Genomic DNA, 60,948 nt, shown 5'->3' with positions numbered 1-60,948 from the left:
AAATTCAAATTTCCGGGTGTCACAGACAAACATTTTTTGAGGCTGGCCAGCTCGAGTACTTATTCTGCTAAATTAGCTTACGAAGCTCTTTTCCTGGGTCAACTAAGTTTGAACCGTGGGAGCATATTTGGAAATCTTGGGTGCCACGCAAATGCTCCTTCTTTCTATGGCTTGCTGCCCACGACTGTTGTTGGACTACAGACAGATTAGAAAAAAGAAACATGCCCCATGCAGAGCTATGCGTATTATGCGATCAAGAAAAAAGAAACCATCAACCACCTGCTTGTTGGGTGTGTTTTTCGCTTGCCAGTTCTGGTTCTTCATTCTCCAATGAAATGGTCTGGTGACCATGGAGCCCCCAACCTGATGATCACTCGTTCCAGGATTGGTGGAGCTGGGTTTCCACTTTAGCTGACACTTCGGTACACAAAGGACTTGATTCTCTCATCATCTTGGGGGCTTGGACAATTTGGAGATATCGGAATGCCTGTATCTTCAACCAGGCCACTCCATGCCTTTCCTCAGCCTTGGTGTTAGAAGGCGAAGAGTTCTGGAAGTGGAACATGGTCGGAGCTAGAGGGTTCTCTGATCTGGAGATTAGAGGGCAGGTTGGAATGTCTTAGGTCGCTTGCAGTGGTTGTCCTCTCTGCTGTGTTGCTGTGCAGTTTTTTGTGGTGGTGTTAGTGTTTGTTGGTGTTTTCTGTTTGTATGTGTGTAGGTGTTTGTGTTGCTTCCCTTGTTTATCCTTGTAATTTCCACTCCCCCTATTAATCAAATGATGCGCAGATCTTATGCGTATTCGAGAGATGCAGGGTCACACTATCTGTTTTCAAAAAGATGAGGTAACTTCTAATTTATTGCAAATTTTAACATGTATTAAACTCCCTCAGTTCCTAAATATTTGTCCGCGGTTAGTTTGAACTAGCCGCGGATAAATATTTAGGAACGGAGGTAATAGATTACATAATTCTAACTATTCTGCAGAATGAAGAGGGAGAGGAAGAGGAAATGAGAGAGTGAGAGGGTGAAGATGAGGATGAGGGAGAGGGTGAGGAGGAGGTGGAGGCACAGGGAGATGACCTCCACGAGGACTTTTAGGGTGAGGTAGAAAGAGAGGCCGCTGGTGCATTAGGAGGATCAACAACTAGAAGTGTAGCAGGAGGACGGCCGCCATGGAAGAGGCGTTGGAAGCTTCCTCCTAAAGTGTCTGATCGTCCTAAGGACAAGATTGTAATTGTACCAGCTAGCGACGAGTGAGTGATTTTGTCTTGTTTTTATTGTTAGTCCAGAATTATTATTATTTTCTAAATTATCTTATTTCCTTGAAGGTCCTGGCATGACTCAACATTTCCTAGAGAGGATCACTGTACACAAGTCAACTCTGTGTTACGTGTCTTTTACGACTCCGATTGGCCTAGAGTGGTGACGTCATGAAATGACACTCATATGCCTTTTATAAGTTGGGACCACTATCGTCATGATCATATTGTTGAGAATCAAAATGTGCAAGGAAAAGTGCCTGCTATTACTCAAACTACACAAGGGCAAGGGATTGCGGACTTCTAGGTATGATTCTTCTCCACCAGAAGATTCTTATGTTCACATGAGTCATCCAGTACCAATCCATCTCTACATCTTTAAAACATCAGTTGTCGTTTTTCGTGCGTCCTGCTCTTCCCACATCCGGCTTTTACCGCCGCGCCTACGCCAACGCGTTTTCACCTCCAAGAACCACGCTTCCCGCGCATCACACATGCAACAAGCGCATGCTTGTAGGCCCCACTATCCTATCCAACCTGGACACGAAAATCAAAATACTTTTTTCATTCTAATTTTTACTATATCATTTGATTAATAGATTTCATGAATAATCTAATTTCATAGTTATATTCCTCACCTTTTTATGAACAAAACTAGATCTCACTTGCTATATAAAAAACACTTTACTTTTATCTTATAGTTACACTTAAAAAATTTGTATATATGAGAGGTAAACTTATTTTTACAAGGAGTAATTTTTTATATCAATTTTTAAAAATAGTTACTTACTATTAAATAATATATATGCATTTTTCAAGTGTATAATAAATAATTTTATTGTTATATTTATAAATTTTTAAATTAGATTAACTTTAGAAATAAATATAGAATATTTGAATTGTTTAAATTTCTATGCATGAGCATTGGACTATCTAATTTTATCATTATATTTTAGACACTTTATGAACAAAAGTAGATCAAACCTGCTAATTAAAATGTTTTACTTTTTGTTTCTATGATCGACCTTAAAAATCTCTACTCCTTTAAAACAATAATTGATGTCTCGTCGTACGTCGCGATGTCTCTTTCCGCATCCGTCCACCCGCCTTTCCCGTGGTGTCAATTTCTTTGCTCACGTTTTTCTTTAGAGCATTTCCAACAGTTCCTTAAAATATATCTCCCAATCCATAGGAATAGGGATGTTTCAAAAAGTGTTACTTCCTAAAAAATAGTTTATACTCCAATAGTATACTTTAATTTCCTAAAAAACAGTTAAATTTGGTAATCCCATATCCTTCATAAGACCATGTTCGTTTAGATGCTGGCCGCCTCTGTAGCTGCTGTTTCTTCCATTGGAGAAAAGAAGACCGCCGCTGCCTCAAGTGATTTGCACATAACAATGACTCCACTTCGTATTTTATTCGCTTCTGATCTGAAGCTCGTGCCAACAAGCTGAGCTTCAGACTACACGCATGGCACGGCGAGCTTGGCATGGGCGTGCACAGAAGCGACGTGCCAGCTGCGGCCAACAGGCAAGTGTCCGACCGGCGTCCACTGTTCCCACTACCTAGCTTTTGGGCAGTTGGTTGGGATACAAGGGTTAAGGGTGCAAACGAGTACTTATTTGATAATTTTAGTTAATTTATAAATATATTTGTATACTAATTTTGTGAGGATGAAAAAATATTTAATTTATTTAGTGAAACTTTGGGTCGATCCACGACCCATAGGTTGCAAAAGTCTCACTCCTAACAAGGGTTTTTGATTAACGATTGTGCAGGAGGCGCGACCGCGTGAGCAAGAAGGTGGCAAGGAAGATTCACGGTTGAGCAGGAGACACGCCAATGAAGAACATCGCGTAGGAATGGAAAGAAGGTGACGATTGGGAGCAGTAAAACGATGAATATTTTCGCCGGGGAGGGCACCTTTTTCGCGTGCGGAAGATTTGGTGCTTCAGATAGGGTGCTGTTGGAAGGCTCATTTTCTCTTTTTCCCTAAATTAATGATTGGGATTAAGAGAATAGAGTGCTTTTGGAGATGCTCTTACCTTGGTCGGTATTCACCCGACGCCACCTCCCCTCCGCCAGCACTGGGACCCCGTCGCCCATTCGACAAGCTGCTGCTCACCACGAGTGCTCTCTAAGTTACCCCACAAAACTTCTTTTCTCAGTTATTGAGCTAACGACTGACAAGAAAGAGAGCCATAAAGTGCATATGCTTCATTAGCGTATGATTTATGAAATTATATTCTAACTCTGGGTAATCATAATATGTCAATGACAACACATATATTAGACTTTGTATATCAATTCATAACTATGTTTGCATTGTTAAGAGGCAACCATTAAACCGCTATTGACTTAGGATTTTTTTACTTTATTTTTTTTAGCCAGTAAGAATGATAGGTATGCAGAAAAAAGTTTTCATCTACCTCTACCATATAGTACTTGTACAATTGTTGGTGTAATTGTGAGAAAAGGTGTAATTTTTATTATTCTCTCAATCTGGTTAAAAATGTAGCGAATGTATATTAAATCCGTAGCAACGCACGGACACACTACTATACAAGATCTAGCCACGATGCCATGTTTGCTTGACGGATTGCACCGCATGGTTCTGGATGGACCAGTTCAGATTCCAGGAATATGCCACAGAGATGCTGCACCATTCAATACGGCAAAAGAAACACCGAACGAGTCCCTCCTGGATCACTCCCGTCACTCTCCTCCCGCGAACGCGGCTTTGGTCACCGCCCCCGCTCCTCTCCACATCTTGATCACTACTATGCTTATTTGTGTGAAAACGCATCTTTTGCAAGGCGCTTCTACAAAATGCGCTTGTCATAAAAAAAGGTGTGGGTTGCGAGGTACATCGAGAAGTACCTTTCTGATGTTGATGAGTAATTGGTAGTAAATCTTACTGTTAGTCTTTTCCTAACCACATGAACTAGAATATTGTGGTTTACGACTTGTGGTATATATGTGTTATTGGTACTTGAGAGGCTGTAATGGCTCAAGTATATATTTTGCTAACCACAAAACTGCTTAACTGGTGGTTAATGATGTGTGGTGCTGGAATGTGAACTGTTTAGATATGTCATGTATTTGAACGTAATTATGTATTAGTTTGGTGGGTTGAAATGTGATTTTATTCTGATTTTTATTCATCTCAAATGTGAAGTAATCAGATTTATGGAGGTCTATCATGCCATTCAACCAGACAAACAGAAGTGTGGACCATTCAACACAAGTAACTTGAATCATGTCATCCAAGATGATCCCAAGTCAAGCAAGTTAACGTTGCGTGGCCCACACGGTGGACTTGACTTGGCGTCAATGCACTCAAAGCAGTCCACATGGGAGCAGTGTTGTACACATAGGTGCCCGGAGCAATCAATAATGCCAATCAAGAGCAATGGCGGCAAGGCCGTGGCTGCTCCTACTCTGCGTCGCCGGCGTGGTGCAAGCTCGTGCTCAGCCCGACGCAACCGGTATGCGAGCTAGCTCTAATTAAAAAAATCTCAACCCATTTGGTTTCCTCTCAATGCATGGATCTAGCAGGTTTCATCAGCATAGACTGCGGGCTTCCGGCTACGTCGAGCTACGTGGACGACGCCAGCGGGCTGCGTTACGTCTCTGACGACGGCTTCGTCGACGACGGCGCCGGCGTTAACAGAAACATCAGGACCGACAATAAGAGGGTGTACCGTGACCTTCGCAGCTTCCCCGAGGGGGTGCGCAACTGCTACACGCTCCAGTCTCTGGAGGCCGGGCGCAAGTACCTCATCCGCGCCTGGTTCATGTACGGCAACTACGACGACCAAGGCCAGCCGCCCATCTTCGACCTGTACCTCGGAGTCAACTTCTGGGCTACCGTGAACACCAACAGCAGGAACTATTTCGAGGTCATTACCCTGGTGCCGGACGACTTCGTGCAGGTCTGCCTGGTGAACACAGGCGTCGGGGTGCCGTACATCTCGGCTCTTGAACTGAGACCAGTCAACAGCTCGTTGTACCCAGGCGCCAACACCATGCAGAGCCTGTCCGTGATTGCCAGGACAAATTTCGGCGGCCTCGTCATCAGGTTAGAAATGGATCTCTCCACACGTATTGCAAAGTCTTTCTCCCGCGCACTAACCCGCACGCCAACACGCGCCGACCCAACACGCGGCCAATGAGTGTCGGTAATAATTTATCGTAATTGATTATTACTGAATAGGTAAAATGGTTTGTCGGTAATTTATTGGAAGTGATTATCACTGACAAAATGACTGACGTAATTGATTATTACTGAATGAGTTGTACGGTTTGATGGTAATAATTTGTCGGTTGTTTGTTGAAAGTGATTATTACTGACAAATTCACGAGCAAATACCTTAATAAAACTGAAGGTTGACAGTAATATTTTGTCAAAAATTTGTCTGAAGTGATTATTACTGACAATTGTAGTGATTATTACTGAATTTTTCTCTTTTTTGTATTTTATATATTTTTTCCTCTTCCTATCGGTGACAGAGACTTGACATAAAATTTCATCTAGATCCGATGTAAGCTGCAGCCTACAGAATTTTCAGCAAGAATTTGAGGTGAATCAGACCTAGAAATTCAGTAACAAAATTGGAAGGTAGGCCATTTTTAAAATCAAAACATTGGAGTTTGGCCTTGAAAATTTGATCGGTAGCGACGAAGCGCTCACTTTCGGATGTAAAATTTAATTTCATCCAAAATCGATATATAATTTGCCTTAATTAAAGCTCGTATGAGAAAGTCATGACTGTTTTACTGAGAACATGCATGAAAATTACTGACGACTGATTCGGGCACGTGACAGAGCACGGACGTGGTGCGCCGAGTCCATTTGTGTCGGGTTCAGTTGGGGGGTGCGGGCGGCGGAGGTCAGGCGCGCGGTAGTGCGGTCGTACGGGTGGGTGGACGCGCTGGTTGGGTGCGGGTGACGTGTATATAGTATAGTAGTTATTGTCTGTCCGTCCATAAAGAATGATTTATTAAAACTCATATATACTAGATAGATCAATTGATACATCAGAGTCCAACTGTTAAACCTGCAGCCAGTTAATTGTGTTCAACAATATTAATTTGACCCACATGCATGGATCAGGTACCCGGATGACCCACTCGACAGGCGATGGTACCCAGATGGTCTTAACACAACAACAATATCGACAGCTGACGCGGTGCGTAACAGAGACAATGACCCGTTCCAAGTGCCGTCGAAGGTGATGCAGACAGCGGTCACGCCACCTACCGGAAACACCATGACAGTTTACTGGAATTGGTCCTATACGTACGACCTCATGACCAAGGACCCGACACCCAGTTACTTGTCCACCCTGTTCATCTCCGAGCTACAGCTCCTTCCCAACAAAACCGTCCGACAGTTCTTCTACCACTACCGGGACGACGACGACGATGACACGCAGACGTACTCGCCGAAATACCTCTACACCGAGCCCATATACTGTATGCAACCCTTTCATGCCCAAACAAAATACAGTTTCACCCTCAAAACCACTGCCAACTCGACACTGCCACCCATCATCAATGCCTTCGAGGCATTCGTCGTCATCTCCACAGCTGAGTTGGGGACGGACTCCCGAGACGGTATGTATACTGTATATGTTTAATTTGCACCTCAAAAAAGACCTGCTACATCATCATGATTCGATTCATGTATATATGCATGTCGTCGACAGAGATGCATGCATGAGCTGCTCGATCAGTTCATTATTCATACACAAATTAATTTAATTACTTTGGATATGTAAACTAAACAGTGTCCGCCATTATGGCGATCAAGGCCATGTACAAGGTGCACAAAAACTGGATTGGTGACCCGTGCGCCCCCAACACTTTTGTCTGGGATGGGCTCACATGCAGCTATGTCAATTCCAGTCGTCCAAGAATCACCAAAGTGTAAGTATTCAGAATTACGTACTCCCAATTTTGTTGAATTATGATTGAAAAAAATAGGTAAGGAAATGGTAAGCTACACTTATTATATATGGGTGCCTTCGGTTACCTGCTTAAGCAAGCTGCCGCAGCCTAACTTAATTTATAGGCTAGCGTTTGATTTGACTGCTAATTAAGGTTAGTCACGCCACACAAAGTTAGGCAAACTAAATCTCACCAGTGATTAATCTCAAACTTTCATTTATGCTGCAGAAACATGTCCTCCCTTGGTCTCAGTGGCTTTATATCCTCCGCTTTCGCCAACCTTACTGCTGTACAATACTTGTGAGTCTGAAGCTACTGATCTAATTTTGGCCCCGTATGCGCATATATAATGGATACAATTTTCTAAATACCATACATTTCTTGGGTCCACACACGGCTTGCAGGGATCTGTCAAATAATAATTTATCAGGCACGGTTCCTGACTCCCTTTCACAACTATCTTCATTGCAATTTCTGTAAGTATGCAAGATTATCAATTTCTGAATGTTTGCGCTCTCGAGAAAGACATATGAACATTTGGCTTGTTTCAGAGATTTAACCGGGAACCATCTCAGTCGATCCATTCCCCCTGGGATTCTCAAAAGAATTCAAGATGGCACCCTCATTCTGAAGTAGGATTTTTTTTTTTTTGGTCCACAAATCTGATATACTACCTGACTGTATGATTGAAACCTTTTTTACTCATGTGCCTGTAGTTATGACAACAATTCGGATTCAAGTCGCATGAGTCAAGGGAAGAGCAAATTGGCCATGTACATTGCTATCCCAGTAGTTTTGGTTGTGGTGATAGTATCACTTGTACAACTAACCTACCACATATTGAGACGACAAAATAGAGGTGATGCATCAAATGTCTGTGGTAACAGTTTCCTGATTATCCTGAATGCCCGAACGTATATAATATTTTTTTGTGTCACTGTCATTTAGCGAGCAATGTTGCTCGCGTGCAGAGCTCGCTGCAATTTGAGAACCGTCGGTTCACGTACAGCGAACTGGAGACTATCACCAACAACTTTGAGACTCTCCTGGGCGAGGGCGGCACAGCATCTGTCTTCCGCGGAGTCCTGGAGGAGGGCACACAGGTAGCAGTAAAATTACTATCTGGTTTGCCCGAACAGGTCCCCGAGGAATTCCTCACAGAGGTGGGATTTCTTCGCGTATATGTAGTTCGTGTTTTGATAGAAATTTGCATATGGACTACAATTAAATCCTTAACAGCGCATGAAATCTGATCACTGCTTGTTCAGGCCCAGATCTTAACACGGATTCATCATAAGAATCTGGTGTCTATGATGGGTTACTGCAAAGATGGAGAGCACATGGCGCTTGTCTATGAGTACATGCCTGAAGGCACCTTGCAGGAGCACATTTCAGGTATATAATAAAGTTGTTTGGAACATTTGTTGTAGCACCTCCATTTATATGAATTTCTTACTTCTATCCAATTCTAGGAAATGCCCACAACGGAAGATTGTTAACCTGGAGACAGAGGCTAAGAATTGCAGTGGAATCGGCGCAAGGTGCCCATATTAAGATTTTATTTTGCATGCAATTTGTATACAGAAGGATATCCACTAGAATGGTGAACAATTTACTTTGAAAAGAGATTCATGAGGCACTGATGCATATGCAGGGCTGGAGTATCTACACAATGGATGCAGCCCAACCTTTGTTCACCGAGATGTAAAGCCCACAAACATACTACTGAATGCCAAGCTCGAGGCAAAGATTGCAGATTTTGGCTTCTCTAAGGTTTTCATTCATGAAAATCATACGCACATATCTACCGACAGAGTTGTTGGTACATTTGGATACATCGATCCAGAGTATGTCAATTCTACTTTTTTTTTACTAAAAAATTATTTCTTTTCCTCTTTAATTTTATTGTTCATACAATCAATGTGCATAGGTACTACACAAAATATGCAGTTGACGGTCAAAAGTGATGTGTATAGTTTTGGCGTTGTCCTGTTGGAGCTGGTCACAGGGAGACTTGCAATCTTACGGGACCCAGAGCCCACTAACATCATTGATTGGGCACTAGAAAGGTGGGAACATGGTAACATCGAGGGTCTTGTGGACCCATGCATGCGAGGGGAGCATGATCTTAACAGTGTTCGCAAGGTTGTAGATACCGCATTCAAGTGTACAACACGGGCTCCAACACAACGATCCACCATGTCTGAGGTGGTGGCACAGCTTCAGGAGTGCCTCAAGCTTGAGGATGCTCATGCCAATGGTGATGTTGCCAACATTATCTTTTACACTTGAAGCACCCAGTGAGGGTAATGGAGTTACAATGCGTATGCCTCTGACAATCAGTTCACCAACAGAGCTGGAGCAGCGCTGATATTGATGTGTAGCACACTTTTCAAGTAGTACCAACAATGACCTTTAGCCCTTCAGCGCTATAATGATTCTTTTGCCCATCTTCTTTTTTAGAATTTAAGATACTGGAAGCAGATTTTAGTCCCTAATTCTTTGAAAAAAAATGTACACTATCGTTCATTAAAATTTTAGAACTTTTATATTACAACCACCCCTTCAAATGCTGTTCGTGGTGATGCTCCTACCTCATCCTTAGAACCATCAAATACTATATGTGTTGTTTGATAACTTTTACATTTGTTTGATGTCCGAGACAAGCTCGAACACTAGGGATTTGTTGCATTGTTCTGGTTGGCGTTAGAATAGAACAGAAGAAGCAAAGCTAGTACTAGTGATAGTATGGAAACACATACAAAGTGAAAGAGAATCTTTTACAGTAATGTGCTTCGATGATTGCAGGGCCCTTGGATATGCTATGCATTATAACTTTCGTACCTCTGCAGCTATTTGGTTGGGTCAGAACGGATCCAACCACCGCAGCCTACATATATTTACATATACAAAGAAACATTGTGCATATATGTGGCTATCATGTAGGAGGTTTGGATGATAAATATGCGAGTTGTGTTTGATCATGTTCTGGTGTGGTAGCAACTAACTAGGGAAAGGAGAAGGGAGAATTTGTTAATAAAGTGAAGGGAAGAGAGGGCAGGGAAGGGGAATGTTGAATTTGGGGGAAAATCTGGTGTGTTGCCTCTCGTGGCCACACCCTTCTTTATTTCATTCATTCTATTTTCAAATAGGTCCCTAACTTATATGGTATTTACATCAACAGATGGGTGGAAGATATCAATCATACCGATCTTGATACATCACTTGTTCTGATTAGGACTTAAACCTTTTACAAAGCAATCAGCTAATTGACTACGAGACTTATATATTCTAACTTTAAGACCCCACTATATATCTTCTCCTTGATGAAGAATCGATCAATGTCTACATGCTTAGTGCGGTCAAACTGAACTGGATTGTTTGCAATGTTTATTGCAGCCACATTGTCACAGCGAAGACTCAGTCTCATTCCTCAACACCTTAAGCTCACCCAATAAGTGGTTAAGCCACATCATTTCACATACACTTAATACCATCAATCTATACTCAGCATCTGCAGTGGACTTAGTCACCACCACTTGCTTCTTGCTTCGCCAAGAGACAAGATTGCCTCCAACAAACACATAATATCCAAATATGGATCTTCGATCATCCCTGCTAGTCGCCCAATCGACATCACAATATGCCTCTAGATTCAAATGCCTATTTTTCCTGAAGCATAATCCCTTTGCACATATGTGGTCGCTGTTATCAATAGGTGAGCTGCATGGTCGGCGCCCAAGCATTCCCGTTTCTATTAGCAGATCAAGATCTTCCTTTGAGATAGAACAATCCCCTTCTGTCGGCGTTTAGAAACACCGGCAATGATCAAGTGATCACCAACACGGTCACGAGAAGTGTAGCGACTCAATCACGAGTAGAAGAGACAGGAGTTTATACTGGTTCAGACCAGAGCCCTACATCCAGTGTTGAACTACGTAAGCTAACATTCTCAAAGCCACAGTAGAACAAAACAATAGCTCTATCCCTTCTTTGTTTGAAAAAATCGTTCATTGCTGAGACTTTATGTTCGATCTCTAGGAATTAGTAAAAATGATTGTTGCATATAAAATCTACTCATAAACAATAGAACAAAACCTTTAGAATCTGAAATATTTAGGGCGTGTTTGGCATGGCTCTGGAGTCCAACTCCAAAGGGGAGCAGGCCAGAGCCAGCCAAACGTCCCAACTTCGGAGCAAAATGCTCCTGGAGTCGTAGTGCATTTTGGATCGGAGCTGGGGAGTACCTGGTTTCCAGCTCCAAACGCTCGTGTTACAAACTTCGTCGTGGAGTTCGGATGTATTTACCCGCCACTGCCACTCGTTACAAGAAAACGATTCGTTTCTATCTTTTCTTCTCTCCCGAACGCGTCTCTCCCGCTCCCCACATCCACCGCCCCTTCTGCCCTATCCGCCGCCGCCCGGGAGGCCACCCGCCGCCGCCCCTCCTCCGGGCGCATCCGCCCGCCGCCGCATCTCCCCCCCCCCCCCCCCGCCGCCGCCCCTCCTCCTGGCCCCCGCCGCATCTCCCCCCGCCGGCCGCATCCCCCCCCCTCCCCCCCCCGCCGCATCGCCCACTGCCGCGACTCCCCCCGCCGCATCTCCCCCCGCCGCCGCATCTCCCCCCGCCGCATCTCCCCCCTTCTGCCCTATCCGCCGCCGCCCGGGAGGCCACCCGCCGCCGCCCCTCCTCCGGGCCCCCGCCGCCCTTCGAGCCCCCGCCGGCCTCCGGCCCCCGCCGCGTCTCCCCCCGCCGCATCTCCCCCCGCCGGCCGCATCTCCCCCCCTCCCCCCCCGCCGCATCTCCCCGCCCCCCGCCGCATCGGCCCCCGCCCGCCGCATCTCCCCGCCCACCGCCGCATCCGCCCACGCCGCCGTATCTCCCTCCGCCGGCAAGGTTAGCGCAATTGCAATTGCCTCTCTGTGGTTCCCTTGTGTTATTTCAGATTGTGTATTTTGTCACATGCATTCCCTTTGTGTATATGTTCTCCAACGAAATATGAACATCAAAAGGCTAAGGTGCATGGCTATATGCAATGGTGTTTTCTTTAGGCAATACATCGCGATCCCTACATTGATCTTCCCAGAAAAGAATTTATAGGATGATTAATCTTATATCTGAACTTAATCGACTGCTTCCAGACAAGTATGGCAAATGATGGTGCCTGAAAATGCTTCAGCAATATTTTTGTTTGCTGAAATTATTGCGGATAGTTTTGTAGCTGAAACTAGATTGTCAATAATGCCATGGAAAGAATCTTTTGTCCACTGCTTATTTTAGAGTATTGGTTAAATGCTGGATCCCTGATTGCAACTCTTATCTGAAAAGCTGTACTATTTTTTAAGTGATGGTGTCCTGTAGCATTTTATCATTTCAAATTATCGTGTCGGAAATCGAACCACTACATTAGTCTTATCTAAAAAGAAATTGCTAACCTTGGAATGATGGAATGGAATGGAATTATTAATGTGTTAGCACAATTATGACATTCTGGAATGGAATGATGGTTGCAAATAGTTTGATGGTCCCGTTCTTTGACCTGTTTTGCCATGTGCCCATGTTACTCTTGCACACATGCAGGCAAGTCATTTCCTGAGTCCATAACACATTTTGATCTCTTAATCCTTTCCGCTAGTACTTTTTACTATGCACATGTTATGGAATATGAGAAAGAATGGTTTATCTGATTGTCAGTGCAACATAGGCACCAGAATTGTAAGTGTGTGGTTATATGTTATTAATCGTCCTAATGTTCTTCTCAACAGAAGTGTCTGCTGAAATGTTTTATAAGTTATCTTAGCTTTCTCTGAATTTATTATGTTCTCCATTTTTTTAAATATTGCTGAGAGGTGTCAACCACATATTATTGGGGATGTTTTAGAGGATAGAAATTGATGATTTCTAAGTTGTTTTAGATGGTTGAAATTGATTGGAATGCTGTGAACACTCGGGAACTTTGCAAATTGTTTGCTGAACAAGTTCGTAGAGGGAATCGTCCCAACACGTATTTGAATTCGGTTGGGTATGCTGAAGTTGAGAAAGGGATGAAAGATAGACTCGGTATTGAGGTGAGCAAGCTGCAAATTAAAAACAAATGGGACAAGCTGAAAGAAGATTTCAAGGCATGGAAAAAATTGTTGTTGAGGCAAACAGGAACAGGTTGGTGTCCTACAAAGGGCACCATCGTTATGGACGACGAATGGTGGAAGAAAGCTAGAGCGGTAAGTGTTGAGCTGTTGCTTACATGTTGCATCTTTGTGTTCATTTCAGGTGTATTTATGTGGTTTTTGCATCTTTCAGGACATTCCAGGCTGTGGAAAATTCAGGAAACAAGGACTCCAAAATGAAGAGGAACTACAAGTGTGTTTTGGTAGCATCATTAGTATTGGTACAGATCATTGGTCACCACATATGGCGAGTGCTGAGGAAGGACAAAATGCCACCAATGAAGAAGACACAGCAGAGGATGCAGCTGATATTGGGCAAAATAGCACCAATGAAGGGGGCACACAAGAGGATTCATCTCCTATCAATGAAAATGGCAAAAGAGCACCAAGGTTTATCCAAGAAAAAGGCAAGAAGCCGAAAACAGGGACTGCATTACTCATTCAAGAGGCAGTGACATCCATGGCTACTTCAGCTAGCTCTTATGCTTCCAAGAAAGAAGGAAAATATTCTATTGATGAAGTGATGGGACACGTTCTTGCTTGTGGTGCCGATTATGAGACCAATGAATATTTCATTGCATCTGAATTATTTGTGAAAAAGGAACAGAGAGAAATGTTCATGACGTTTCCTTCTAATGAGTTTAGGTTCAGCTGGCTTACTAGGAAGTATATGGGCAAGTATGGAAAGTAGAGATTGTGTGGCTCCTATGTTTTTTCCCTGTTTCATGGTTTGACTTGTGTCATGTGTTTTTTTCAGATTGTTAAACATGTTTCATGTTTTTTTTTCAGATTGTTGAACATGTATCTTGTATCATGTATCATGATCTTTTTCGAGATTGTTATCTATGTGTTCCCTTATCCATTAATTTAGCTTGTGTCACTTAATAATTTCTTATATTTTCAGATGTCAGAAAGTGAGAGTGACAGTTCTAGTGATAATGGTGACCAGTTTCTTGACATTATCACCAAAGGTGCTAAGCTTGCTGAGATCTATTGTGATTTGTATTTGCATAAAGCTCCACCAAGAGTATCAATTCAAACTGGAATTGGATGGTTACAAGAGACCCTGAATACACCAGGAGAGTGTCACAAAATGCTTCGGATGAACACAGAAATATTCATTGATCTTCATGATGTATTGGTTGAGAGGTACGGGCTACAACCATCCAAACATATGAATACTTATGAGATACTTGCAATTTTCCTATTCATTTGTTCCGGTTGTGAGTCCAATTGGAGGTGCCAAAACAAGTTCAAACACTCAGGAGAAACTATTAGTAGAAAATTCCATGAGGTGCTAGATTGTCTGGTGGCGATGGCTGAACAGTACTTGAGACCAACCAATCCTAATTTTCCCACCATCCACAAGAGGATTCGGAATGATAAAAGAGCGTATCCACACTTCAAGGATTGCATTGGTGCACTTGATGGCACTCATATTCGTGTCTCTGTTTCACCTGATGAACAAGTTAGGTACATTGGAAAGACGGGCATTCCAACTCAAAATGTGCTTGCTGTTTGTGATTTTGATATGCGTTTCACCTATGTGGCTGCTGGTCAACCGGGGTCTTACCATGACACAAGTGTATTGTACCATGCATTTGAGGTAGATGAAGATCACTTCCCACATCCTCCAGAAGGGAAGTACTATGTTGTAGATGCGGGCTATCCTAACCGCCCGGGATACTTGGCTCCATACAAAGGTGAAAGATATCATTTGCCTGAGTGGCATAGAGGTATGGAACCTAATAGTCCAAAGGAGAAGTTCAATCGGGTGCACTCGTCTGTTCGTAACATTATTGAGCGGACATTTGGACTATGGAAGATGAAATGGCAAATATTGTACAAGATGCCTAAATATACTATGCACACACAAAAAAAGATTGTTGCTGCCACTATGGCCTCCACAATTTCATTCGTGAGCACTCAAGTGGTGATGTGGATTTTGCTAAGTTTGATCGAGATCCTAACTTCGTGCCTACGATCCCTGATAGGTACAACAAGTATGCAGTGTCACCACATGCCTCTGATGATTCAACAACTGAAGCAAGCTTTCTTACCATGGATGAATTTCGCGATAGAATAGCGACATCTCTTTCTCTAGCTTGGAATTAGAATCTAATGTTTAGTTAGAAGGTTAGATGAAGACAATGGTCTTGTAATATTTTAGTAATTGTGATCAGTACAATGACTCATTTCTCAGTATCGTGGGCGAATATTTCAATTTCCTTTCATGAATTAAAGACAAAAACAATTACATATGCTTCACCATGCTCAACAAACGTACATTCAACAAACAGGGGTAAGAATGTCTTTCCACACTCAAAAACCTCTTTTCTGGAGCCGTCAACACCAACCTTGCCAAACACCACAAAAACTCCAGAGCAGAGTTGCTCCACCCTGGAGTTCTGGAGCAGAGCAGCTCCGGGACGGAGCAGAGCCCTGCCAAACACACCCTTAACTAATATTATTATCTTTATTAAACCGGAAAGAATCACTGGCCTCTCCTCGCTCCTGGCCCCACACACAGTATCGTGGGCCCCACTGCTACCCCACCGCCACAGGACGAATCCCAACCTTCTCCTCCCTTCTGGCCCATGCACAGTACCGTGGGCCCCACTGCAACCCCAACGTCACAGAACGAATCCCAGCCTTCTCCTCCCTTGTGGCCCCACGCACAGTCCTGTGGGCCCCACTTCTACCCCATGCCAGGGAAAAAATTCCTTTCACCCTGGCCCCACGTGAACAGTTTAGCAGGCCCCATCTCCACCGCAACATCAGGGAAAAAATCCCCTCCACCGCGCTACTGCCCCCCACGTGAACTGTATCACGGGTCCCACCTCCAAACCAACGCCAGAGAAAAAATTCTTCCCACCGTGACCCCTGCAAACAGTACAACAGGCCCCACCTCCACCCCAACGCCATGGAAAAAAATCCATTCCACCGCGAGCGATGTGAACAGTACAGCAACGGCCCCCACCTCCACCCAACGCCAGGAAAAATTCCCTTCCACCGCAAGCGACGCAAACAGTACAACAACGGCCCCACCTCTTTTGTCCCCTTTGCACACGCAGCAAGGCGCGTGCCATCTCCTAGTTATACTAGTATAATGCCCGTGCTAACGCAACGACTTAAAATATCAATGCAAAACATGTATATTTATAAAAATTATTAAAGTGCACTACTTCGCAGAACATAAAAGAACAATATTAAAATTCAATTAATACACATCATTCCATATCCTATTTTAATGAATAAATTTCATACAAGCATCAATAGTATTTTTCTTTTTGAAATGAAACTTATCCTCTTAAGTGTCGCTCTTATACTTGTTGAAATATTTTCGATGCACTCATTCCGCCGATATTTTAACAAATCGATCAAGAAACAATTGCGTAAAATAGCAGAATTCTGCAAAATATAATTAAAAACCACTAATAAACATTCAAAGTGTTTTGTATTAAAATATAAGAATAGTTAAAGTAGAGACTACTAACCATAGTATTCTATACTAATTAAAGTTTTCTTTCATTTCTGCATCCATAGAATTGTATCTCGCCCGTCGCTTCATGGAACAGTCTATCGTTGATGTAGGATCTATAAATGCAATGTAACTCGTCAATACGAATAAATACAAGTACAAATAGAACCAAAGAATACATGGAAGTACCTAGAAAAGGATTGAATGAAGAGTTGTCAGTCATGAGGTTGCCACTGCCAATAATGTTAATTAAATGATATTGTTATATTTCAACTATATAAATATTACCGTCGAAACTCCTGAAGATTAAATTGAATGAATTCAGTAAATTTGTACAATGGTCAAATTATCCATGTGGAGGAACGGAAGAGAGGGCAGCACTGCATCCCGAAGGAGAGGCCGCAGAGGTCGACGCGAGCTACCTGAAGAGGTCGTGGTGGTCGGTGCAGCACGCTAGAGAGGCCGCATAGGTGAATTTCGTAGCACGCTGTGGGGTCATTGCGTCACGCCGGAGAGCATGCGGTGGTCGGTGCGACCTACCTGAAGACGTCACGGTGGTCGGCGCAACACGCCGTGGGAATCGTCGCGGCACGCCGGAGAGGCCACAGGGGTGAGCGCAGCACACCAGAGAAGCCGCGGGGTGGGCGCGGCATACCAGAGGAACCGCGGAGGATGGCATAACACGACAGAGGAGTGGAGGCGCGACACACCAGAGAGGACTCGGGAGCGACACAGCATGTCGGAGGAGTGACATCGCAGGGATACCACTGCACGTCTGCAGCGGATATCTGTGTTACCCTACCAAGGATGGAAATTCCGACCATAATGTGCGTGAATCCATGACGAGTAGATGCGATTCTCCGGCGAGATCTCCTCGCGAGACAATTAGTCAGGTGGGAAAAAGTGCCTGTATGGAAAGTTTGGTAGATGATGAGGGTAGGATCCGGATTGATTTGGGTTACTATATCCGCGACGGGTGTGATTGAATAAACGGTAGATATAGTAGAAGTACTCATACTCAACATAGATCGACAGTACATAATCATTTCGTCAACAGGTAGTTTGTCAATTATATAGTGGTTTAGATTTTAACACAGAATATCATAATAGAACTGAATTTGCATTAGCAAGTTTACCTTCTGCGGAATTCGTCGGAGTTGAATAATGACCTTTCAATAAAGTAGTCGTTATTTAGAAGGCCGCCACTGACAAGGTCACGTTTTTTTGTCTAATGGCCAACAACAGAACTTCCCAGCGGCACTTTGCCTCGATGTTGCAACTACAAGAGCTGCTTCAATATCTTGGTTGTTCTGGATTGTGATCCACACCGTCATTATCTGGGTACTTCAACGCCATGGCTGCATAATTATATACATACATACATACTCCCTCCGTTTGGAAATATAAGTCGTGTTGGAGTTAGGCACAGGAATTAAGGAAAAGTGAAAAAGTTGTATTGCACAGGAAATGAGAAGGAGAGAGATAGAGATAGGGATGTATTGGGAAGTGAGAAAGGTGTATTGGGAAGTGAGAATGATTTATATTGTTGAACAAATTTCGAGTGCCAGAACGACTTATATTTCTGAACGGAGGGAGTACAGTTTAACTTTACCCACACAACTATAATTGGAAGTTCAAAACATAACTATACTTTGTCTATACAAAATCAACCAGGGAGGGGAAGACTTGAGTGGAACTACATTTGTCAGAACAAAACGAACAAGCTGATCAGACGCATAGAGGGGAAGAGAGAGGAAAATGAACACAGCCGACCAAGAGCCATCGAGCAGACCGACCAAGCAGTGTCCGGAAGCTAGGTGAGGAGGTCGACCAGGAGTCGTCGAAGCAAGACGCAGCTACTACTTTACGAAGCAACAACCTTACAAAGCAATCCACCTGCTAGTGTCACAGGATCCGGCTCACATCGATGATCATGCTCGTTCTACCTGTCGCCTAGGCCCACATCCCAGCCCCGTAATGGGATATGTCAACGTTCGGTGTTATATTTTTTTTCCAGGCTATTTCAATTGAAAGCGCTTAAAAGGCTTCAACACATGATGATTTAGGGTGTATTTGAAATATCTAGAGATAACAATTAGCTAGCTAATAAATTATTCCAACTAATGAAATACTACCTCCGTTTCGCACGAAACGGGGGTAGTATTTGTTAGTTGAGAGATAGCTAATAATTAACTAGGCTATTAGCTGAGTATGTTTGGAACCTCTAGAACTAATTTTAGCAGTTACTACCTCTGCTCCTAAATATTTGTCCGTGAACTAACCGCGGACAAATATTTAGGAATGGAGGGAGTAACTATTATCTCTAGAGGTTCCAAACACATCCTTAATCCGTTATGACTAGAAATAGTTTTCCATTGTTTATCAGATTTTTGTTGTTCTTATCTCATGATGTCTCTTTTATCGTATACTCCCTCCGTTTTTTTAATTGTTGTTGCCTGTTAGTTTATTTTTGAATTAGCGGACGACAACAATTACAAAACAGAGGGAGTACAAAATATGACATATTTGGAAGAAAAAAACATCTACCAACAGTTGTAAATATGGTCCCCATTTATTTATAAATATATTTTCATTTCCTTTTAATTACAAAAGATTTGACTTGAACTTTTTTATGCGGGTGAAGTATGATTAAAAGAGTATATATATTTTTTTCAAAATATATATTTGAACGAAGGCTGCATTTTTTACAATCCAAAATTCACCTGCCAGCGTCACAGGATCCGGCTCAATCGATGATGACGCCTGTTCTGGCGGCTTGTGCCGGTCGGCAACCTTCCCTAGGCCCACATCCCAGCACCGATCTCACCTCCTCGAGCCGCGGCGAGGCGACGCCCTCTCCCTCCGGCCTCCAACTCTCGCCTCCGAGGACTGCCTCTGCGTGCCCGAGCGCTCGATTGACGTAGCCTCCAACTCGCCGACGCGCCGCCGTACTTTGATCCACCTGGACTTTGATCCCCCCCCCCCCACGCGCGGCCGTACCCGGGCAAAATGGCGCAGATCCCCAACCTCGACAACGCGCCGCTCAATCTCGCCGCACTCAGGTCCCATCCCCTCCTCCCGCACCACCTGCCTCCACCTGTTGCGGGTTCTGACAGTTGTGTTTGGTGGGTCTTTTTTTGCAGGGAGCAGTCGCAGAAGGAACTGCTCAGCATCCTCAAGAGCGTGAGTCCCTCGTCTCACACCACTGCCGGTTATCGTTGCTGTTGATTGATGCTGAACTGAAGAATTTGATTTCCTTTGTCGCGTCTGTCAGATTAGGGGGAAGAAGTGTCTTGTCATCGACCCCAAGCTGGCGGGGACCCTGTCTCTGGTCGTGCAGACGTCCCTTCTAAAGGTGAGGTGATGGAACGGTGAATTGTCGAGGATGATCACCTTCTCTTAACCAACTTCTCTTTAGAAAATGCTCTACTTTTACTCTGATCTTAGTTATCTTAACACTACTAGTATTTCTCATGGTACCTCTGGTACACCAAGTCACGAGTATGGTTCTTGACAATGCCTCTTATGGTTATCAGGAGTACGGTGCAGAGCTGCGGCTCCTCTCGTCCGATCCCCTGCAGACGGAATGCCAGAAAATCATATATCTTGTGCGGTCTCAGCTCAGCTTCATGAAATTAATTGCAAGTCAGATCAAGAGCGATGAACCCAAAGGGCTCCAGAGGGAATACTTCCTCTACTTTGTGCCACGCCGCACTGTTGCTTGCGAGAAGGTACCGTTTATTGTTTCCCCTGTCTGGACTAATATATTTGCTGCTCCTGTATGGTTGGATGGAGTTACTGATTTCTTGTCTCGTTTCTGTAATGGAACCGAAGATTCACTTTAATGGAACTGAAGAATGTTTATTAACTTTTAATTAAGTTGTGGTTGGAAGAGGGCTGAACTAAGATCGCTGTCGTGCTTCGGACTTGCAGGTCTTAGAGGAAGAGAAAGTACATCAGAAGTTGACAATTGGAGAATACCCATTGTATCTTGTTCCATTGGATGAGGATGTCCTCTCTTTTGAACTGGAACATTGTTTGCAGGTATTATTGCATTTGGGTCTAGCATATATATTTTTTCTCTGAATCTCAGTTTAGTTTGTTACTTACTATTCTCAGGAGTGTCTTATCCAAGGTGATACAAGTTCTATCTGGCATGTTGCTAAAGCGATTCATAAGTTAGAGGTATTGTTATTTCTTTCAGTTATGGATATACAGAGTCATGTTCCTGAAATAAAGTAACAAATTCAAGATGCATTTCTTCTCGGCAATGGTAATATGGACATGCTAACTTGCTAATATTTTCTGTGAGGAGTGCACCATTCTCACCAAATTTACAATTACATGCATTATGGAAAAATTGTTTGTGACTAAGTATTTAAATCTATGCACTTACATGTATTACTTGTGCTTTGCCAGTTTGCCTTTGGAGTTATTCCTAATGTTAGGGCCAAGGGTATGGCCTCAACCAAGGCAGCGGAGTTGTTGAATCATATGCAACTTGAGGATCCTGTTAATATGGATGATGTAACACCAATTGACTTGTTTTCTTGTGAATAAAATCTCTAAGCTTGTTTGAATCTGACCACTTCTTTTTTTTGCAATATTTTAGATGGGGATTCCAGAGATAAACACTGTTATTTTGTTGGATAGGGAGGTACACATTCTTTCCTACTTGCTTTGATATCTTCAACTCTAAAGTCTTTTCTATTCATTTTGATATCTTCAACTCTAAAGAGAACCATGCTGCTGTCTACTGCATATTTGTTGCCCTTAAGCCATCTACTAAAATAAAACAATACACATACATCCTTATACTATTTTGGTGTCGTCTAGGATTTCTAATTTGTGCTTATCTCATTCAGGTGGACATGGTGACACCAATGTGCTCTCAGTTAACATATGAAGGTTTATTGGATGAGGTAGGCTACAAATCCTTGTTATCCATATTATTCATGGGAATTTGATATAGAAATATTTTCTATTAATCTCTGACATTTTAATAAGGAAATATGTGTAAATGTCATGTGTGATGTTAACAATAATATGTGACCCTCTAGTCCATTCATGACAGACCACAATTTGAGGTGATGAGAGACCCCTCTATCACGTAAATGGAATTATCCCAGTTAGAAGAAACATTTAAATGATAGTGGGACCTGTTAGAATATAAACGAGTAAACCATTTTCACTATCAGCTTTAAGCTTTTAGGTGAACTGGTTGGTGCAGTTCATTTAATATGATATCACAGCCAGAGGTCTCGAGTTTGAATCCTGACAGATGCAATTTAAAAAAATTAAAATAAATTGTAGCCAACTCTGATTCCACGTATGTGTCCTAAGAGAGCCTGCCAGTGAGAGGGGGTGTTAGAATATAAAAGAATAGACCATCTTTCCCTATCAACTTAGCTTTTAGGTGAACTGGTTGGTGCAATTCATTCAATAGGACCTTCCACACCCCTAATTATGGTTTCTTGTGATGGATCAGATGAATAAAAATGTTTCTTAGATTATTAGCACACCAAGACTATCTCCACTAGATATACGATCTTCTGATAAAGTAGCCACTATAAACTTTGGGTGTTGACATTCACATTCTAGTGTTGACTTATCAAAATTGAGTCAACACTCTAGCATTGCTTTATCCAAAGTTAATCAAGACATTCCTTTTCTGATTGTCCTACTATGCATGCATAATTGCACTACGCAATTGTGTTGTCATAGTTGTGTGATTGGTTTTTATGATTTGCTATGGTGTAAACAAATATTTTCTTTAAGTGATTTTTCTATATAATGTTTGCAAAATTTTTACGATTTGCTATTGGTTGTAAACAAATGTTTTCTCTAATGGCCTGTTTGGATCCTGGAATTGAATTCCATTATAACAATAGTCATTTAGACACATATCAATTAAGCTAATATTGTTTTATGCAAAATATATTTGTATACTATTATTAACAAGATATCGGAGATATTTATATGCTTTGTTTTTACTATTGAGGAGTGAGTCGAAGAGCGTTCTATAAGTTGTAGAGTAGAAACAAATTCTACTGATACACAAAATCATTTCCCTTCCTCCACCCCATGAATTTGGGATAAGCTTATATCTGAACCAAGACTATTTAAGTAAATTCCAATTCCACCAAAATGAATGGACCCAAACGCCCTATAAGTGATTTTTCTATAGAATGTTTGTGAACTCGCCTTGAAAGCAATTAGCTTTTAGATATAATTCAGAAATGTGGAATAAGATTTACTATCCTGTGCCCTGGCGACTTGTGCCCTTCTATTGTTAGATTACACTTACTGCTATGATCCTCTTTTAGAAAATACCTATCACTGGATTGCAATTTGTGGATTTAGACTGTTGAAATATAACTGAATTGTCTACTTTTCTCACCACTCTTATACTTTTTTATACAAATGGTTGGTCATAGGAGCTTAGTATGGTATCAGAATTAAAGGTCTCGGAGGTTTACAGTTTGAATCCTGACCCACCTTTCTCCATGAGCTTAGGCTTCTGTGTGCAACTGGTGGCTGCATGGTAGTTTACTATGTACACTTAGTTTAACTGAAATTGCATATATTCATGCTTTTTCTAGTTTTTGCAGTAGGGTGATAGAGCATCTTAGCTTCATTACGATTTATCTCGTTTTGCCTATTCCAGATGTGATTTTGGCTCTCATGGGCCAGCAAGTCTGGGATATTTGTTGTGTAATTCTGTGATCATGTTTGGTTTTGCAGATGCTTCAAATTAATAACGGGTCTGTTGAAGTTGATGCAAGCATCATGGGGAACCAGCAGGATGGAAAAAAGGTTAAGGTTCCTCTGAATTCAAGGTAAGTATCCGTTGTTATATATATATATATATATAGCCTCCGACAGTATTCTTCATATATTCAAATACATGTTAATATAGTTCTAAGATTGTTATCTCCACTTCTTTTTCCTGCAAGTATTGGGTTTTCTGTATATGCTTCTATCAGGATCCTTGTCCACCTCTAAATACTTATGGTTAATTGAACCTTCTAGATATGCTTATTACTGTACCTACACTTGCTTCACATTATGCCATATATTTATATTAATCTTCAATATTTTCAGTGATAAGTTATACAAGGAGATTCGAGACCTCAATTTTGAAGTTGTAGTTCAGGTTTACATCACTGACTTTGGCTCTTGTCTGTCATTGAATGAACTTGTGCTAACCTTTTTGTGGTTTTGCTTGTTCTGGCTAATTTTATACCTAACTGCAAATATGTGTAATGTTCCAGCTACTACCGTTTTTATCAAACTTAAACGATTTTAAATTATATTGGTTGCAGGTCTTGCGTCAAAAGGCAACATCTATTCAGCAAGATTACGCAGAAGTAAAATCCACTAATGTAAGAACTGAAGTGTTTAGTGTTATCTTGACATTGATATTTATTATGCTTTACTAATACTGTCGAAGAAAATAGTGCAAATGCCTGAGTGCATATATGTTTCAGATAGTACATTTGTTTTAAAATGAGTTAAAAATTACAATGAGCCCATATGTTTAAATTTAGAATTTTTATTGGCGTACTTGTTATTAAATTAATATTTCCTTAATGGAGAATGCCTCTATAACACATTGTATCTTTTAGACCAGGAATCCTTAGAATTGTTTGATAAATTGAATGTTTGGTGTGATATCACAAATTATTGGCATTTAAACATTATCATATCATCGGCATTTAATAAGTACACTATCGTATCATCGGCATTTAAACATTAAAATGTCATGCTATTATCCCACAAATTTCATATGCATTGTGTCATTAACAGTTTGTCTTGTGTCATTAGCAGTTTGTCTTGAATAAGTATCGTAGAGCCAGGGCAAGTCTTAGCAATAGATCAGTAGATTAGTGCCTCAAGTATAGGGGAATACAGCCTGGGCAGCACCAATTTGTCTGTTCCTCGAGAGATTTCGGCTCCCTGTACCTCAAAAATATTTTTTTAAGAAAATTGTCTGCAGATACTTTTTAAATTGGGTAATACTGTGTAATAATGTGGCTGTAATATATTTCCATACAGAAAAGTGCAAAATCTATATGTTGTTACAGCTTGATATAGATTTATTTAACATTATTTTTATTGTACAGACTCAGTCAGTTTCTGAGCTGAAGGATTTTGTGAGACGATTGCACTCTCTACCCGAGATAGCTGTGAGTTTGTGTGCTCTTCATTTTACCTCTGTTTTAACTGTACTAACTGCATCCTTAAATTAGAGGCATGTTCATTTGGCACAACACTTGCAATCTTTCACGGGAAAGCCCTCCTTTCATGCTCGACTGGACATAGAACAAACAATATTGGAGGTTCAGAACTTTGAAATGTGAGTATATCTTCTCTTCTTTATTCTTTTTTGTTTACTGGGTACAAAGAAAACATAAACTAAAACTAAAATATGTACTTATATACTACCTCCGTTTCGCAATACTTGTCACCGGTTAGTTCAAGTTCATTTTGAACTAACCGGTGACAAGTATTGCGAAACGAAGGTAGTATTACTTTTACTAGTTGCAATAAGTTTTATGCATCTCAGTTTTCTGAGTTGATGTTAAAAATACTGGCTAAGCCGCTAAGGTGATTTCATCCACAGATGTTTTGAGTATATCGAGGAGATGATACATAAGCAGGAAGCTATTGAAAATGTTCTTCGGCTTCTTGTGTTACTCTCAACTTTATGTGCCAACATGTCGAGATTTGCAAAAATTTACCATGTTATTACCCTAACTACTAACCGAGTTCCACGAGTTTTGTTGAATATTCGATGGAGGGACTCGGAAGAAGTAGACACTCGGTTCGTGTTGAAAATGAAGGAAAACTCCACAAAATTGAGGGTCGGATTGCGAGCCAGGCAATCCCGACCCTCGACGGGTGCTTTGATAGCAAGATGAACGATGTCGAGCCAAAGGGGAGGCTGACCAAACCTACCCTGGCCCGGTCGGCCTGGGGAGGGACCGGCCGACCTTGGGGCCAAGCCCTGACCCGACCAAGCCAGGACCCAACCCGGCCAGCCTAGGGCCAGCCCGGCTGGCCTGTGGTCGTCTCGGACGATCTGGGCATGGGCCAAATCAGGGTGCAAATGCCTGGGAAAGGCCAAGGTCAGGAGGGCCAAGCCAACCCTAGCTAAGGGGGGCCGGCCGACCTCACATTGGTCCCGGCCGACCTGGCAAGTCCACCACTTCGGCATCGATCACTCCCACGGCTTCTCCACATAATCTACGCGCCATTTTGGAGGGTCCACCGGGCAGTCACTCGGGCTAGGAGGCCGGGCGGGCTAGACTCACACCCGGCCGGCCTGGGGTTGACCCAGCTCAGGTTAGAGCCACCCCGGGCGGGCTAAGTCAAGCCCGACCGACCTTCACTCGGGGGAAACCTGGCCGTGACTCTACATAGTACACGTGGAAGGATGTGGGAGCCTCCTGGAGGCGGTTACCAGGCCAGGTAGGCCCACCCCAGGCCGGCCGGCCTGGGGGTAACCGACCTCGGGCTCCTATTTAAGCTGGAGCCTCCTGAGGGTTCAACACACACTCCACTCTTGTGCAAAGCCAGAGAAATTCCGAGTTGTAGTGCTCTTCCTTTAGTTTTAGCTTAGGTGTAGCCCTGTCGGAAATTTAGGTCGAGTCGAGCGTAGCTCGGACTCCGGATTCAGTCCTTCGGAGCCGGTGAGCTCTTGTATCTTTTCGGTTTTCCAAGAGTCGGACTTTAGAGTTGCTCGAGTTACTTTATCTATATTCCATATCTATATAGGTAGCTTGAGTACTCTATATCATGTGCCTTTATATATACTTAGTACTTATTTACTCTTACCTTGAGCTTAGATGCGTGCATAGTTACTACCACTTAGGCCCCACTCTACCTGTTTATTTTACTGTGGGTGATTCGCCTGAGTTAGATTTCCGATTACTACCGTTAGGTTTAGTTGGGAGTAATCGGAATCTACTCAGGGATCTTTTCCTAAACATAAGGGGAAGGTCTTGGTTTTACTTGTGAACGAGGTGTCCGGAGTAATTTCAACTTTGAAGGTTTGCGTGCTCGCACGGAATGTTGTGGTAGCCGCTCGTGGTGACAGCATCTGTTGGTCGCTGTAGTTCACCCCGCCGACGCGATAATACGGCAAGAATCTGGGGGTTGAGATATCCCTTGTTTGGATTCCTTGCTGTGATACCCACCTGCCAGAGTCGCGAAGCAGTCTAGGACTTTAGAGTGTACCGTATCGGAATCCTAGGTAATGTGCTGTGATAGGTATAGAGTATATAGGTTATATAGGAATCGTAGCTTAGCCTAAAACCTCCCGGCAAGGTGAAACCTTAGCTTAACTATAGGGCAACTGACCGAGTATGTGTCTGTTATCTCTTTTGATAACGTTTATCCCTGCTTAAGCTAGTCGTAACCTGCTATTCTTGTTCGCTACTTCCATTCTCTAAGTTGTGATAGAGGCAATACTTCCCTTGGATTAAATACTGTAGCTGGAGAATACTTCCAGTGAAATACTAAATTGATATTTCCGTGGCGCTTGCGGAGTTGCATAAGAAATGTCAACAAGCATTTCTGATACCGTTGTCGGGAAAGCCAGTTATTTCTATCATTCTTAGAAAGGAAGTGAGGATAGTTTAGCAATTACAACTAGTCTTTTGCAGGCTCACCCTGTTCTTGTGTCTGGTCTTAACAGGGGAGTGCATGTCCAGTTTCAACCTGCCGGACAATTACCAGCCGGATCCTGACGCACTTTTACGGAGAAAATCCAGAAATTCTACGCCTAGACCAAAGGAATCCGTCGTCCGTAAGATCATTGACCAGTTTGAGGGTGTTCCTGCCGTTGACGAACCCATGACCACCAACAAGACAATCCACAAGTTTTCGGCTCTGTCCGTCTCCAACATACCGAAGAGGCCAGAGACTAATGTCGGGGAGGTGAGCTTCGACTTAAAGTCTGCACTCATCAACATAGTGCAGCAAAGCTCATTTTATAGCAAGCCATCAAAGGATGCTAATGCTCATCTTCAACACTTCTTGGAGATTTGCAACATCTTCACCATCTGTGAAGTTTCTACAGATGCGGTACGTCTTCGTCTTTTTTCTTTTTCACTGTTAGAGAAAGCGAAGCAGTGGTTCTACGCCAACAAGGAGACTGTGTTAACTTAGGAGAAGTGCTCAAATACCTTCCTCTCCAAGTATTTTGAAACGCTAGTAAAAACCTACCCAGTTGTGTCTGCTGGAGAAGCTTCTGCAACGTACTACTTTGGAAGCATAACCGGCTGAGGCCTTTCATCGAGCACCTACTGAGCAGGAATGAATCGGAGCAGAGCAGGAGCTTACCGGTTTGGGATGCTGACTGATGCAAACGCCGGGCGTGGGATCATGGCCAGCGCCACCCATGCTGTTTGATGCACCCATGGACAGAAACGTCGCGGCAGAGTCTTTGTGAATGGACACAGCCGACGCACCATCTGTAGAGCTTCAAGTCAACACTAGTAACTACTTTTGCTCACATTTGCTGTATTGAAAAACGGGCTAATGGTAATATAATTAGTATGATAGATTCTAATCATCATTTAGTCATGATTTCTAAAATTAATTTTGAAATTAGTTCATATCTACATACACTACAATAAATTGGGAAACATATGTCGGTCAAATTAGACCTCCTTTGGTTCAAAGGAATTTTATAGGAAAATTGTAGGATTTGATTTTCTATAAGAATTGATACTGTAGCATCCTTTGGCTTGCAGGATTGGAGCATAGGAAAATTGGAGGAAGTATTCCTTTGCAACCTATTTCGTACGAAATTCTCAGGAAACAAAACATCTACTCAGAGCTCTTTTTTCCATCAATGCGTAGGAACGAGGCAAATCAAAATGGTAACCAGAGCTTGGATCACTTCTTGATTGCGCTGATCTACTGACACATATAACATCGTACAGGAATGAGTGGATGAATGCCTTGGTAACTCAACGAGTGGGTCCAAGTTAATTTATTACTTTTGAAGATTCCCACATTTTTCCTACAACCAATCCAAACAACTCCTCCTTCAAAATTCCTGTGTTTTTTATTCCTATGTTTTGCACATGTATTCCTATTCTATTCCTATATTTTTCCTATTCCTACATTTTTCTACCCTGCATTTCAAAGAAGCCCTAAGTATGTTGAGGTCTACAAACTTAATTCAGTTAAGCAATGTCGGTTTGTCCACATACTTAGCATTGTAAATATGTCGGTATGACGTGGCACCCGCATACCTAAGTATGTCGGCTTCTCAACATATCTAGATGAGTGTCCTGTTGACAAAATGAACATGAAGCGTTGATCTATGTCGAGTATGAGTACTCGTTGTAGATCTACTGTTCCTTCTCACCTCGTTACATATCTATTCATGTGCCAGTATAATAAATTAATTACATTCAAATTAATTGAATATCCAAATTTTAATATGTAGAGATAATCTGCATCATGTGTGGTATCACCTTCTATTTTTTACGCTGCCAACAAGGAAATGTCACAATCACCTAATAAACTTATTATGTTAAAAAAAATTAGAATCTCAATGTCTAGCACGTAGAATCATACAACCTGTGTAACTCCCCTTTACACCGCACTCCACCGGCAGAAGCCACACACCCCTGCGTGCATAACCGTGCAAGCGCAACGCGTCAACGTCTATGCAAGATGCATAAGACTGTTGCCGTAAAAGTTAAATAAAAATAGTACTTAGAATTCAACCCGTATATCACGGTCATGACATTAAATAGTAAATAATTTATATTTTTGAATGCATTGAAAAAATTAAAGAATCATAATTAGTAATGAGTATCAATTATTTACATTTTTTAAATAAATTGAAATATCATAATTAATAATTAATATCAAATAATTCATATTTTGAAATAGATTGAAGAATCGTAACTGTAGTTAGTTTGAATTAATAATCTTTTAAACCGTTGCGTTAGCAGGTGCGCTGTATTAGTGATAAGAACGTCGAACTAACTATGTCGGATAAGTATGTTGGTGCTACATAAGTATGTCGATCTATTAGAGGTAACTATGTGAGTTTTCATCTATATATGTTTTGCAGTTTCTTGTAGTGATATCCTAATTAGCATTCAAGTATTAAACTAATTTTTAGTTAAGAGGATCTAAACATCACCTTACATCATACAAATTAAAGATCCCAACGCCGCAGCTAGCTCGTTCAAACCCCCACGCCCTCGGACAACTAATCTCATATTTATTTTATGGAAAGATTTGTAAAGTAGTTAGCTACTGTAATACAATAATGGTAGAACGAAAAATCATGTCATATTCAGCTTGGCCCCATAAGCTACTCCTTATGTCCGTGTTACCAACAATATACGGAGTAATCAATAAATCTGAGCATGGAGCGGTGCGATAAATAAGGTTCTTTAACCTGCTTTGAAATTTTAGTAAAGAACTATCCGACTCAATCCTAAATCAAACCGGTTCACATGAGCCTTACGACCCATCGGCCCAAGGATAACCGAACAACTTAACCTGCGGGCCGGGTCAAAAAGATTGTAGCCCATGAATTCAAAGAGAAAATGTTAGTCGTATTCAACAGATTTGGATGTTTTTATTTTTTTTCTTATGAATCTAAAGTTAAGTAAAGTAATTCCAATTTAAACTATACATATCTCAAATAACACTTAAAACTTCTATTTGAGGACATATATATTTCTCATATAAAATATTCAATTTTGAAGGAAGAAAAAAAGACTTCTATGGGGGTGTTTGGGAATACTTCACCCTCCAGCTTTACACTGAATCTAGAGTTTATAAATTAAATTGAATATATTTAATATTTATATTTTAAAAATATAAAACAGTTATTCAGAATACTATCTATATATCTGCAACTTCAACTTCATAAATATTTGAAGCAGATAATAAGATGCTTTACCAACTTCACAAAATTTCTGAAATGGAAGGAGTCCCAAACATAGCCTATATCCCTTCCTCACGCGTGTCTTGAGTAAATTTCTTTTTGAAACTTTTCCAATAGAGTTTCTCATAAGGACACAACTCAATTTACATAGATTTGTTTTTGAAATAAATGCTCGGAGGACTCCTACTAAGGAATGAATACATACTCTATGACATTTTTATTTTCATTATATGACAGTTCAAAGAATTTTCTCATAAAAATATGTGTCTTGATTTGGACCAACTGCTAATTTGTGATAAAATTTATAGACTGTCATAAATGTTATTCTAATTGTGACATTTCTGTTAAACGTCACTAGAAATATATGTGTCGTAGGTTACAAAATTGCTTCTAGCGATATATGAACGAAGTGAGTAGTCTCAAGAATACGGTTGTCTCATTGGTCACATATAATCATTTCTAAACGGTTAAAAGTTCGAAATCCTATGCAAATGGATTGTCTTCTAGTACAATTATTTTTTGGAGCCATGTCTTATAGTATACTGTCTCCCACTGTCAACCACGTCGTCAAACTGACTTGACTCTACCAGCGACAAGAGAATAAAGTTTCTATAATTCATTGAAATTCCATATCTGTAAATTGTTAGTTTTCAATTCAGCTCCTCCGTAGTCACATGCATTCCCCGATATAAACTTTGTCATGTGACGTCGTCTTAAGTGCTGGTGCCATCTAAGCTAGACGAGTACCATGCCCATTAACAAACCAACACTGTCACGGTAAGGAATCTGGTTCCATATGATTAATGACGACGCAGTTGGCTAGGTTAAGCGAAGATTCTTACCCCACCACTGCCTGGGTCCGCCCTTCATTATATGAGTGCCTCGCCCAATAGGCATATAGTATACTCCTTTCATCTCTTTTATATGACGTTCACTAATTCAAATTTGAATTAACAGACATTATATATATATATATATAGAGAGAGAGAGAGAGAGAGAAAGTATTTATTTTGAAATTAGTGTGTTTGTATCTTGCAAAATCAAAATAAGAGTTGTATTTATTGTGGCTTTTGAAGAGTTTCTTTATTAAAAAAGTGCTCACAAATGGACAGGGGGAGACTTATATTGTGGCTTTTGAAGAGTTTCTTTATTAAAAAAGAGGCAAGGAACAAGATCGAGGACGCCAGCAAGGCTGCTGCTGCTGCCGCCGCCGCCATGGCTACCGCCTATAAGATACTACTCCCTCCGTCCTAAAGTATATGACATTTTTTAATACAAAAATAAACTAAGAAGTGTCATACATTTTAGGACAGAGGGGGTATATAATTATTTACTATGGTTTTTGTTATTTACTTCATCTGATTCGAAAACACTTGGAAAAATAGGACAAATTGGAAAACACTTGTTGAGACTGGTATAATCAACGCACATTCTCCATTACTTATTCTTCTGAACGAGTACAGGGTTGGTTAGCCAGTCCAGATAGTACACTTCTTTAATAAACCCTGCATCTAAAAACTTGACTAACTCCTTCTTGATGATTTCTTTCTAATCCGGCACGAAGCATCGAAGCTTCTGCTTGAAGTCTTGGCGTCGTGGTTTACATTCAGTTTGTGCTCAATTAAGTCCCTAGACACCCCCGGTATGTTGCCCGGCTTTCAGGCGAACACATCGTAGTTGCCTTGTAGAAACTTGATGAGCGTGTCTTTCTATTTGAGATCCAACCCGGCCCTGATGTAAGTCATCTTAGTGGGATCGGAGGGGCCAAGTTGAATCTCCTTAGTCTTGACATCGTCAGGAGCGACTAGGGCCGCCATCTAGGTCTTGGATTTGGGTAGCGACGGGTCTGACTTCTCATTTTGGAGGGAAGATTTCAGGCGGTTGAACTCCTCTGCATTTCTTTCTTGTCGGCCTCCTACTGACCAACCTTAGCCAACAGAACATTTTCTTGCGCACAAGAATACCTGTTGCGCAGGTCGGCCCTTATGCTGAGGATTCCGTTGGGAGCCGACATCTTGAGGACTAGGTAGGCATAGTGGGGGACTGCCATGAACTTAGTCAGTCCTGGTCGCCCAATGAGGGCATGGAAGGCTAAGTTGTCATCGGCCACTTCGAACCGCAAGACTTCTGTCCTGTAATTCTCCTTTGTCCCAAACGTGACAGGGAGGTTTATGTGGCTGAGTGGATGAGCTGAGTAACGAGATATGACCCTGTAATAGGGTGCGTCGCTGGCTTGCAAGTCGAACATTTTAAGTCCCATCTTCAGGAAGATCTTGTAGAAAAATAGGTTGAGACTGCTGCCTCTGTCGATCAAGACACGCTTGACTACCTCCTTTTTGATGATTTCTTTCTAATCCGGCACGAAGCATCGAAGCTTCTCCTTGAAAGTCTTGGCATCGGGGGTTTACATTCAGTTTGTACTCAATCAAGTCCCTAGGCACCCCAGGCATGTTGGTCGGCTTCCAGGCGAACACATCGTGGTTGCCTTGTAGAAACTTGATGAACGTGTCTTCCTATTTGAGATCCAACCCGGCCCTGATGTAAGTCACCTTAGTGGGGTCGGAGGGGCCGAGTTGAATCTTCTTAGTTTTGACATCGTCAGGAGCGACTAGGGCCGGCTGTACATGTACATCTTCTTAGTCTTGACATCGTCAGGAATGTGTCTTCCTGATGTACTAGCCGGCAGCCCCTCTTCCCCTGCCCCTGGCGCCGTGTACATACGCACGCAGGCGTCCATGCCTGCTTCTTCTTCTTCGCCTTTGATTTGTTTGTTACTAGTACTGTAGAGTAGAAAATAATGGTCGTCGTGGTTGCTGAAGCGAGGAGGAGATCTAATTATCTAATGATGATTGAGGGGAGGAGGAGATCTAATTATCTAATTACAGGAAGGGGACTAATATTAGCATGTCGTCCCTTCTAGACTCACTCGATCCATTGTGATGTTCCTCCAAACCTGGTTGGTGCAGCTGAACAGAGCTGATTAGGAGTAGTGGCTGTGTCTCTGTATGTATTGTTTCTTGAACCCAAGTGTTATAAAAGAAATATGACCCTTGTGTTTCTTCGGTTTGTTCTGTATAAAATGTGTCACTGATATTGCAAGATCTGTTACCTCAAAAAAATAAAATATTGCAAGGTCTGATCTTGGACTTCCTGTCCAAGATTACACGTGAAGCTTCAGCAATTTGTGATTCAGATGCATTGGATGCTGTGGTGCGCCACAGATGTCCTGAGTGTCAGTCACATCTTGAAGCGCGGCCCTAAATTGTCACTTTGCTGCTAACCCAATACTGTAACCTCACCATGTTCAGTATAATTTTTCTTTCTTTCTTCTTGTCTCATGAATACTGAGAATCTGAGAGTAAGGTTGCAAGATACTTGTTGAACTGAAACGAAAGCAGGAATCATCCTTCGAAATAATTAGGATCATGGTAATAACTTCTGTCATCCCGATCTTCAAAGTGTTTTAATACAAGTTTACTAACAGGATCGAGGCTCTGTACCATCATCCAGCATCACTCAAGCTTCAATGTAGTGTGCTTAATGGACGTCGCTTTCAACAATGACTAAAATCGAAGCTTAATCTGTTTCAATCCGCCCAGGAAAATTGTGAAACTTATGCTCCACGGCAAATGTGAGGATGGGCTATATCCTTTGCCGTCATCTTCATCTTTCCACCCGAAGCAAACATTCAATACTACTCGCGTCCCATTGGATTGTTGGCACAATCGTCTTGGGTACCCATCACGCGATATTGTTCTTCGTGTCATTAGTCAATCGAGTTTACCATGTGATAGCAATAAGTCCTCCACTTCAGTGTGTGATGCTTGTCTTCAGGCTAAGGCTCATCAGTTGCCTTACCCTATGTCTTCCAGTAGATCGAGTGCACCTCTTATGTTAGTTTTTTCGGATGTGTGGGGTCCGGCCATGGAGTCTTTTGGCCGCTACAAATACTATGTTACTTTTATTGATGATTACAGCAAGTTTACTTGGATCTACCTCCTTCGTCGTAAATCTGATGTCTATAATGCCTTTTGTGAATTCCAGAAATTAGTTGAGCGCATGTTTGATCGCAAAATTCTAGCTTTTCAATTTGATTGGGGCGGCGAATATGAGAAGTTGAATCAGCTTTTTAAATCCATCGGCATTCATCATCAAGTGTCTTGCCCTCATAGCCATCAGCAAAACGGTGCAGCCGAGCGAAAGCACCATCATATCGTCGAGGTTGGACTAGCTTTGCTTGCTACAGCCTCCATGCCGCTCAAATATTGGGATCACGCCTTCTTAACCGCCACATATCTCATCAATACAACCCCATCCAAAGTTATTGATCATGACACTCCCTTGCATAAATTGACGGGTGCCACACCAGACTACTCATCCCTCCACACTTTTGGCTGCGCTTGCTGGCCAAATTTACATCCATATAATAGTCATAAGTTACAATTTCGATCCACTCGATGTGTTTTTCTTGGATATAGCAATATGCATAAGGGGTTTAAGTGCCTAGATATTTCTTCCGGACGAATATATATTTCGAGGGATGTTGTTTTTGATGAAAAGGTTTTTCCTTTTGCTGCGCTCCCACACAATGCCGGTGTCCGATACACGGCAGATGTCCTTCTTCTACCGTCACAATCATGTGGGGATGATAAGATTACTGATAATGCTAATCATTCTACTGTTTCAGTTTTGCATGTTCCCTCTTTTGTGCAGCATGGTGTGCAGGGCGGTGTTGATTCTACATCAAATAATGGTGCCCCTTTCCTTGGATCCGGTGATGTGATTGATACGCATGCAGCATCAACCTCGGATCAGGTGCCGCATTCTGCTGGTCTGTCTGGCAGTACACCTGCGCCCTCACCGACAACACCTGTGCCCGATTCCCTCGCCGTCGCTCCTGCTGCTGATGCCCCGATAGCTTCTGACACTGCACTTCCTCAAGATGATCTCCCGCCCGGATCCTCTGCGGTACAAATGGCCCTGGTACCGGTGTCCGCATCTGAACCACGCACACGTCTTCAGCATGGAATAACGAAGCCCAAGCGCTTCATGGAGGTACTGTCCGTTATGCCAACTCGGTGACTCCAGTTACTAAACCATCTTCTGTTGTCGAAGCACTTGCTAACCCACATTGGCGAGAAGCTATGGAAGCAGAATTCTCTACGCTTAAACGGAACAACACGTGGCGCTTAGTTCCCCCGTCAAATGATCAGAATCTCATAGACTGTAAGTGGGTCTTCAAAATTAAATATAAAGCTGATGGATCTGTTGACAGGCTCAAAGCTCGTTTGGTCGCCAAAGGGTTCAAACAGCAGTACGGGGTTGATTATGACGACACTTACAGCCCTGTCGTCAAGCATTCCACTATTCGATTGGTGTTAGCTCTAGCGATCGTGCAGAATTGGAGCCTTCGTCAATTGGATGTTCAGAACGCGTTCTTGCATGGCGTTCTAGAGGAAACTGTTTATATGAAGCAACCTCCAGGTTTTGGTGATGCTGTTCATCCACATTATCATTGTCATCTGCAGAAATCTTTGTATGGGCTAAAACAGGCACCCCGAGCTTGGTATTCTCATCTCAGTGATAAGCTCTAAAGCCTTCTACATCGCTCATGCTCAGTGCGTTTTCGGATCCTCAGTAAGCGGTTGGAAGTAAGGTTTATATCCACGAATGATCAAGTTGCCGACGGATTTACAAAAGCTCTATCAACCGACGGCTTCTGGAATTTCGACGCAATCTCAACCTAGATGGGTTGTGATTGAGGGGGGGTATTAGGTTAGATAGAATCTTTACTTCCCTTACTTGTAAATCTTGCCAAATCTCAACCGAAACAACCCTAGCTTGCTGCCCAAGTTATCTCATGTAATCCTAGATTGATTTGGTTGTTTCGGTTGCCTTTCTTGTAAATCCCTAGCCAGGGTTTCGGCTCTATATAATAGACACCAGCGGATACACAAGGGTAGTAAAGAACGCTTCATCATCGTTTACTTCCACAAGTAGATGTACACATATGTCCCTCGAAGAAGTGCGTGAGCTCGAGCTACTCGAAAACCTTGTCCGCTGCACTGGACAGCCTGACCAACGTTTGTTTGAAAAGCTTACTCAAAATGCAACAAATCCCCCTTGAATAATTGAGCGAAAACACAATGGATCAGTACATTATTCCAAACCAAGAACCATCCTATAGTTAGGGGCTAGCACATCGAAAAAACAATTTCTCGAAACAATGCCAACTCCACATGATCTTCCATGGGATGATCAACACCGTTAATTAAGCCTTAGTTAGCATCTGCAAATCATTTTTCAAAGGGTTTTCACTCTTCTTTCCACGCCGATCCTAGCATCAACCCAAGTGACACTAGACAACCCAAGTACAAACATGTTTGTCCCTCTTAATAGTATGACCATCTATCTTAAAGCCAGTCAGAGGTCTTCTCTACTCAACCTTAATCCAGTGAAATGAAATTCCCTACAAGCTAGTTATACATTTGTCTTGCACATTCCATTTCATCTCCTTCGATGTTGATGAACCTCCGTCAAGCCTTTTGATCATCTTCATGTGCCAACATTTGTCTTGATCTTTCTTGAACGATATGATCCACTCCATATCATCGTACGAACTTCACTATGTCAGGATCGTTCTAAGGCGACACGGGTTAAGACACATTGGGGACGCGGGTAAAACACGTCACTGTGTCACCACCGACCTCAGGATTCACGATGTCTGCTCTACATGGTTTCGGCGAGTTGACCTATTTTTTCTCCTCTACCGTACGTGATGCTATTCATAGCTGCCTCATCTACAGTGACACGGACGGTGAATCTCCCTAAGACGACAGCTCCAGTACATTCAGGTGAGAGACAGCTGTACCAGCACCTACAGCATAGTCGGTTTCTTCAGTTGTCACTTTAGAGGCCCGAGAGCCTACACCAGTTGATCCGGTAGTGAGTTCAGCAGAGATCCTCCCTAGCAGTGCTAGTACCCGCTCGTCTACTACAGCTTCTACTCCAGTGCCAACAGTCGAGTCGTCGGGACTTCCAACGTCAGACTCTACTCCCTCGAACGACGATGGTGATGCTTCATTCACAGTTTGAGGTTGTCCCCAGGCAGTAGTCCTGAGTCGATCCGTTTGGTGCTTCGATGCCAAAGTGGGAGATTTCTTAGGGGGAGGGTAGGAGTAGAGCTAGGGGGAGTTATTGTAGCTTTCAGGACCCCTTGATTGGTTTTGCTACGTTTTTTATTCATGGCATGTATATTTGCTACTTGTGCCTGACTTTTGTTTCATACATGCTATGGATGTTGGCCGAGCCTTCGAGCTCCGTGCGCTTTTATTTCTTTAAGCTCTACTCGTTTACTATGCTTGTGTTGTCATCAGTCTCCAAAAAGGGAGAGATTGTAATCATCTAGGCCCTTTCACGTATGTTTCGGTGATTAATGACAACCATAATTTGTGACTAACGAGTTTGTGCAGCAAATGGGTATTCTAATTGGTTGGAATTCAAATGGATTATTCAATGGATAATATTTACATTGGATTTTATGTTGAAGTCCCTGAAAGCTTAACTCAAAGGATTCTCTCAAGACTAAGGACTCTTCTAGCCCTAAGTGTCGCAAAGGTGGAAGAAGGACACTTAGGTACGATAGATTTTCTAGTTTTATAGAGATCACACTATTACCGGGGGGGGGGGGGGGGGGGCGGTAAAGCCAAGTACCTTGATTGGATGCCAGTCATTTAAATTGGATGCACACTCTCTCAATTCTAGTCACTAGACAGCTCAAAGGGACTCTAATACAACACATATCAAGTCTCGAGCGAAGCCCAACACAAGACTCAACTAAAATTAGAAGATCGATATTTTTCTTATTCACTAGATGATCCGGCGTATAAGAGAACAGATTCACCGGATGATTTCTGGTTTAGTGGTTTGCTGAGGCAGAAACAATTTACATTGAAACAATTTACATTCACCGGATCATCCGACGTTGGGTCAAGTGAACGTGGAACGAATTGGCATTTCTCTCTGGAAATCTCTGTGTGAATTAACCCTTATTCACCGGATGATCCGGCGATACTTGGTGTAACGCCGGATGGTTTCTGGATGGGGTCAAAAACCTTCTAGAGTTTCTGGAGGAAAAATGTTACATTCACCGGATGATCTGATGTGTTGAAACTGGAACATCAGATGAATTAACTGAACAGTAACGACTAGTTTTTCAAACGGCTGAGATACATTCGCCGGATCATCCAACGATGGGAGCGGAGGCAATGCCAGATCATTGGGCGTATTACGCAGAAAACTGTAACTTTTTCATAATGGTTGTAATTGCTTTTTTTTAGCCTATTTAAAGGCCTCCAATGGCTCTCATTAAGGACTCTTGGCACCCTGAGAAGTTCATTCACACACCTTACAGCTGAGAGTCTCCATTGAACTTAATTGATCTGTTAGTAGTGGAATTCATCATCAAGAGCAAGGCTAAGGACTTGGTTAGGAAAGAGAGTTAGTGTGCATCCATTCTTGGTGATTGGCTCCTGATCAAGAGAAGGCTTTAGACTTGTTACTCTTGGTGTTTGGCTGCACCTAGGTGATCTTGGTGATTGTTGGTGCCACTTCGGAGCTTGCCTTGGATTGTGGAAGCCCGAGGAGCTTGGTGATGTACGAAGCTTGAGATCCACCTCGCCGGAGTTGGTGAACGGAGACTTCTAGTGAGTGCTCATGACTCGGTGTCTTGGAAGGCGACAATACTCTTAGTGAGTGCTGCAACGTGGACTAGGGGTATGAGCCAACACACTGATACCACCGGAAAAAATCTGGTTGTCCCTCTGCCTCTTACTTTACTTCGAGCATTTCCTTCCGCATTTACTTCCTAGCATTTCAATACTTGTCATGTCTTTATCTTCTTGCCTAGTTGTTATTATTTCTCGTAGAGTATCTTGTTTTTCTTGAATTAATTGCTTCTTTGCTTGTTCAATTAGTATGCTGGGTTGGTAGTGTAGCTCTTGGCTCCGTGGTGAATTGGCCTCTTTCCGTAGTATTGGATATGTTAAGGTTGTTGTTTTTCAATACTAGAAATTCGAAAAAGGCCCAATTCACCCCCTTTTGGTCCATCGATCCTTTCGACAGTATTATACAATTTTATGCACATGGGTTTCTGTCCCTTTGACATGGGGATGCATGGCACTGAGTTGCTGCATGTGATCAAGTGCGATATTCGCGGGCAGTTCAGATGGATCCATGAGCCTGTAGTGAGTGGCGCCCCATAGCTGCTATACTTTCATGACCGGCAATTGCGTTTGGGAGACTGATGCGGGTCACAAAAGTGAAGCTTGGGTAAATGTTGGTGGTTCATAGAGATAATATCATCAATACAAATCGGCAACTTGTCTGAAGAATATTTCACACATACATGGTTCAATCAAGTTTCTTATTCCTCCACAGAAGACACGTAAAACAAAAAATTGGAACAAAATAATGTGGCACAAACCCATTGCTTACAAACTAAACACAACAAAGTCTGAAATGAGTGAAAACATTTGGAAAATGGCCTTGCTGCTAGTCGTGCTTGAGAGATAAGAGTGCTTTGAAGATACCAACAAGAACACCGGCGGCGGAGAGCACTGCAAGGATGATTTTGTAGTTCCTGTAGAAAAACTTGTGCACCTTGATCCACATCCACCTCTTAAGCTTGTAGTCCTCAATCTCTTCCATTAAGTGGACAAGGGGTGGGCCACCACTTATGTGCTTGACAAGGCCCTTGAAGAAATCAAGGATCTCCTTGTTGGTCAGCGCCCCATTAATGAGGCCCTTTGATCTCAGCCTATGCACATCCTCTTCACGATCCATGAGCATAGCAAGGACGACAAGGTAAGGGCGGATAGCATGTTTTCTATCAGTATCATCGCTGCTGGCCATGTATAGCTCAAAGACGGCCATGTTGACAAGCCAGCATCGATTTGTTCCATCTAGCAACAATGGGGCTAGGAAGATCTCGCAGCCAAAGAGCCCTTTCTTGATGCCCATGTCTGTGAACTTTGTTGTCTTGCTGGCTTTAAGTTTGATGCCGATCTCCGCAAGCTCTATGGCACTAATAGTCCTCGACATCTGTCTGCTGCTTTCAACATCAAATGGACTGTCGTTGTTGTTGTTGTAGCAACAGCAACAGTTAACCAGAGAGAACCATTTTTCTTCAATAAAGGGAGAAAACAGCTGCTTGTTTTGGTTGCTAGATGGTACTACAGCGTTACTACCTATTTTGCCTGTTTTGTACGCCCAGAGAAGGCCAAGAAGATGTGGTGGCGTGTAGCTGCTGGCATCCAAGTCAAAAGGTCCATCATTGTCCTCTGCTCCCTTGCGGATCCTGAGCGTGCGTGCCATTTTAGCTATGAAGTCCTCCACTGGTACCTCCTTGTAGCTTCTAAGTATCTGGATCACCACCCAGGGGAGCTGGTTCTCCAGTAGCATCATGTCACGGTTGATGACAGCTTGGTTGGTGTCAAAATAATACGCCAAAGAAGGTGGCATATCTTCAAGGCCACTGATACACATATGGCGCATGTACTGGAGCAAGAAGCAACCATCACGGAACAGGTTAAGCTTTAACTCATCATCCTCGATGGTAGGTGCTCTGAGGTCACTGAACAAGATGCGGACGTCTCCTAAGGCGGAGCAGAAGGCCCTATATATCCTGTCAGCTGATGATGGGAAGTAATAATGTGTAGCCACATTCTTCACCACCTCAATATCGTGATGGTTTTTTCTAACTTTATAATATCCAATGGGCACGGTTACCCTGTCACTGTACTCTTCATAGAGAGCGGATAGGCTCACAGGAAAACGACGCAGCTTCTTTTCTCGCATGGCGAATTCAGCATTCAACTCTTGTTCCTGCTGCGACACCAAATCAGCAGGTACCCATGTCTTGAAAGCTTCGAATTCCTCATCTTCAGTGCTGGATGACTCATCACCCGAATCCTCATCGTCGTCTAAAACTGCTGTTGCGGAAGGTAGCGAGATGCTTCTTCGTACTCTGCTCTTTTTTTTTGAAGAACATGGCTCACTTCGTCTTCGTCCTCTTCTCCGTCTCCGTTTTGAATAATCAGTCGAATCCTCATCGTCGTCTACAACTGCTGTTGCGGAAGGTGGCGAGATGCTTCTTCGTACTCTGCTCTTGTTTTTTGAAGAACATGACTCACTTCGTCCTCTTCTCCGTCTCCGTTTTGACAATTCATGCACCATCGTCAAATTAATAGCTGGTATCCTATTTTTTCGAAGGATGGCGAGATTTGCCGTAAAATGTATTAGAAGAAGAGAATTGATCTAATTTATAAGGAAATTAAATTATATTCGTGGCCTTAGTTGTGCCATACCCTCCTCATTTTTGATCTTACTCGTAATTTTTGCTCAGTTTTAACTTTCCTCTTCTGAAGAGTTGAAGGTTAAAACTGAGATGAAATCACGACTAAGATCAAAACTGAGCAAAGTGATGAACTAAAGCCAAAAATGTAAAAACCATACAACTCAACTCGCTCAGCACCGAGCACACAAACCCAACCAGGCAGTTGGATCCTTTGAGCTATAAAATGACAGTTGATACAAAGGAAGCAGAACAGCCTAAGGTAGCATTTTTTTTTTTACACACGAAAAATGCTATAATCATTGATTACCGTTCGGGCTAATTCTGTACCGTAGCTACTGTACTATATAAACATCCAAGGGGCAAAAGATGATCGCCCCGTTCATTTCATCGTTTTTGACTTATTCAACAGTGTTTTTCTCCCACGGCTTATCAGCCACAGAACCAGCCAGCAGTACTTTCACAAAAAATCAGCACCAGCCAGCCGTACAGGCTGAATCTCCCGTAACAAAAATATGAAAGAACTTAAACAAAAAAGACAAGGGAGTCGAGGAGAGGATCGCTGCGAGTACCTCGATTTGCAGATGGTGTGGGGCGGGGAGCTAGCTCGCGCTCCTTTGTTGCCCTCTACTTATGTTAACGCCGTCCGGCCAAGTGGAGGCTGCGAGTACCTCGATTGCACCAATAATGCTGTTTGGTACAACTAATATGCTGCTGATAATATAAATTGAGCTTCAAGACCGCTCACCTGTCATTGTCCATACATTTTTTTTTGGATAAGGTCAGTACCGGTTTTAAAAGCCATGATAGGAGTCAAATGACCAACCTACCGAATTATTTGCAAACCTGAATTCAAATCTACGCAGAGACCATCTGTTACCCGATGGAATTTGCTCTCAAAGAGCATCTCAATGGTGTCCTATCTTACAAAAATTTGTCAAAAAATATAGTACACCTCTTGAAGTGCTACAAATATATTATACCTTATTAGGCTGCCTCATCTCTAGACCTAAACGAACCGAAGGTTCATGGAACTATCCTTTTTAAACGAACGGAGTAGTCTCGACGGGTGACAGATCGGGATACTGCAAGTACCACCGAAGAGGTTCGACAAGGTTAGGCGCTACTGCGATGCTCAGTACCATCACGGGGATGTGCACCGCGATGGTTGCGGAGGGACCAAAGCTCAAGGAGGTGGACATAGTGATCTGGAGGTTCGAGTCACCGGAGCATAATACCCTACGTCCTCGGATATGTGGGTGTACTATGGTGTAGCCTTGAGCCTAAGGATCAAGAACAATGGCCCCCCATGCTCTAGCTCGGGGAAGAGACCAGGAGGGCTAAGACTGGGAGCCCCTAAGTGGTGTGTGAGTAGATGTGTGGGTTCTACTTGGTGCTCGGCAGAGCACCAGTGATGGAAGCCCCATGCGGGGCATCTACATAAAGATTTCTACCAAGGACTGCCTGGTCCAACTTATCTTTGTCATGAAACTATCCTTTTTAAACGAACGGAGTAGTGTCGACGGGTACTGCAGGTACCACCGAAGAGGTTCGGCAAGGGTATAATTACTACCAAAAACGGCTCTTTGCCGAGAGCTACAATGTTTACCGAGTGTTTTTTTTCTGGCTCTCAGCAAAGAGCTTCTTTGTTGAGTGTCAAAAATAAAACACTCGGCAAAAGAAAAAATACTCGCAAAGAAAAAACAAAACACTTGGCAAAATTAAACGCTTGGCAAAGAACTTCTTTGCCGAGTGTTTTATTTTACACGAGGCAAAGATAAATTTTAAATCATATTTTGAAGCTGTAAATTAATTCAAATGAAAAAGTTTTGAACTACAAAATTGTATAACTCATTAAGATGTATAATTTTTATTTTGATCATTTCTTCATATGACAAAATAGAAGTAAATTTGTTCACAAAACTTATATATGTCTCTTGTAGGTTATGAAACTACAAGAGGAATGCATAAGATTTGTGATGATGGGGTGAGAACGGGGTGCCACGTGGCACCGAAATAACTCCCCAAGACCACACTCAGTGACAAAAAGATAAGTCTCCGCTATCCGCGTGAAGGGCGGGGTCGAGCGCGGGCCCCACCAAGGGTCGAGCGTAGGCCCGCGGAGGGTCGATCGACGACCTCGAGTTCGACCTCCCTGCACGGACTCGATGGCGTGCGTATCGCACCAAGATCGGTTTTCCTTGTTCTTTTCTATTTGCAGGAAAGATAGGCACGGGGATCAAGGCGGACGCTGGTTGGCCCAAGCGGGCCACGGCGGGCCCTCCAACCTTGAAACTCACCACTTTGCCCAACTTGAAAGCCACTGCAGGCGGCAACCCATGGCGATGGATGGAACAGAACAGTACAGTGCCACCCTCAAAAGACGTACCCACAGCAGAGACGTGACGGGTCCTGGACGGCTAGGGCTGCGTCTCGGGCGGACCAGAGGAGCGAGGGCGGCGCGGCGCAGCGTGTGTCGGCCTCGACCCAGCCGCGCCGCACACAGAGAGCGGATCCCTCGGCTTTTTCTCGAATACCGTGTACAGGCACTCGATCTCGAATCTATAAGGGATCGGGGCCAGATCGCTAGGCCAGGGTATAAATAGGACTCCCAACGGCAAATACCGGACAAGTGAGATACATTGTAACACCCCCTATTCGTTTTCATCGGCTTGAGGAGCACGAACTCAAGTCGTTATGCGGTTCAACACTGGACATAGGGCTTCGGCCTGAACTAGTATAAACCCTTGTCTGTTTTACTCGTGATTTCGTTGCTGCACTTCTCGCGACCGTGTTGGTGATCACTTGATCACTGTCGGAGTTTCTAAACGCCGACAGTTGGTGCGTCAGGTCGGGGCGCGTTGCGAGAATCGTTGTAGCAAGTCATGGCGCCCGGCATCGCGACAATGGCGCTAGGTGCGGTCGTGAGGTTCGGTACCCTAGAGTTCACGACGACTCCGGGAAAAAGGCTCGAGCTAGAGCTAACACTGATGCCGTACAATGCAGTCCGCTTCGGAAGTCTGGAGCTTGTGGCCGACTGCGACAGCCACATCACTCCCGGGAGCGCCGGCATTCACCCGAACCCGGCGCTTGGGGCCGCAGTCCTCGGACCCGAACCCCCGGCTCAAGCAGCACGGGCTCAGAATCCGGCGGGGGTGAGCAAGAAGAAGGCCAAGCAGTTGGCCAGACGGAAGCGGGGACGCAGCCGTGGAGACGAGAGCAGTCGGGACACCGAGCGCCTGATTGCGGCGGCCGATCATCCCGCCCGCAAGTGGCAAGACGGCTAGAGCAAGAAGTTCGAGGAGATATTGGACGAGCCATGTCCGCATCACAGGGTGCCGGTCAACCACAAGCTCAGGGATTGCCGCACGCTGAGGCGGCTCCTTCTTGGCTCAGACTCCGGTCCGAACGGGAAGAAGAAGGAACAGAGACCCCCCGCCAGAAACAACGACGGGGCGAAGACTTCTCTGAGTCCGAGGCCTGCGTCATAATCCTCAGAGGACCAGTTATGAGCGGGGGGAAGCGACAATGAAAGTTGCTCGACAGGCAAGACAATGCTGGTGAGCCCGCGGTCCCTCAGTATCTGCTATGATCCGCGTCGAGCATCACGTTCGACCGGATGAGCCAACCTGCGGTGGTCCACCAGTCGGATCGGTTCCCGCTAGCAGCAGAGGCCATCATCAAGCGAACACGCCTCCCCAAAGTGTTCACGGATGGGAGTAGCGTGCTCAACCTTTTGTACGCCCGCACCCTTGATGCCATGAAAATCCCTCGGACGGCGCTCAGACCGTCGAGGCAACCTTTCCACGGGGAAATCCCCGGGGACAAGGCCTACCCGACGGGCCAAATCGATCTCACGGTGACCTTCGAGACACCGGAGAACCTCAAGAGTGAGAAGTTGACGTTCGAGGTAGTCAACTTCGCCAATGACAACCGCGCTATACTTGGGAGGCCGTGTTACGACAAGTCAACGGCTGTCCCAAATATTGCCTACCTCAAACTGAAGATGCCGGGCCTCCAAGGGCGTCATCACCGTCAGCTCAAGCGCGGGTCGAGCACTCGAGAATGAGTGAGCCAACTGCAAGCTCACCTAGAGGGCGGTAGCAAAGATGACGCGGCCGACCAAGAAAGTCGAGAGCTCTAACCCAGCCCCCGACAGCAAGAAGCCTCGGGCCGCGGGTAGCTTTAAGCCCGCGGAAAACTCGAAGCTGGTACATATCGACCTGGAAGGCGGCGTGCCCCTTACCTCCCCGTAAGGTGATGAGCTGCGGTACGTCCCGAGGCTACATCTCCAAGCCACGAACTACATGACGGAGTTCGAGGTCCTGCTACGCGGGTTGCGAATGACGGTGGAATCAGGGGCTCGACACTTCCGGGTCGAAGGGGACTCCGACCCGATGGTGACCCAGGTGATGGAAACGCCAAGCTGTCAAAACCCTAGGATGGCAGTGCACCGCCAAGAAGCTCGGGAGCTCGAGTCCAAGTTTGGCGACTTCGAGTTGGCACATGTGCCAAGGCGAGAAAATGAAATCACCGATTAGCTGGCGCGGCCCGCTTTGGCGCGAGAGCCCGTACCAGACGAGGTGTCCGCGATAAACCAACAACAGCATACGCCAATCCAGCCGATCGACCGAATTGCGTACCCCACCGAGGCGTCCGAGGTCGCGGCCTTGAGCAGTGAATCTCAAGAGAAGGAGTCGACCAACTGGCACCCCCCGCACCTCGACTACATCATCAGGGATATCCTCCCAGAAGAGCAGGTCAAGGCCAGACGACTCGCTCGAAGAGCGCGGCAGGCGTCCTCAAGTAGTACACCCCGATCAAGCAAGGAAGGGTGCTCGTGAGGGAGGTGCACGAGGGGACGTGCGGCCACCACGCCACCCCATGAGCGCTGATCGGAAAAGCCCTCCGACAAGGTTTCCATCGGCCGACAACCGTGGTGGACGTGAAAGACGTGGTAAGACGGTGCGAAGGCTGCCAGCGATATGCCCCAAGACCGTCGTAGCCCTGACTTGGGTCTCCGCGGCTTGGGGATCAACTTGCTCAAACCCTTCAAAAGAACGCTCAGAGGCTCCACGTATCTAATCGTCACCATCGACAAGTTCACCAAGTGGATCGAGTTCACCGGAGAGGTGGTCGTGGGCTTTGGTGACACCCCCCCCCCCGAATCAACGGCCGGGTGGAGAGGGCAAACGGCTTAATCCTGGCAGGGCATAAGCAACCAGGAAATGGGCAAACTGTGGAGCTTGAGGACCACACCGAGTCGAGCTACCGGCCTCACTCCGTTCCTCTCGGTCTACGGGATCGGGGCCACGCTCCCGATCGAGTGTAAGGGTCAATGCAATGCATTAACCTAAGTCTGAGTTTCGGTGATTTGATGACAACTCAACTTTTGGACTAATTATATTGTGAAGATGAGCTATGTAGGTGTCAATATCATATTCATTGTGTAGATCTCATCACAATCTTTTCAACAAGTCCAGGATTACAGAAAATGGAGTTCGGGAACTCAAGTCATGGCCAAAAGAAGTCGAAGTCCAGAAGTTGTACACACCAGATCTTCTGGTGAGAAGAAAGTTTGTCTCGCCGGAAGATATTGAAGACTGAGACAAAAGATGAGTGTACACGCCGGATCTTCTGGTGATGTTTTAGAATAACATGCCAGAAGATCCCAGTTTGACTTGGCCAGAAGCTGAAGATGCGAATGCACGCCGGATGCTCCGGCGAAGCACCGGAACACATCATCGGAGCAAAAGCCCAGAAGGATGGAATTCTGTGAAGACTTCAAGTGGACAACACACCGGATGTTCTGACGTGCATCGGACAAGACCACCGGGTGTTCTAACTGCTAGTTTTGGAAAAAGGTGCAGAGAGTGCACCGGATCTTCCGGTGAAGAGAAAAAATGTTCCGGCGGAAGATCCGGTGAACTTACTTTTTCTGGCAGCTTTTTCCAACAGCTAGATTTGAGGTGGTGGCCTATATAAGTCGAGGTTTCCGGCCTCATTTGAGGTTGTCCAAGCCCCAGGAAACTGAGAGCAAGTATCCTATGTGATCCTTACCACTCCTAGTACTTGTGCTATATTTAGATCACCTTAGGGATTGAGATAGGCTTGACCCTCCATGTTCTAGAGCTAGTTCATCCACTTGATCCTGCGTGATCAATATCTTGAGAGCTCTTGAGCTGGTGTACTTGTCGTGTGATCCTCCAGTTCCATTGTGGAGTGACTACGACACTTTATACGAGGAAGAAGTTCCTCCACACCCATAGTAAAGTGAAGAAGGCGTCAAGGTGACACTATCGATGTCTTGGTGACTCAATACGTACTCTTTTGCGAGCCGGACACCTTGGTGGCGTGAAATCGACATGACCGAGTGGAGAGACTTGGCATCGCTCTTGTCGGTTTGGCAAGAGAACCGTGGACGTAGGACTTTGTGTCCGAACCACGTTACATCGCGTGTCAACCTCGTCTCTGGGAGTTTGCTTGACTAATCCCTCTTCTTACTCTATCTCTTTACTTACCATATTTACTCATGTTGCTTCCGCTATGTTCCGCATGCTAGAGTAGAGTAGTAGTAGTGTTCATACTTGTAACCTTCCTAGTGCTTTATTTTATTAGGAACATTACCCCAAGGAAATGTGAAGTTGAATCGTGACCTTTAGCATGATGCCACATTTTGCCATTTAAGGGTTGCTGCCCATATAGGTCCCCTTGGTCAAACTAAATTTATCTAAACTTAAACTCCAATTTGACCTAGTTTTGGCCCCTATTGAAGGAACCCCATCTTGACCAACTTATCTGACCTTGAGAAAATTAGTAAACATAAATCAGAGGCAATAAGAATTATGGTGATTTTTTCAAGATTTATAGATGACATGCAAACCTCCAAATAAATTCCATAAGATTCGAATTCTAGGAAATTGGACCTGCCATATCTTTTTCTATAAGGTTCTCTTGACCTTGGTCCCAAAAGTAAAGTTGTTCCCCTTGAGCTATTCTACCAGCTGGTAAACTTTCAAGTAAAACAAAAATCTAGAAGTGCACCGATTAAAGATAACAGTTTGCCCATATGAAAATTCAGGAAAAAGAAAAAAATTTAGTTTTAAATCAACTTTTAAACCCAAACTCATATCTCCGATTTTGTCCATAGAACCTGGCTTTGATACCACGCTGTCGAGAACCATCCAAGTTAAATCCGAATTAGTTGCATTAGCTTGCTATCATCCACCGATTCGCAAGCCGAACACAATCAAACCAGATGTAACCCCGGTAGTCCCCCGATATGCTTCTCGGGATAAGGGCCCAGGACATAGCACATCAGTTCAACAACAAGTATACATCGTAAGAATCATTTACATACATCATCTCAGATATTTTTACAACATTTAAATCATCAATAATAAAATATTAGTAACGGGACAGATTCTGAAATTTACAAGAATGAGAGCATACAAGTTACGAAAAAGACTATATAGCATGCTACATAAGTACGAATTATAATATACAAGTTATACCTAACTTCCAGCATGATTACAAAATCCAGAGTAGAGCGGAAGCATGTTCTATAAGCATGAACCATATACAAGACTATAAACATACAACTTATAATTTGGCAACATATACGAACTAATAAGTTTTAGCATCTAACATAGAGTCGAAAAATAAGTAAAACAATATTAGATCAAGTTCGGTTCAGTTTTCATATATCCAATCGTCAAGTACGCAGCGGAAAGTAAAGTTTTCAAATCACACATGTCAATGATGCCCCGTCCATAAGCATCACCAACCGCATCCTATCCGGTCATATATCAAGCACACACCTGAAAAACTTCAACATAACAAACGTGAATACGAAGGTACTCCGCGAGTCTTATCCATATAATAAACACGGATTATGAATGGGCTGGCTATCCATGAGTGGAAAAAGACCGGATCCACTTGTGGCTGGCCCAGATCCGGTGTGGCCAGACCCCGTGCAGCTCTTGTGCACCTCCACTCATTAACCGCCACGTGTCCCTGCCCTGCGCAATAAAAATAAAAAGGTGAAAAATGATTTTCTATTCAACTATTAATTAACAGAGACATTCAATAATTCGTAGAAAATTCATTTGATCTCTGAAAAATATGATTCTTGTTGCATTGGTTTTGTCTTGAGCAGATCTACATTATGGAATGGTTGCATGTCATGAAAATTTTTTGCAAATGCCTGGATCTAAATAAAAGCCTTTCTAGGTTTTTCCAAAATAACAAAATACATACAGAAACTTGTAAAACTCATAACTAAATGTAGAAAAATAGGAAAAATATGAAATAAGATGTTCTAGAATCCTTTGGACCTCTAGTTTTTAATAAAAATGTTAAATGGATTATTTCAGTTACATAAAAATAATAAAAGTCAGTTTATTGTTACTGCTTGCTTGTTAATTATTGCAACATGTCATGAAATTTGATCTTGATAATTTGTGTGCTTGTTTGTGATGCTGCATGTGATGTAAATATGAATTTTGCACTCTATGTTCTATGGTAAAAATGCATGCAATACATTTATTACTCCATTGAGATTGTTAATGCATAATAATTAATTTGAGCCTCAGAAAAATATGAAACTTGGTTTGAAAATCCATTCCTGCTATGATTGAGTGTATAGAAAAGTTTCATGCAAAATTAGATATGTTAAGTGCATCAAATGCTTGCATGTTGCTTTATGGAAGTTAAAAGTAATATTTCTATTGTTAAAAGTAATATTTCTATTGTGTGGTGTATAACTTGAAATGCAATGAAACTAGCTTTATTAAGTTTGTACATGTATGTTCTATCACCTTGAATTGTTTCAAGATTTATTAAGTTTGTGTCCTATGCATCTCTAGAATAACTATATTCTTATATGTGAATATTGAGTTAAATCCTCTTTTTGTGCTAATTAATCCAAGCACATATGAGTATTGCTTTTATGATTATTCTCATGCTATGAATAGGTTGCTCTAGTTCAATTGCATGTTGTAGGAATGCTACTTGTACCATAGACAATTATGTCCGTGTTCATGTCACTTACTCCAATCCTAGAAATTGATATATGCTTGTTTATGGTTGTTAATTCAATTACCATGTTTATTGTAGTTAGTAAATGTAAATCTTGTGCACATATCTCTCGTATGTTTAGTATAATTTTCTGGAAAAGTTTTATGCCATAATACCATGGTTAAGTATCTCAAACAATTGCATATAGTGTTATGGTGGCTGATTTTGTCATTTTAATTGTATATTATCTATAAGCTGAAATATGATGAAACTTGTTTTATTAGTTCATGTTCAATGTCACCTATTGCTGGTAATTTATTCATGATTTATTGAGCTCATCTACTACCATGTTTTGATTGATTAAGTTTCAATGCAGCAAACTTGTTTGATTTATAATTTAATCATCTTAACTCCTTTTTGGATGATTCCAATTCCTAAATTCATATTTTAACATGTGCAATGCAAATAAAATAGTGGTAGGACCTGTTTGGCTCTGTTACATATATGTTTGCATTTTCTCCCCATAATTAAGTCCATTGAGCTTACATTTAGACCTTGCTGCAATGTTTTGCTTATAACTTCCTCATCATGCTTAAAATTTAATGAATCTTGTTTTGTTAGTTTCTACACTTCATGATATTATTGCATATCAATTTTCATGCAATTTGATTATTGCATCATGGCATGGCATACATTTTACCACGATGTACAATTCTTTGTTTAGTTGACGTATTGGAGAGCTACGTGGGTACAACAAGAGGATGGGACCCCTTGCTGTGATGAGGATGATGTTTGAGATGTGTTCTACCTGCAAACAAGATAAGCACCTAAGCATATTGTTCCTATTTCTAAAAGTGTTTAATATGACTTCTATCTCTCTGGACTTGCATGGTTAATATGATATTTGATGCCTATCTATATCCTTGCTATAGTTGATAGGTGAGAAACACTTGCAATGTTCAAGATTTCTTAGCCATGCTTAGTTCGGTAGAAGACAAGTCGGTGACAACGACCGACTTGCGAGATAGGGAACCTGAATGAAATTTGGTTCAATTTGACATGAAGATAATAATAATGATGATGGACCGGGAGAGGGCGTAGCCTCTTTTGGTCAGCTAAGGACCGATTCGATGGATCTTCGTTGGCCCAACACCTACCGCTCTCACCACGTGCCGCCTTATGGGACCGGCAAGCTTGGTACCCCATTACATACCTATCTTTTGGCGTCTACCGCATCATGTGTAGTGGTTGGTGGGAGTTGGTCAAGAATGATCCCGGTGACCGGTAAGCGGGTGACTTTGCATGGTGAGTGGGGTCATATGCTATGATTGCGGGCATGCGGGACATTATGCAAAGGATTGTCCCAACCGGAAGAGGACCGGAGGAGCGGCTACCCCAAACCAGCCCCAACGCCCTCCCGTTCAACCCCGACCGCAGCAAGCACCTCATCCCCAAGCGCCGAAGAGAGGCCGTGTGAACTACACCACAACGGAGGACATACCGGAGGGAGCCGAAGTGCTCATGGGTACGTTATCGGTTCTTTCCCGACCCACCAAAGTTCTTTTCGATTCCGGTGCATCTCACTCTTTTATTAGTAAAAGTTATGTCATGGAGCACAAGTTGAGGGTCTCTTGAACACCCCACCCTATATTGATAGAAGCCCCGGGTTCCGAGATGATGGTTAATGAAGGAATCCACGCCTTACCTTTTGAGGCGGAGCGAGTAACTTTTCCCGCTTCTCTGCTCTTGATTGAGATGAAAGGAATAGACATGATCCTTGGGATGAATTGGATGACGAAGTATGATGCGGTTCTTTACACGGCTCAGCATATAGTCTCTATTGCGAATCCTACCGGTGGATGTTTGACTTTATACCTTGAGGGAAACGGTGTCGGTCTATATCATCTGAAGGAAAAGGCCGACCCGGATATCACTTCTATTCCGGTTGTATGTGAGTTCCCGGATGTATTTCCGGATGAGTTGCCGGGTATGCCACCGGACCGAGCGGTCGAGTTTGCTATCGAACTTGAGCCCGGAACGGCGCCTATATCCAAGAGGCCTTACCCAATGTCTTCAACGGAGCTAGCTGAAATGAAGAAGCAATTGAAAGAACTTCTTGTTTCATCCGTCCAAGTTCTTCTCCGTGGGGCTGTCCCGCGCTCTTTGTGAAGAAGAAAGATGACACTCTCCGCATGTGTGTTGATTACCGGCCATTGAATGCGGTCACTATCAAGAATAAGTACCCACTTCCTCGTATCGACATCTTATTCGATCAACTTTCCAGAGCCCGAGTCTTCTCTAAGATTGATCTTAGGTTGGGCTATCATCAAATCAAAATCCGGGAAGAAGACATACCGAAGACGGCTTTCTCGACTCGGTATGGTCTCTATGAATTCCTCGTTATTTCTTTTGAGCTAACCAACGCTCTGGCGTATTTCATGTATCTCATGAATAACATCTTCATGGAGAAATTGGATGTCTTCATCTTGGTTTTCATTGACGATATTCTTGTCTACTTCAAGACCGAGGCGGAACACGCGCAACATTTACGCGTGGTACTCGGAAGATTGTGGGAAAACCAACTCTTTGCCAAGCTCTCCAAGTGCAAGTTTTGGTTGACCGAAGTGGCTTTTCTCGGCCATGTGCTATCGGAGAAGGGAGTCTCCGTAGATCCTTCTAAGGTGGAAGAAGTGCTCAAATGGAAGCAGCCCACATGTGTCTTTGATATCCGAAGTTTTCTCGGACTTGCCGGTTACTACCGACGCTTCATCATGGACTTTTCCAAGACTGCACAACCCATGACCAAGTTGTTGCATAAAGGAGTGAAGTTTGATTGGTCTCCGAACTGCGAGCAAGCATTTCAAACCTTGAAGAAACATCTCACAACTGCTCCAGTTTTAGCCACCCCCAATATGGCGAAAACTTTCGATATATATTGTGACGCATCTCGCGTTGGTTTGGGGTGTGTGCTTATGCAAGATGGAAGGGTGATTGCGTATGCTTCTTATCAATTTCGGAAGCACGAGGAGAACTACCCAACTCATGATCTTGAGCTCGCTGCGGTAGTACATGCTCTCAAGATATGGTGACACTACTTGCTTGGGAAATCTTGCAACATCTACACCGACCACAAGAGTTTGAAATATCTTTTCACTCAATCCGACCTGAACCTGAGGCAACGTAGGTGGCTCGAACTCATCAAGGATTATGATTTGAGCATTCATTATCACCCCGGGAAGGCAAATGTGGTGGCCGATGCGATTAGTCGCAAAGGTCGTTGCAATTGCATTCAAGTCCAACCCGGCAATGACAGCTTGTGTGAGGATTTCCGACGGCTTCATCTCGACATGGTCCCAGAAGGTTATCTAGCTTCTATGGAGGTGAAATCATCCCTTTTTTAGTGGATTGTAGAAGCACAAAAAGATGACAAAGGCATGGCTCACATTAGGAAAAATGTGGAGTCTGACAAAGCCAAGTGCTTTACCATTGACAAAGATGGTGTGATATGGTTCGGCAAGCGGATTGTTGTGCCTAAGCTCGCTGATTTGAGGTGAGATATTCTCCAAGAAGCACACGACTCGCTGCTATCTATCCACCCCGGAAGTTCGAAGATGTACCAAGATCTCAAACAACGTTTTTGGTGGACTCGCATGAAGCGGGAGATTGCCCGGTTTGTTGCCAAGTGCGACATATGTCAACGGGTGAAAGCTAGCCATCTAAAGCCGGCCGGTACCTTGCAGCCCCTGCCTATTCCATCATGGAAATGGGAGGATATTGGAATGGATTTTATTGTTGGTCTACCGAAGACCTCTCAGGGATATGACTCGATATGGGTGATTGTTGATCGTCTCACCAAGTCGGCACATTTCTTGCCCGTACGGACATCATACACCTACAAGGACTATGCAGAGCTTTATCTCTCTCGGATTGTTTGTCTCCATGGTGTTCCCAAGACCATAGTTTCCGATCGAGGCACTCAATTCACATCTCGTTTCTGGCATAGTCTACAAGAAGCTCTTGGCACCAAGCTACTTCATAGCTCAGCCTATCATCCTCAAACCGGCGGCCAAGTTGAGAGGGTTAATCAAATCCTCGAGGACATGTTGCGAGCATGTGTGCTCACGTATGGAAAAAGATGGGAGCTATGTTTATCGTTGGCGGAGTTATCCTACAACAATAGCTATCAAGCTAGCCTCCAAATGGCTCCATTCGAGGCGTTGTATGGGAGAAGGTGCCGCACTCCGCTAAATTGGTCCGAATCGGGAAAGCGACCATTCTATGGTCCCGATCTTGTGAATGAGACGGAGGAGAAGGTGAAGCAAGTGCAAGAGCATCTCCGAATTGCTCAATCTCGACAAAAGAGCTATGTGGATTATCGCCGGCGACCTCTATCCTTCCGAGTGGGAGATTATGTGTACCTCAAGGTCTCTCCGCTGCGAGGTATGCAACGCTTCCAAGTCCGAGGAAAGTTGGCACCAAGGTATGTTGGACCGTTTCGAATCGTGTCCAAGCGAGGCGCCGTGTCATATGAATTGAAGTTGCCCGCGAACTTTCCCGTGGTGTTCAACGTATTCCATATCTCTCAGCTCAAAAAGTGCCTTCATGTTCCCGAAGAGGCGGTGGAAATTGATCATTTGGATATTCAACCGGATCTCACCTATGTGGAGTACCCGTTGCGCATCGTTGATGAAGCGGAACGCACTACGCGCAACCGCAAGATCAAATTTGTCAAAGTGCAATGGCGAAATCACACGGTGGAAGAAGCTACTTGGGAGCGAGAGGAAAACATAAGGCGTGACTACCCGGAACTTTTCGCTACGCGGTATGTTTCCATCCATTCCGCCTAGTCCCTCTAGTTTCGTCTTTCCGAAATCTCGGGACGAGATTTTTATAAGGGGGGGGTGGGTTTGTCACATCCCAAATTCTTGGCATAAATTTTGTCTTCTGGTCATGTGTTCAATTTGGGAAGGTTGCAATTTAATTTAGAGCCAAATTTGAGTTTTAACCCAAACTTATTCAAATTGCCCTAGTTTTTACCCTTGTGAAGGAACCTATAGCTACATTGCTCATCTAAGTCTAGACTTTTTACCAGAGGTGAAGCTTGGGAAATAAGAATTTTGGAGAATTTTCTGAGATTTTTGGATGACATGCAGAACCCAAAAAAAATAGATCAAATTCCTAGTTAAATTAAATTTGACCAGCCATAAATTTTTATAGGCTGGACTTAGACTTCAATAGGAAAGTTGCTCCATATGATGAGAACTATCACCCTAAAAAATTTAATAATTTTTAAAAATTGGGAGATAACACTTTCAAGCCTAACAGTTCAAAATTGGAAAATCCCAGTCAAATTTTGACTTATTCAAAACCATAACTGGACCCACTTGTCATCCCTGATCTCTGCCCCCGAACAGAGAATCCACAATGCCTGTTGGCCAGTCTTGGCGGTGCGGCAAGCATGTGTTGGAAGAGGAGCCTCCTTTCACACTTTTAACTTTGCCCAAGACACTTCAAGCCTCCACACCATGCCACTCCTCTTGTCTCACTCCGGTCGTTCTTCCTCCCCGAGGAGTTCCACGCTATCAGTTGCTGCCGGCAGGTGGGAGCTCTCTCCTTCTTCAACCTTGCCAATCCTTCTCAGGCCTTTGTGCTCCTTTGCTTGCCTTAAGGTTGCATGGACTCAAGTCATCTTGGCTGCTAACTAAGTCTCTTTCTTCTACACGGATCTTTTTCCGCTAGGTCTGCCATTGGCAAGCTTCTAGCAGCTCCGTCGTTGCTTGGTGGTGAGTCTTTTTCTTGTTTAATGCTTGGATACCATTGGAGACATCGTAGCACTACTTCATTATTATTCATGCGGTCTATGGGATATTACTACTATTGTTCATGATAACTAATGTTTACTTCTTCTTTATTCACTCGCTAAAAATGCTTTTATGCAAAGATCCTTATGCATTTACCTTGCTACTGTCATACTCATGATCCTTGTTTATTATATGGATAAGACTTGCGGAGTACCTTCGTACTCATGTTTACTTTTAAGTTGTTTTTCAGGTGAGGACGATATGGTTTATGGGTTCTTCTACCCGGTCAACTCCGGTACTGGGGAGGAGTAGCCGTGACGTGTGTGGGCATGCTCGTGGGCTGAGCATAAGCCCACCTACTTTTATTTTACTGCTGTTTGTGATGTACCGCTGCGTCGCTCGGGTCTTGCTCAAGGCCCGAAGATTAATGGACTTGTTGTTGTTATCGCTTTTGGGACATAGGACATGATGAACTATTTGATACACTTATTTTGGGATGTAAACTTGACGGCTATGTTGCCGATTACTCTTTTTGTGTTCATGTTACAACTGTTTCTATAATGTGTATGTCGATTGCCTGTGATGAATGTTGCGTGAAACCGAGAGTATCCGATCCTGGAATACACACTCTTGGGAGGGTGCTGGGATTGTAACTCTAATCGGTGGGTTGAACTTACTTAATCGTGAGTCCCCGCTTATTTGAGTTACAATTTGGTCAGCCCTTACAAACATGGTGCAATAATTAACAAGCAAGCAGTAACAATAAACTGAATTTTATTATTTTTATGTAACTTAACATTTTTATTAAAAACTAGAGGTCCAAAGGATTCTAGAACATCTTATTTCATATTTTTTCTATTTTTCTACATTTAGTTATGAGTTTTACAAGTTTCTGTATGTATTTTGTTATTTTGGAAAAACCTAGAAAGGCTTTTATTTAGATCCAGGCATTTGCAAACAATTTTCATGACATGCAATCATTCCATAATGTAGATCTGCTCAAGACAAAACCAGTGCAACAAGAATCATATTTTTCGGAGATCAAATGAATTTTCTACGAATTATTGAATGTCTCTGTTAATTAATAGTTGAATAGAAAATCATTTTTCACTTTTTTATTTTTATTGCGCAGGGCAGGGACACGTGGCGGTTAATGAGTGGAGGCGCACAAGAGCTGCACGGGGTCTGGCCACACCGGATCTGGGCCAGCCACAAGTGGATCCGGTCTTTTTCCACTCAAGGATAGCCAGCCTATTCATTGACGCGCGGACCCGAGGTCCACTTGGCTGCCATGTTGGCGCCAAGTCAGATCTGGCCGGAGCCAGGGGGCAGTTCACCGGGGCTTCGCCGGAGAAGGGCTGCGGCTCGTCGGAGCAATGGCTCGGCAAGGCGAGGTCACCAACGCGACGAGGGGGAGATGGGGAGCCATACCCCGAGGCTCTAGCGGCTTGGGGTTCGTCGGAGGTTGGTCCGTGGCGGTGGTGACGGGTAGACGAAGTTCGGCGGCGGATATCTCGGCGAGGAGGGCACCGGAGAGGCAGCGGCGACTTGCTTGAGATTCGTCGTGTCGAGGGGAAGACCGGCATGATGTTCTCATCGTCGTTCTTGGGCTGCAAGGAGGTAGGCACCGGGGAGGGTGGCGTGTACTTCACAGCGACGGCTCAGCAACTCCAAAATCCGGCGATTCCTCAGGAAAAGGACGAGGGAAGCACATTAGGGAGGTGCTTGAGGAAGTAGGCTTCACATGTGCTCAAGGAGGAGGTCTGGGAGCTCACCGTTGGGGAGTAATTGCTCGCCGGAGTTAGCAAGGTCACCATGGATGCCGGGAAGAAGAACTCTGAAATCCGGCGAGCTAGGGCCGAATTGGGAGGGGCCGAGTGGTCCAGGAGATGCGCTAGGGGAAGGGCTACCCGTGTGCCAACATGCACGGGCTGAGGAGGGCTGAGTCGCCGGCTTCGTCGAGCTCAAGCTCTCGGTCATGGTGGCCAACGGAGGAGGAAGAAAGGGAAGCGGGCTCTTCCGACAGGGAAAGAGGGAGTGGGGTGCATCTTAGGTTTTATATTACCGTTGTCTAGTAATAGTGTGCTTAGCACCCCTTGTTAGAACCATTCGATCCTTTAAAGTGGTATCAGAGTCTCGTTGCTCATCGGATCGGAGACTTCACCGTCTCGAGCATGGTTATGAACAATGGTGGTGGTTGCCCTCCATACTTCGAGGGGGAGAATTTTGCGTATTGAAAGGTGCATATGGGTGCCTATCTAGACGCAATATCTTTCGAAGTGTGGAAGGCAACTAAGGAAGGTTATGATGAAAATCCCACTCTCGATCAAGTTCATGTTAATGCTAAGGCTAGGAATGCTATTCTTGAATGCATAAGCTTTGATGTGTTTGCTAGAATAAGCAACATCAATTGTGCTCATAAAATGTGGAAGGAGCTAAGTGATTTTTTTGAGGGATCCACTAAAGTGAAAGAATTAAAGTACCATCGTCTCAAGTTCCAATTTGATATATTTACTATGCTTGGCAATGAATTATGTTACTCCATGTACTCACGTTTAAACATTCTTGTCAAGGAACTAAATAGACTTGGGATGGAGAAGATCGAAGTTGGTACTATCAATCGAAAGATTCTCATGCTCCTTCCAAAACCAAGATACAACATTATCGCCGCTATGCTTCACAAGTAAGATCTTGAGTCAATGCCAACCGTCGAACTTGTTAGTGAAATAAGAGCTCATGAGATATCTATTCTTGGCTTGAGTGAAGAAACTTCATCATCAACAAAACAAGATTCTCAAGCAATGATGGCCTCCAATGCTTATGAGGTCACTCAAGATACTTCCTCAAGTGAAGAAGAGAAATCATCATCCTCCGGAGATGAAGATGAGTCGCTTGCTCCTATGATGGAAAGATTCTCAAGACTTGAAGCTAAAATCAAGTTAAAAGGCTATGTTTACAACTCTAAGAAACATGCCTTTCAACACAAGAGTAAGCACCAAGTAAAAAGATGCTCCAAGTGTAAAAGAAGAGGACACAAGGCTTCAAGTTGCCCAAGGAAGCCTACTCCAAGTGAAGAAATATCTTTTGATATTTGCAAAAGAGAAGAACCGGAAGAAGAAAAGGAAGTCACAAAGGAAAGGAGTGTAGCAGCCTTGTCCTTCATTCAAGAACAAGACACTCATTGTCTTATTGCAAAGGAATCAAATCCGGATTATACTCTTGGTGGTGAACATTATGTTATGGATAGTGGGTACTCTCAACATATGACCGGGAATCCCTCTATCTTCACCAAGATGGAGAATCCAAAGAAAAGAGAGCATGTTACTTTTGGAGATAGTTCACAAGGGGAGATTCGTGGTTTGGGAAAGATAGCTATCACCAAGGACTTATCACTCTCAAATGTACTTTATGTATACACTTTGAGCTTCAACTTATTATCCATAGCTCAACTTTGTGACTATGGTCTAACTTGCACCTTCACCAAGACTCAAGTTGTGGTCACCCATAATGAAGATAAGTCGGTGATGTTCAAGGGATTTCAGCATGATCATATCTATCTAGTGGACTTTGAAGACAAAGATTCATCCATCACTTGTCTTATTGCCAAAACTCAACTTGATTGGCTATGGTACCGGAGAATTGCTCACATTGGGATAAGCAACTTAAAAGAATCATGAAGGAAGATCTAGTCACTGGGTTGAAGGATGTCAAGTTTGAGAAGGACAAGCTTTGTAGTGCATATCAAGCCGGGAAGCAAACCACCGTACATCATCCCACCAAGACAATGATGTCAATTACAAGATCATTGGAGCTATTGCACATTGATCTCTTTGGGCCAATTACTTACAAAAGCATTGGGGAAAACCTCTATTGTCTTATTATAGTGGATGATTACTCAAGATACACTTGGACCATATTCTTAAGTGATAACAGTGAGGTTGCCAAGCTCTTCAAAAACTTTGCCAAGTAAGCTCAAAAAGAAT

At 43.4% G+C, this 60,948-nt stretch overlaps 4 protein-coding genes across 7 annotated transcripts; 3 read left to right on the top strand and 1 right to left on the bottom strand.

Annotated features, from left to right (window-relative positions):
- Nucleotides 1-4,637: 4,637 nt before the first annotated feature.
- LOC112886359 (putative leucine-rich repeat receptor-like protein kinase At2g19210) lies at nucleotides 4,638-9,851 on the top strand. Of its 3 annotated transcripts, XM_025952244.1 has the most exons (13): nucleotides 4,638-4,750; nucleotides 4,821-5,343; nucleotides 6,379-6,881; nucleotides 7,055-7,193; nucleotides 7,443-7,514; nucleotides 7,619-7,690; nucleotides 7,766-7,846; nucleotides 7,931-8,073; nucleotides 8,163-8,377; nucleotides 8,483-8,609; nucleotides 8,687-8,755; nucleotides 8,869-9,061; nucleotides 9,145-9,771. In XM_025952244.1, the coding sequence occupies exons 1-13, from the start codon at nucleotides 4,675-4,677 to the stop codon at nucleotides 9,179-9,181; spliced, it is 2,250 nt and encodes a 749-aa protein (XP_025808029.1). In that variant the 5' UTR covers nucleotides 4,638-4,674; the 3' UTR covers nucleotides 9,182-9,771. The 3 variants fall into 3 exon arrangements, with proteins under 3 accessions (XP_025808029.1, XP_025808026.1, XP_025808027.1); XM_025952241.1 differs by having other exon boundaries at nucleotides 8,869-9,851; XM_025952242.1 differs by having other exon boundaries at nucleotides 4,651-4,750; nucleotides 4,836-5,343; nucleotides 8,869-9,506.
- Nucleotides 9,852-13,130: 3,279 nt separating this feature from the next.
- On the top strand, nucleotides 13,131-14,073 carry LOC112884288 (L10-interacting MYB domain-containing protein-like). The gene is made up of 3 exons (XM_025949667.1): nucleotides 13,131-13,351; nucleotides 13,433-13,442; nucleotides 13,516-14,073. Exons 1-3 carry the CDS (start codon nucleotides 13,131-13,133, stop codon nucleotides 14,071-14,073), a joined length of 789 nt encoding a protein of 262 aa, XP_025805452.1.
- Nucleotides 14,074-19,657: 5,584 nt separating this feature from the next.
- On the top strand, nucleotides 19,658-29,087 carry LOC112887109 (vacuolar protein-sorting-associated protein 33 homolog). 2 transcript variants are annotated; one of them, XM_025953204.1, is made up of 15 exons: nucleotides 19,658-19,925; nucleotides 20,007-20,046; nucleotides 20,138-20,218; nucleotides 20,400-20,594; nucleotides 20,797-20,907; nucleotides 20,983-21,048; nucleotides 21,283-21,390; nucleotides 21,476-21,520; nucleotides 21,729-21,785; nucleotides 23,608-23,702; nucleotides 23,968-24,019; nucleotides 24,189-24,248; nucleotides 24,990-25,052; nucleotides 25,116-25,222; nucleotides 27,566-29,087. In XM_025953204.1, exons 1-15 carry the CDS (start codon nucleotides 19,873-19,875, stop codon nucleotides 27,615-27,617), a joined length of 1,185 nt encoding a protein of 394 aa, XP_025808989.1. In that variant the 5' UTR covers nucleotides 19,658-19,872; the 3' UTR covers nucleotides 27,618-29,087. The 2 variants fall into 2 exon arrangements, with proteins under 2 accessions (XP_025808989.1, XP_025808988.1); XM_025953203.1 differs by having other exon boundaries at nucleotides 20,962-21,048.
- Nucleotides 29,088-40,147: 11,060 nt separating this feature from the next.
- LOC112884296 lies at nucleotides 40,148-42,852 on the bottom strand. Its single transcript, XM_025949674.1, has 2 exons — nucleotides 42,719-42,852; nucleotides 40,148-42,050 (listed from the first exon to the last, which is right to left on the bottom strand). Exon 2 carries the CDS (start codon nucleotides 42,026-42,028, stop codon nucleotides 40,346-40,348), a length of 1,683 nt encoding a protein of 560 aa, XP_025805459.1. The 5' UTR covers nucleotides 42,029-42,050; nucleotides 42,719-42,852; the 3' UTR covers nucleotides 40,148-40,345.
- Between the last annotated feature and the right edge of the window lie 18,096 nt (nucleotides 42,853-60,948).

The sequence above is a fragment of the Panicum hallii genome, chromosome 3, assembly GCF_002211085.1.
Source record: "Panicum hallii strain FIL2 chromosome 3, PHallii_v3.1, whole genome shotgun sequence".
In the NCBI taxonomy this organism is placed as follows: domain Eukaryota; kingdom Viridiplantae; phylum Streptophyta; class Magnoliopsida; order Poales; family Poaceae; genus Panicum; species Panicum hallii.
This window is presented reverse-complemented; position numbering and strand designations above follow the sequence as displayed.

What these genes read in the sequence shown, in the direction of transcription:
- LOC112886359 (XM_025952241.1), top strand. Translation starts at nt 4,675, where the DNA reads ATGGCGGCAAGGCCGTGGCTGCTCCTACTCTGCGTCGCCGGCGTGGTG. An exon ending in CTATCTTCATTGCAATTTCT is followed by an intron (nt 7,691 to 7,765) that starts GTAAGTATGCAA and finishes GGCTTGTTTCAG; the next exon opens with AGATTTAACCGGGAACCATC. An exon ending in TGCAGTGGAATCGGCGCAAG is followed by an intron (nt 8,756 to 8,868) that starts GTGCCCATATTA and finishes ATGCATATGCAG; the next exon opens with GGCTGGAGTATCTACACAAT.
- LOC112884288 (XM_025949667.1), top strand. Translation starts at nt 13,131, where the DNA reads ATGGTTGAAATTGATTGGAATGCTGTGAACACTCGGGAACTTTGCAAA.
- LOC112887109 (XM_025953203.1), top strand. Translation starts at nt 19,873, where the DNA reads ATGGCGCAGATCCCCAACCTCGACAACGCGCCGCTCAATCTCGCCGCA. An exon ending in TTATTTTGTTGGATAGGGAG is followed by an intron (nt 21,521 to 21,728) that starts GTACACATTCTT and finishes TATCTCATTCAG; the next exon opens with GTGGACATGGTGACACCAAT. An exon ending in ATGAAGGTTTATTGGATGAG is followed by an intron (nt 21,786 to 23,607) that starts GTAGGCTACAAA and finishes TTGGTTTTGCAG; the next exon opens with ATGCTTCAAATTAATAACGG.
- LOC112884296 (XM_025949674.1), bottom strand. Translation starts at nt 42,028, where the DNA reads ATGGTGCATGAATTGTCAAAACGGAGACGGAGAAGAGGACGAAGTGAG.